Source organism: Erinaceus europaeus, chromosome X (assembly GCF_950295315.1).
Source record: "Erinaceus europaeus chromosome X, mEriEur2.1, whole genome shotgun sequence".
NCBI lineage: Eukaryota > Metazoa > Chordata > Mammalia > Eulipotyphla > Erinaceidae > Erinaceus > Erinaceus europaeus.
Window position 1 is genome coordinate 88,385,797 of NC_080185.1, and position 72,089 is coordinate 88,457,885.

Sequence of the window (72,089 nt, forward strand, 5' to 3'; positions counted from 1 at the left end):
GCACCACCATAAGCCAGAGCTGAGCAGTGCTCTGGTAAATAAATAAATAAATAAAAATTAATTAATTAATTAAGAATAAAACAGTAGAGCATGCCTTACCTGCCTAATAAAGTATCTCTAAAAGAAACACAAAACTTTCCAAAGGGTTCACTTTAGCAGCTGTCCTCTGAGACTTAAAAATTAGAACATGGGAGTGGGGGGGGTGTACCGCAGCAGGTTAAGCGCACATGGTGCAAAGTGCAAGGACCAGGGTAAGGATCCCAGTTCAGGCCCCCGGCTCCCCAACTGCAGGGGAGTTGCTTCACAGTCGGTGAGGCAGATCTGCAAGTGTCTCTCTCTCCCCCTTTCTGTCTTCCCCTCCTTTCTCCATTTCTCTAACAATGATGACATCAGTGACAACAATAACTAAAGCAACAATAAACAAACAAGGGCAGCAAAAGGGAAAATAAATATTTTTTTAAATTAGAACATTATATATATATATTTATTTATTTAAATTTTTGTGTTATTTCCCTCTGCTGCTTAGTTTACTCATCTTTTGAACAAGAACGTACCATATAGACATGATGTTAGCACTTAATACACATTGATATGCAACACCATTATAGAGATTATTTGGAATAGCTACTTAACTTTTCATTGTCCTATGGTTGTATGAAGCTACTTTAAAAGACACTGTACATTCTCATGACTGGAAACAATTCAGGGGTAATGAAGTGGATATATTGGTCTGCATTAAATGATGTCTGACTGTCAATATCATCACACACTGTCATCACATAAACTTAATTAGGTAGGCTGAATCTGAAACTGAAAGATGCTTACTGGGGCTAGTAGATAGTAAATTCATGATACCTGATTGTTAAATTCATTTTTATTTCATTTTGCTGCTATCCATAATGACTACATTATAGTCAGGTCCCATTTTTTTATTATCTTTATAGCTCTTCAAAACCAAATATAAAGGGGGTAGGTAGGACAATGGTTATGCAAATAGACTCATGTGCCTGAGGCTCAGAAGGCCCAGGTTCAATCCCCTGCACCACCATAAAAAAAGTTGAGCAGTGCTCTAGTGCTCTGATATAAAATAAAATAAAATAAAATAAAATAAAATAAAATAAAGGCCCAGTCTATTAAAGCTCCAATTTGCATGCCAGAAACGCCAGAGGTCACAGGTTCAATCCTTAGTACTGCCTTATGCCTGAGCTCTAATCTCTCTTTTTCTTTCTCTTTCTCTTTTTATTTCTCTCTCTCTCTCTCTCCTCACCAACTGCAAGATGAAAGCATAAAATATTGATAAGTGCAATTATTTGTTGATTTCTGTGGGTAAGATATTTGAGTGGAATAAAGAAGGTTATCTAATGAATGATAATGTTTAGGGGGAAAAGATGACCAAACTGTGTCTAACACTTTTATGTTTGACTTCTGACATCTACACTAGATGGATACCACTGTAATATTACAAACTTGTCAAGTCACTAATCAAAAGATTTTTTTAAGTTAACTCAAGTGAATACTATTTGTTTCACACATGTGGAGAAGCTAATGTAGCACATGTGTTCTTTTGATTCTTTGAACGTCTCTCTCTCTGACCTTCAGTCCCTACCTCTGCTTAGTATCGATTAGTATAAGAACCTCAGCAGCTTAAGAGAAGGAAGATACTATAACATAGGCATCCTTACATTGTGTTTCTGGATTCCCCTCCAAATATTTCTCGTTTCCTCTGCTTAGCCTCCAAGATGACAGGATCAGGATGGCATGGGACAGGGATCTAATTATCTATAATAGTTCTTTCTTAGCCATTTAGGGGGGTTGGTAAAACATTTTCCAGGCCCAGATCAGGCTTGTTCCATTTTGAGCTGAGAGATGTAGAGGTTGTTTTTGTTTCTGGGTGATTTTTATTTCATCTTTGGTATATCTTTTCTTGTGCGTGGAAAATAAACGAACATTTGCTTTTTTTCTACTTTCCAGAGACAGAAACAAGCATAAGGGCACTAACTTTAATCATCTAGTGACTCCCTTTAAAATACATTGGTTTAGGAAAAACAGGTTCTATAATGGGAATTTTTGTTTATTAGCATTGACATCTACTCCCACTTGACCAAATGTATTTTTTTATATAAAATCTGTATATAGTTAAGGTACATAATGTGGTGATTTGCATTCAGAGACCTCACCAAACACTAGCGTTCTTTCTACCAGCTCCAGGTTGTGTCCACTGGATGCTGACTCCAGCCCCCTCTGAAATGTCTGACTGAGAAATTTCAACAGGGCCAAGAAAAGTTTACTGCCGCTTCTAGTCTAAAGCTGGGGGGTTAGGGCATATTTTCAGTGGTTAGAGCACAGGACTTGCAAGCCCGGGACACAAAGTTCTGACCCTAGGCACACAAAGTTCTGACTCTAGGCACCACACAGGCCAGATCTATATCTCCCTCTATTTCTCTCTCCTTCCCTCCTTCCTATAAAATAAATTAAAAATCTCTTTTTATGAGCCACATCTCTAAGTTTGATTTGTGTAGTATTCCCATTTTTTAAAGAACAAGAAGAAACAAAATCAATGTAATAGATTGCATTTAACACCATATAGTCCAATACTGTCATTTTAACATGTGATTGCTATAAAATATTGAGACATGTATATTATTCTCTAAATTATAATCTGATAATCTTATTTAGATTTCAAATTACATTAGCTACCTCCCATGTCCCTCACGCATGGGACATGAGACACAAATCTTTTTTTTAAAATGGCCCTGACTGCCCAGTTGGCGTGAAAGGGAGAGAGCTTGAGTAACTTTGATTAAGTCCCAGTTATCACAGATAACCTGACCACATCAGTGCATAGCCCTCACACTAACACTGACTTCCCTCGGTCCTTCCCCTTTAGCACAGTCTGTATTTACAAAGCCTTCTTCCTCTCGTTTCAGCAGTGCACATTTTACTGAATGAAATCTGTCTTTAAATACACATTTGAGGGACCAGGTGTTGGTGCACCTGGTTGAGCAAACATGTTACCGTGTTCAAGGACCCAGGTTCAAGCCCTTAGTCCTCACGTGCAGGCAGGATGTTTCACATGTGATGAAGCATTGCTGCAGGTGTCTATTGTATCTCTCTCTCTACCTCCCTCTCCCCTATCAATTTCTCTCTCTATCCAAAATAAACAAAATAAGATGCGTAAAAATAAACTGAAGAGAATACATTTTGACTGTTATCTTTAATGACTTGAACTAATGTTGTAAATAATATCCAATTAAAATTAATTGTCAAGGCAAAAGACAAGGAGTTGAAGCAAGGCAATTATTCTTTTGTAAAAGGGTGTGCAAGTACTAAAAGGCAGTCACTCAGAAGCACATCACACACACACACACACACACACACACACACACACACGCTCTCTCCTTTTTTTATGCTTGATATAGAACTGTCCCTTCCACCCATGGACTGGGCTTTGGGGCTCACAGTCTTGACATTGTCTAAATAAAGAAAAGGGAATCTATACATCCTCACTGGGGGACAAGCAAGCACTGCAAGTAATATCTAAGCCTAATAGAATGCAAAAGTATGGACACGGGAGGCTATAGAAGATAACGGTTTTTATGTTCAACAGTTGTTTCTAGGGCAGGGGTAGATAGCATAACGGTAATGCAAAAAGACTCATGCCTGAAGCTACAAGGTCCCAGGTTCAATCCCCAGGCCACCATAAGCCAGAGCTAAGCAGTGCTATGGTAAAAAAAAAAAAAAAATCTATGAATGCCCTTTTGAAGAACATAATTACCCGTTTCTTACAACTAATCAAGATGAAAATCATATAGCAAGGTTAGAGAATGCAATCAGGAATATTGCATGTAGTTGAAACAAGAATGCAATCAGGAAAATACATGTAGTTGAAACAAGAATATTAAACTCAGATCTTTAGGGGATCATTTTACCGATTTTTTTTTTTTACTTTTATTTCTGAATCACTTAGTCTAATGAATGCAGTTAAAGTGGAAACACGTGGAGAAAGGACGAGATGGGACTTGAGAATAGTGAGAATCATTTGATTGTGGGTTAATGTTTCTAAACTGAAGGCATCTCAAAGTGTAATGAATACATACTATGGCCCCAAATCAAGCATTTAACAGAATGAAAAAATAATAGACTGTAATCACTTCCATGGCTTGAAGGAAAAGGCTGAAGCTAACCCCAAATTTCCTTCAGGACTAATTATATGTCCATGTGAAGGCTAAAGCCTGTTAAACTACTTAGCTACCTAGCCTCCTTTGTGCTGTCACTATCCTGTATAGAAACAATGATGTCATCAAGTTCTGTTACCAACTGGTAGTCCAGGCTTTACAAGAGTATGGAGGGTTGAAAAGCCACATAACATCTTGTGTCACCTTGGAGGCAACATCTTGGAAGAGTCATCACAGCATCCAAATTGACAAGAAAAACATTCATCCCCAAATCCTAAGTAATAGCTACTCTAATATTACAAAGGTAAGGAGACCATTTCCTTTTTTCTTTCTTTTTTTTTATAAACTAAAATTGGTGGGGAGAGGGAGGAAAGGGAGAAGAAGGAGAAGGAGATGGAGAGGGAGGAGAGGGAGACAGAGAGGGGGGAGAGGGAATTGAGGGAGAGAGAATTGAGGGAGAGAGAATTGAGGGAGAGGGAGGACAGGGAGAGGGAGAGGGAGAGGGGAAGAGGAAGAGGGGGGAGAGAGGGAGATAGAGGAGAGGGAGAGGGGGAGAGGGAAGGGGAGAGGAGGGAGAGGGAGGAGAGGGAGAGGAAGAGGGGGAGAGAAGGAGATGGAGGAGAGGGAGAAGGGAAGAGGAAGGAGAGAGAAGGAGGAGAGGGAGAAGGAGGGGAGGGGAAGGGAGGAGAGGGAGAGGAGGAGAGGGAGAGAGGGGGAGAGGGAAGAGGGAGAGGAAAGAGAGGGAGAGGGAGGAGGGAGAGGGAAGAGGGAGAGGAAAGAGAGGGAGAGGGAGGAGGAAGAGGGAAGGGAGAGGGAGGAGAGGGAGAGGAAGGAAAGGGAGAGGGGGAAAAGGGAGAGGGAGAGGGAGGAGAGGGAGAGGAGGAGAGGGAGAGGGAGGAGAGGGAGAGGAGGAGAGGGAGGGGAGAGAGGGGGGAGAGGGAAGAGGGAGAGGAAAGAGAGGGAGAGGGAGGAGGGAGAGGGAAGAGAGGAAGAGGAAGGAAAGGGAGAGGTAGGAGAGGGGGAGGGGGAGAGGGACAAAATGGAAAGAGAGGAGAGGTAGGAGAAGGGGGAGGGAGAGACTTGAACTCAGAGATCCTTGCACATGGCATCCTGTATGCACAAACAGGTGCACCAGAGTTCTCTATTTCTACATAAATCTAAATATTCCTTGCCATGCTTCTCTAGCGGGAACTATGAAGAAAAATAAGCTAAAATGGGGGAAATATTAGATTTTCTTTTTAGCCAGAGCACTGCTTGTGATGGTGCCAAGGGTTGAACCTGGGATGACAGCCTGTAGTGCTCCTTTTGGTGTTATCTCCTCAGATAAAACCATTATTCTGTTCACTAAGGTTGGTAATGATTCTGTATGTAAAAAATAACATAAGCCAGAGCTGAGCAGTGTTCTGGAAAATATATATATTACATATATATATAATATATTGATATATATTACAAATATATATGGAAAATTTCATGCCTGAGGCTCAGAAATCCCAGGTTCAATCCCTAAAACTACCATTAGCCAATGCTGAGCAGTACTATGGTTAAAAATAATAATAAATAAAATAAAATGAAGTAAAATATGGATGGGTAGATAGCATAAAGTTTATACAAACAAGCATTAGTGCCTGAGGCACAGAGGTGCCAAATTTAATCCCCAACACCATCATAAGCCAGAGCTGAGCAGTGCTCTGGAAAAAAAAAGTATAGATACAGATATATAGATATAGTTATTTAAATCTGATATGTATATATATATATATATATATATATATATATATATATATATGTCATAATGCTTATGCAAGGACACCTTCATTTCTGAGACCCCAAATATATATCATGCATTGGGGAGATAGCCGAATGGTTGTACAAAGAGTTTCATGCCTGAGGCTCTGAGTTCCTAGCTTCAATACATAGTACTATCATTAACCAGAGCTAAGGAGAGAATTGGTAAAAAAACAAAATAAAGTAAAATAAAATAAAATAGTATATGGATCGACTTATCAACACCCATGTTCAACAGGGAAGCAGTTACAGAAGCCAGACCTTCCACCTTCTGCACCCCACAATGACCTTGGGTTCATACTCCCAGAGGGTTAAAGAATAGGAAAACTACCAGGGGAGGGGATGGGATACGGAGTTCTGGTGGTGGGAATTGTGTGGAGTTGTACCCCTCTTATACTATGGTTTTTGTCAGTGTTTTCTTTTAATAATATAAAATAAAATAAAATATAGCTGGGTAGATAGCATGAAGGTTATACAAAAAACAGTGCCTGAGGTTCAAAGGTGCCAGATTTAATCCCCAACACCATCATAAGCGAGAGCTGAACGGTGCTCTGGGGAATATATATATATATATATGTATTTGATATAGTACATCTATAATGTAGAGACACCTTCATGCCTGAGACTCCAAATTCAATTCTCAATACTAACATTAGCCAGAGCTGAGCAATGCTAAATAAAAATAAATAAATAAAATAAAATAATTCTGGGGAGATAACATAAAGGTAATGCAAACAAACTTAATGCCTGAGGTTCAGAGGTGTCAAATTTAATCCTCTAAACTGAAATAGCCAGAGCTGAGAACAACTCTGGAAAAATACGCATATATATTTATATATAAATTATATATATATATATATATATATATATATATATATATATATGGATGGAGAGAGATAGTATAATGGTTACGCAAATAGATTTTCATTGCTGAGCAATGCTCAGATAAAAATAAAACAAAATAAAATATGGCTGGTGAGGTAGCATGATGGATATTCAAAGAAACATTAGTGCCTCGGTTTCTGAGGTGCCAGGTTTAATCCCCAGCACAACCATAAGCCAGAGGTCAGCAGTTCTCTGGAAAAAAAATCACATATATCCATATATGACATGTATTGGGGAGATAGCCGAATGGTTGTACAGAGTTTCATGCCTGAGGCTCTGAGTTCCTAGCTTCAATACACAGTACTGTCATTAACCAGAGCTAAGCAGAGAGTTGGTAAAAAAATAAAATATAAAAATAAAATAAAATAAAAAAGTAACACATGGATCGACCTATCAATGCCCATGTTCATCAGGGAAGCGATTACAGAAGCCAGACCTTCCACCTTCTGCACCTCATAATGACCCTGGGTCCATGCTCCCAGAGGGATAAAGAATAGCAAAGCTAACAGGGGAGGGGATGGGATACGGAATTCTTGTGGTGGGAATTGTGTGGAGTTGTACCCCTCTTATCCTATGGTTTTTGTCAGTGTTTCCTTTTTATAAATATAAATATAAATAAAAAATAAAATAAAATAAAATATGACTGGGTGGATAGCATGAAGGTTATACCAAAAAAATTAGTGTCTGAGGTTCAGAAGTGCCAGATTTCCCCAACACCATCATAAGCCAGAGCTGAACAGTGCCCTGGGGCAAGGCAAAAAAAAAAATATATATATATATATATATATAGAGAGAGAGATAGCATAATGCTTATGCAGAGACACCTTCATGCCTGAGACCCCAGATTCAATTCCCAGTACTAACATTAGCCAGAGCTGAGCAGTGCTAAATAAAATAAAAATTCTGGAGAGATAACATAAAGTCAGTGCAAACAAACTTAATGCCTGAGGCTCCGAGGTGATAAATTTAATCCCCAAAACTGTAATAGCCAGGAGTTGAGAAGAAATCTGGAAAATATGCATATATATGTATATATAAATTATATATATGATTGAATATAATATATATGGATGGAGATAGATAGTATAATGGTTATGCAAATAGACTTTCATAGCTGAGCAGTGCTCAGATAAACATAAACTAAATTAAATTAAAATAATATATTTCTTGGGTGATACCCTTATGGTTATGAAAAGAAACATTACTGTTTGAAGCGCTGAGGTTCACAGGTTTAATGCTCAGCACCACCATAAGCCAGAGCTGAGCAGAGTTCTGGAAAAAAATAAAATAATAAAATAAAATAAAATAAAATATGGCTGGTGAGGTAGCATGATGGATAAGCAAAGAAACAATGCTTCAGTTTCTGAGGTGCCAGGTTTAATCCCCAGCACAACCAAAAGCCAGAGGTCAGCTGTTCTCTGGAAATAAAATCACACACACACACACACACACACACACACACACACACACACACACACACACACACGACATGTATTGGGGAGATAGCAGAATGGTTGTACAAAGAGTTTCATGACTGAGGCTCTTGAGTTCCTAGCTTCAATACACAGTACTAATATTAGCCAAAGCTAAGTAGTGAGTTGGTAAAAAAAAAAAATAAATAAATAAAATATGGATCGACCTATCAACGCCCATATTCAGCAGGGAAGCTATTACAGAAACCAGACTATCCACCACCTGCACCCCATAATGACCTTGGGTCCATACTCCCAGAAGGATAAAGAATAAGAAAGCTATTAGGGGAGGGATGGGTTACGGAGTTCTGGTGGTGGGAATTGTGTGGAGTTATACCCTTCTTATCCTATGGTTTTTGTTAGTGTTTTCTTTTAATAAATAAAAATAAAAAATAAAATAAAATAAAGATCGACCTATCAACACCCATATTCAGCAGGGAAGCTATTACAGAAGCCAGACCTTCCACTATCTGCATCCCACAATGACCCTGGGCCCATACTCCCAGAGGGATAAAGATTAAGAAAACTATCAGGAGAGGGATGGGATACAGAGTTCTTGTGGTGTGGTGGGAATTGTGTGGAGTGGTACCCCTCTTATCCTATTTATTATAAAATAAAATAATATATGGCTGGATAGATAGCATGAAGGCTATACAAAAAAAATTAGTGCCTGAGGTTCAGAGGTACCAGATTTAATCCCCAACACCATCATAAGCCAGAGCTGAACAGTGCTCCTGGGGGCAATATATATACATCTGATATAGTTATATATCTGATATAGTTATATATATATATAGAGAGAGAGAGAGCATAATGCTTATGCAGAGACACCTTCATGCCTGAGACCCCAAATTCAATTCCCAGTACTAACATTAGTCAGAGCTGAGCAATAATAAATTAAATTAAATAAGTCTGAGGAGATAACATAAAGGTATTGCAAACAAACTTAATGCCTGAGGTTCAAAGGTGCTAAACTTAATCCCCAAAACTGTAATAGCCGGGAGGCGAGAAGAACTCTGGAAAATATGCATATATATATTTATATATAAATTTATATATAATTGTATATAATATATATAGAGAGATGGAGATAGATAGTATAATAGTTATGGAAACAGACTTTCATAGCTGAGTAATTCTCAGATAAACATAAATTAAAATAATATATGTCTTGGAAGATATCATGGTTATGCAAAGAAACATTAATTACTGTCTGAGGCTCTGAGGTTACAAGTTTAATGCCCAGCACCACCATAAGCCAGAGCTGAGCAGTGTTCTGGAAATATATATATGAAGGCTTTCATGCCTGAGGCTCAGAAATCCCAAGTTCAAACCCCAGAACTAATATTAGCCAGAGCTGAGCCCTGCAACGGTGAAATAATAATAATAATAATAATATAAAAATAAAATAAGCAGATTAAATAACATAATGTTTATGCAAAGAAACATTCATGTCTGAGGCTCTTTGGTTCCAAACTTAACCCCTAGCATCACCAAAATCAAATTTGAGCAGTGCACGAGAGAAAAAATTACACACACACATATCTTGGGATCATAATGATTATATAAAGAACTGAGTCTGAGATCCAAAATTCAGTCCCCAGTACCAACATTAGCCAGAGCTAAGCAGTGTAAAATAAAATAAAATAAAATAAAATAAAATAAAATAAAATAAAATAAAATAAAATAAAATAAAATAAAATAAAACAAAATAAAGTAAAATGAAATATGACTGATGAGGTAGCATAACAGATATACAAAGAAACATTAGTGCCTGAAGTTCTGAGGTGCTAGGTTTAATCCCCAGCAACACCATAACCCAGAGCTGAGGATTATTCTGGAAATATAATATATTACATACTTAAATACATACACACACACACACACACACATATATGGAGAGAGAGAGAAAGGGAGATAGCATTGTAGATATGCAAAGAGACTTTCATACCTGAGGGTCTGAGATCCCAGGTTCAATTCCTTGTTCTGCCATTAGCCACAGCTGATCAGTGCTCTGGTAATAAATAAATAAATAAATAAATAAATAAATAAAGTAAAATAAAATATTCTGGGGAGATAACATAATAGGTATGCAAAGAAACATTAGTGTCCACGAATTTGTTGTGCCAGGTTTAATCCTAATCAACGCCATCCAGAAAGAATTATATTTTACTTATACACACACACATACATGTAAAATATAACCCTTATATATTTCTAGTATATTACATATATATATTTGTATATGAAACATATATCAAGGAAATAGCATAGTTTTTATGCAGAGTCTTTCATGGCTGAGGATATGAGTTCCCAGGTTCAATCCACACTATCATTAGCCAGAGTTAAACAGTGCAATGATAAAATGTAAAATAAAAATAGAATAAAATAAAAATATTCCCACGGAGACAACATAAAGGTTATGCAAAGCAACATAGTGCCTGAAATTCAGAGGTGCCAAATTTAATCCCCAAAACCATAATAAGCCAGAGCTGAGGAGTACTCTGGAAAATATAGATATGTAAATTATATATAATATATAATTATATAATATATAATAAATATATATGGATGGAGAGAGTATAATGGTTATGCAAATAGACTTTCATAGCTGAGCAATGCTCAGGTAAACAAACTAAATTAAAATAAAATAAAATAATATATATCTTGGGAGATACCATATTGGTTATGCAAAGAAATATTAATTACTGTCTGAGGCTCTTCGGATCCATGTTTAATCCCTGGCACCACCAAAATAAAAGCTGAGCAGTCTACCAGAAAAAAAAAACATATATATATATATATATATATATATATATAGAGAGAGAGAGAGAGAGAGAGAGATAGCATAATGGTTATGCAAAGAGTTTCTCATACTTGAAATTCTGAGACACCAGGTTCAATTCCCAATGCTAATATTAGACAGAGCTAAGCAATGCTAAACATAAAATAACATAAACATAAATAAATAAATAAAAAATAAAATAAAATATGTCTTTGGAGATACCATAATGGTTATGTAAAGAAACGTTAAATACTGTCTGAGGTTCTGAGGTTACAAGTTTAATCCCCAATATCACATAAACCAGAGCTGAGCAGTGTTCTGGAAAAATTATGTATATTACATATATATGGAGATAGTATAATGGTTATGCAAAAAGACTTTCATACCTGAGGCTCTGAGATCCCAGGTTCAATCCTCAGTACTACCACTAACCATAGCTGAGCCTTGCAGTGGTAAAATGATAATAATATAAAATATGACAGGTGATATAAGAATGTTTATGCAAAGAAACATTAGTGCCTGGGGCTCTGTGGTTCCAGGTTTAACCCCTGGCACCACCAAAAATCAAAGCTGATATATATATATACTGTTGACTGTAAAACATTAATCCCCCAATAAAGAAATAAAAAATCTCAAAAATAAAATTGACATATAAATAAATAATACATATATATATATATCACATACTCAGGCTGAGCTTATAATAGTTATGCAAAGAACTTTTATTCCTGAGTCTCTTGAGAGCAAATTCTCAATCCCCAGAGCTAAGCAGTGTAACATAATAAAATAAAATAAAGACTAAAACAAAATAAAATAAGTCTCAAAAGATAAATTAAATGATATGCAAACAAACATTAGTGCCTAAATCTCAGAGATGCCAAATTTAATCCCCAAACCATCATAAACCAGAGCTGAGCAGTACTCTGAAAAAAAAAATATATATATATATAAATGGTTATGCAAAGAGCCTTTCATGCCTGAGGCTCTGAGATCCCAGGTTCAATCCCCAGAACTACCATTAGCCAGAGCTGAGTCTTGATATGATAAAATAAATAAATAAAATAAAATATGGCAGGTGAGATAAAGTTTATGAAAAGAAACATTAGTGCCTTAGGCTCTGCAGTGTCAGGTTTAATCCCAAACACCACCAAATAAATGTCAGAGCTGAACAGGAAAAAAGAGAATATATATATTCTTTTTATATATATATAGAGAGAGACTCTGAGATCCAAGGTTCAGTCCTCAGTACAACCATTAGCCAGAGCTAAATAAAATAAAATAAAATAAAATAAAATAAAATATAGCTGAGAATATAACATACTGGTTATACAAAGAAACAGTACTTGAGGCTATGAGTTCCAGGTTTACCTCCAGCACCACCATAAACTAGAGCTCTGCAATGTTCTCAAGAAATGTAATATTACATATTATTTTATAAATATAAAATATACACAACACATATATGGAGATAGCATAATGGTTATGCAATGAGACTTTCATTCTTGAGTTTCAAACACCTGAGTTTCAATTTCCAGTACTACTATTAACCAGAGTTGAACAGTGATAAATTAAAATAAAATAAAATAAAATAAGATAAAATAATATAAAATATGGCTGGTGAGGTAGCATGATGGTTATTGGTTATTCAAAGAAACATTAATGCCTATGGTACTCAGGTGCCAGGTTTAATCCCCTGCACCACCATAAGCCAGACATGAGCAGTGCTCTGGAAAAAAAATCATATATATATGTATATGCATATGTATATATATATATAACATATACTTGAGAGAGAGCATAATGGTTATGCAAAGAAACTTTCATGCCTGAAGCTCTGAGTTTCCACATATAATCAGAAGTGTTATAATTAGCCAGAGCTGAGCAGTGGTCTGGTAAAAAATAAAATAAAATAAAATTAAGTTAAATTAAATTAAAATACCTTCTACCTTCTGCAACCCACAATGACCCTGGGCCCATGCTCCCAGAGGGATAGAGAATGGGAAAGCTATCAGGAGGGGGTGGGATATGGAGATTGGGTGGTGGGAACTGTGTGGAGTTGTACCCCTCCTACCCTATGGTTTTGTTAATTAATCCTTTCTTAAATAAAAAAGAAAAAATAAATTAAATAAAATATGGTAGTGGGCATAACAATGTTTATGCAAAGAATCATTAGTTCCTGTGGCTCTGAGGTGCCAGGTTTTATCCTAGCACCACCATAAGCCAGAGCTCAGCAGTGCTCTGGGAAAAAAGTTATATATTTATATATAAATATACAATTATAAAATTAAATTTGTGTATATATAAACAATATATAAAATTATATATATACACACACACATATATGGTTGGGAAGAAAGTATTATGCAAAAAGACTTTCATACCTGATGTCCTGAGATCCCAGGTTCAATTCTCAGTACTACCATTAGCCAGAGCTGGGCAGTGTTGTGGCAAAAAATAATAAATAAATAAATAAATAAATTTCTTCCAGCCTCCACTACAATGGGAGTAATTTTGGTGCCATTGTTCCCTCTGTTTCTCTCAATTTTTCTTCTAAAATAAATAAAACTATATAAGCCCCCACCAAACTGATAACTAGTAGTAAGATTTTAGCGAATGTCTAGCACAAGGAGGAAAGAAATGAAATTTCACAAGGTTGTGAAAGAAAGAGGGTTGTGAAAAATGGGTACAAGACCTCAGTTTGATAGTGGTTCATGGTATAAGAACTTTGATGAATATGTTGTGGGATATACATTTATTGACACCATTTTGTAAGCCAGTGACCAATTAAATTTTCCTACAGTAGTCTGATGTGCTTTTGAGTAAAGAGCTGCTGAGTCTTCAAGGCTGCCACGCCTTGACCCAGGTTGCTAAGTTTTTGCCATTATGACCTAACAAACATACCCAAGGGTCAGAGGCTGTGGGGGAAAGCCTGGCCCTCAGTCTCGTCCAACAGCTGACGGGGGTAGCAGCCAGCTTCAGGTGCCCAAGAACTTGGCACTGCCCGGTTCCATCTAAAGGGCCACATCTTTCTTCTGGGTGGCACAGTTGAACCGAAAGTCTAAAATTAACTCCATTATCAAGGTATTGGATTTATACATTTTGTTTAATAATTCTTTAGGATTTGTACTGGGACTGTACCCAAACCAGATGAAGGATGTCTAATCATCCTCCTGTTTTTCTAAGTTACTAATACCTAGATCTTAAAAAAAAAAAAAAAAAGAAGAAAAGAAAATTTATTCTAAGATTATAAGGTGCTTTTTCCTCAAAAACTTTTCTGTGAATTTGTTGAAGTTCTTGAAGGGAAAAATCTATATCTATCTGTCTGTCTATCTATCTATCTATCTATCTATCTATATATATATATTGGGGTAGTAAAGGGTAAGAATGTGAAAGTTATCAAAACGTGAGAGGGGATAGGGAAGAAGGAAAGTGGGAAGGAGGGAGAGGAGGGAATAAAGGAGAAGAGGGGAAAGGATAATAAGGAAAAGAGAAGGAAAGATAAAAAGGGAAGGAAGGAGGGAGGGAGGATAGGGGAAAGGAGGGAAGATTGATTTAGAAGTTAACTTTGAAAAATAAATTCAAGCCTTGGTTAAACAAGTTACTGAACTTTGAACTGTCTTTCTGAATTTAGATGAGTGGTTTCTGCTACTTATTTTTTATTTTTAGTTCTAGGCTGGGGTGGGAGGTGGGGGGAGAGTGTGTGGTTCAGAGGATGTTAACAAAGACAATTTCTTCTTAAAAGACAAAATTAATCCTGAGTTTATGAGATCGGGATTATTAGACTGAGCTTTTCTTAACATTCAGATACTTCTAATTGGGATCATACATGTTTAAAGCACAGGCTTATTGGTACTTATCTTATTCTATTCCAGTGATCCTGTGTGATAAGTGTTAACAACTATTTACTTTTTTAATGTACTGAGAGACTCCTTGAACTGGCATTCTCTAAAAGTTAGTTAAGGGAGAGTAATGGCTCTTTGAAGGTGCACCAAAGTGGAGTAAGAAAACAGAAGACAAATAAGATTGTTATCAGAGTTGGGTAGAATTGTTAAATTGAATCTCTACAGTTTCTAGATCTCCTTTTAAATTCGTTTCCCAGCCTGTCATTTTCCTTGGCTGGTATTTTCCCATCAATAAGATACCATGGGTCCAAACATTAAACAATTAAAGAAGACTGTGGATTGTACTAAAAGATTGGTTGGTGGCCTTGATATGAAGTTATATCCCTGTCATCTTATAATCTTGTGAACCATTAAATCATTGATAATTTTTTAAATTAAAAACAATAGGGAGCCTGATCCTCAAGTTCAAAGGTTTCAGAGTGCCTCCAACAGTTCTTAGCCTAAACCTAAATGAAACATAGAAATGGGATATATGGAAACCCTTCGGAGAGTCTTATCCAAACTAAGCCTGTTTTTTTTAAATAAAAGATATTAGCCTTTCATATTTCTTTTTCCAGATGTCTGACGATATTGACTGGTTACACAGCCGCAGAGGCGTGTGCAAGGTAGATCTCTACAGTCCAACAGGGCAGCAAGATCAGGACCGGAAAGTGGTAAGATTCTAAACAGCTCATTTCTAGAAGTTGAAAGGATTGAGGGATAGTTGTAGATAATTCGGATCCCAAGATAAATTAATGGAGACTGAGAACGTGATATCTCTAGGCAACCAAGCTCAGTAAATTCGGGGCGGTGTGTGTGTGTGGGGGGGGGGGGGCTGGGATGAATATACGTCACAAAGAAACCAAGGGAGAAGCTGGATGAGGAATGAGGTCACTTGCTGAGGCACTGGGGGAGGGAGGGGCAGAGGGAGGGAGGGGCTGGGGGAGGGAGGAGAAGCAAGGGGAGGGTGGGGCTGGAATCCGCGGGAAAGGAGGGATGGTGGTTGCCTAGTTACCAGCCTCTACTACCTCACACCTCTTAAGTCATAATGTCACCTAGTTACTAGTAAGTTACACTCAAGTGGGACTCCCTTTAGGAGGACAAAATACTCACTGTTGTTTCCCAGACTTAAAGTGGTATCTTCACAGTTTTAGACCATTTGCAAGCACCAGTCACACTCTTAACTACTTAATGTGTATTTCACACTGATTTTTAAATATTATATTAGTGATTTAATAATGATTAACAAGGTTGTAAGGTAACAGGGGTACAATTCCATACAGTTCAACCACCAGAGTTCTGTACCCCATCCCCTCCATTGGAAGCTTTCCTATTTATCCCTTTTTGGAAGTATGGGTTAAAATTCTTTTTGTCTTTTTTCTTTTTATCAACACTCTTTATGAGGTGAAGAAGGTGGAGGATCTGGCTTCTAGTTTTTTCTCCTTACATTGATTTTTAAATTTACTTACATTTAAAAAAAAAATTACCCTCACTAAGCAATACCACAGGTGTGATTAAAAAAAAATTACCCTCACACTAAGCAATACCACAGTTGTGATATTCTAATAAACTTTAAAAAAAAAATTTTTATTTATAAAATGGAAATATTGACAAGACTATAGGATAGGAGGGATATAATTCCACACACAATTCCCACCACCAGAACTCTGTATCCCATCTCCTCCCTTGAAAGCTTTCCTATTCTTTTTTTTTAAGTGTCCCATCTAAATAGTTTTTCCATGTGCTCCCTACAATCTTCTGTGTCACCAATAATAAAAATATACTAAATAAAAATAATAATAAATACCACACAAAGTGTAGCAGAAAGTGCTCTATACTGGGAGCCAGTGAAATCCAAATTCTGATATATGTTCCACCTTTTGAGTTTCTGCCAGTTAGATAAGTCACCTCTCTTCTTAGTATCCACGACAAATGTGAATATTGTGTTGGGGGCGTATTTGACTGGTATTTCATTAAAGAAATTTAATAATGCTTAGATTCTGTCCAGCTAATAAGAAGCTTTATAACATTTCTTGAACACTTACTATGTGCAGACATTCTGCTGAAAGTTTTATACACACTAAAATTGATCCTCGAGAGAACCTATAAGGTAAGTTCTATTGCCATTCCTCAGAAAGAGAAATTATTTCTCTACAGCTTTTTAAAAATTCATTCTTCTAATTTGATGCAGATATGTTTTGTTGATGTGTCAACCCTGAATGTGGAAGAAAGTGACTCCAAGGTGGGTATTCTCCCCTCAGGGTTGGAATGGGTGGGCAACTGCTAAGGTTTTTCAGTGCCTCCGGGAGGAAGGGAAATTGGTGAGAGGAGGTGGAAAGGTGGGGGGGGGGGGAGTGGCAGCAACTCAAGGTGAAAAACCATCATTTTCATGAGTCCAGGATTCCTGGTTCAGCTTTGATTCTTGTTCTTGACACCAAATCTTATTTCAGAAGGCTTTGAAGCCACTAGTAAGTAGGACTGAATAACTTAAAGAACAGGAAAACAACATGTTAAAAAAATTGGTTACAAATAAAACCCTGTCTAAACAATTAATGATGGAATATGATTCCTGAGACTGATGGCTTTGTAAACACCTTTGAAACATTCCCTTTGTAGAGGGAAATGAACTCATTCTTTAAAGACTAGCTGGCATCACAAGTCTACTTCTAGCTTAAAAGGAAAAAAGTAATAGCAGATATCACATGAATACTTTGAAGTGGTAGCCCTTTGGGCAGCTTAGAGAAGTCTCAAAAAAAAAAAAAACTTTTCCTAAGACTTACACCTTTCAATCTATAGGATGCTACTTGCTCCAGTCCAGGTGACTTAAGCCTGGGGAATCTGGAAGAGAAAGAGATTATTGTGATCAAGGATACTGAGAAGCAAGACCAGTCTAAGGTATAGTTAGCTTCTGAATTAACCCTTTTGAAATTTTCAGCATCCAGATCTGAGTCTTAGAAGTCTTGAGTCCAGTGATATTAACATAATGCCCATCAGACAGGTCCAAAACTTTGAGTACTATGACATGTTAGAGTACATAAACCAAAATTCAGAGTCACGGTAAGTAAGCCCAGGTATCTCACAATGTCACTAACCACACATGCTCAGAATGCCCTTGTTTGCTTTTAGGGACCTACTTCAAACGTGATCTCACTAATTTTTAGTCTACTATCTTAGCAACTTTCAAATATGCAATCATATATTCTAAACTGTAACCACCATGGTATACATTACAGAATCTTGCTGTTCTTATCCTAATAATACTCATCAAAGTTTATGAGCAAGATCTTTTGTAATGTTTGTTAATGGCTCATGGACTTTTGTGGCCCACATTGGCCAATTGTTACAAAAAGGGAGAACAAAAGACATGGAGCAGAAAGAACCCAAAACAATCCCAAATTGTAGTTGCCTGGCCACCTTGTTTTCTAAAAGATGGCTGAAATTTTGGGGTAACTTAAAGTGAGAAGCACTTTTAAGTGTGGCATACACAATCACTTTAAGTGTGTAAATACAAGTCTCTCCCACCATCATAAAGTAGATCATTCCTATTTGGTATGAACTGGTAGGTTGTTTTTTGAGTCTGGGAATGCCCCAAAACATCTATGTAAATTAATAAGAATAATATAGATTAATTATAAAATTCCCAGATTCAAGGATAATAAGATGATCTATGAAATCATACAAGATAGGAAAATTCTACTTTCAAATAGTAGGGGAAACCTCTATCCTAATTTCTGTAAGGCTTCTAGTTTGGGGGAGGAATTAAAACACATGGCAAACCACCCCCAAAGTCCACCAACTCTGAAGTTACTGGTATGGGAACAGCATATTTGGCATTAGTAAAAAATAAAATCAAATATTTTTCATTCAGACACAGATATTTATTGTTATATCAGACATATCTCTGACCCTAGACACCTTCATAGTGATTAGTGTGGCCCCCAAGGAAGGAAAAACCAGTCACAAAATGACCTCTAGAGTCTTGGGTTCAGTTGGGGGTAGGAAACTATTCTGGAGTCTTAAGAGTATTGAGTCGAAAATGTGGACATAGTGCATAGAAACATATCCTGACAGACAAACACACTATCACAATCAAATCCCCATATAAATTTACAGAGATTGACAAACATACACACATGTTGGTATACATTTAAAATACACTCATGTTGATAATCACATGTACAAAGTGTAGCATCACCTGTTGACTTATGCAGTAAACAGTCACAATATATATTGTGACATCACATAATTATACCTGCTTACACGTAGCCAGTTACATGTACTGCATACAAATATGCACATACACATACATGCTGGCCCACTTCACACACTGATAACACAGTGATGACACATATCTATAGAGATGATCACCCTCACAGTTGCTATTGTGCACACAATAGACACTTTGAGATAAGGGCACATACTCAGAAAAATCAAGAATTATACTTGTATATAATTAAGTTGACAAGTGCATCAATGTACTCTGAGCTTTTGTTCCTGTCCCTATGCACACACACACATACACACACACACACACACACACACATAATCAATAGGTACAATGTGTGTTTCCTGCATATTCTAAAGGTGAACTTCTTAATCTGTTCACTTTAAAATATATTTTTAAATAAAATAAGGGAAAGAAGTAACCTACCCAAACTCTTATGGATAGGTTTTCTTTTATTTTTTTAGACAGAGGGATCTGTGTGTCTTTTCAAACAAGCTCCCTCCGACCCCATAAGTGTCCTTAACTGGCTTCTCAATGACCTCCAGAAGTATGCGTTGGGTTTCCAACATGCACTGAGCCCCTCAGCCTCTAGTTGTAAACACAAAGTAGGAGATATGGAAGACGACTATCACAAATTAGCATCTGGGAACTGCTTCAGCGTCTATGCTGACCAATTGAACATGGACTATTTGGCCAACGGACCTCACAACCTACGTCTAGAAATGACAGCCGCCAAAAATACCAATAATAATCAGAGCCCTTCCAGTCCTCCAGCTAAGTCTCCCAGTAGCCAGAGGGCAGTCATCTCGCCTGATGGTGAATGTTCTATGGATGACCTGTCCTTTTATGTCAACCGGTTATCTTCTTTGGTCATCCAGATGGCCCGCAAAGAAATCAAGGACAAGCTGGAAGGTGGAAGCAAATGTCTTCATCACTCAATATACCCCACCTGTGGGGAAAAAGGCAAAAACAGCCCCCGCAGTGCTGTGAGCAAGATTGCTTCTGAAATGGCCCACGATGCTGTGGAAGTGACCTCTGCAGAAATGCGGGGCAATGGGGAAGAGTGTAGAGAGGGTGGCCGGAAAGCTTTTCTGTACAGTGAACTGTGCAACAAAAACAAGGGTACAGAGAAACAGATGTGCCAGAAAGATAGCAAGGAATTTGCAGATTCTATCAGCAAAGGGCTCATGGTCTACGCCAATCAGGTGGCATCTGATATGATGGTGTCAGTGATGAAGACCTTGAAAGTGCATAGTTGTGGGAAGCCGATTCCAGCCTGCGTAGTGCTGAAGAGAGTGTTGTTGAAACATACCAAGGATATTGTATCTGATCTGATTGACTCCTGCATGAAGAATTTACATAACATCACAGGGGTTCTGATGACTGACTCCGACTTTGTCTCGGCTGTCAAGAGGAATTTGTTCAATCATGGAAAACAAAATGCGGCTGACATCATGGAAGCCATGCTGAAGCGCCTTGTCAGTGCTCTGCTCGGTGAGAAGAAAGAGACTAAATCTCAGAGTCTGGCATATGCGTCTTTGAAAGCTGGGTCCCATGATCCCAAATGCAAAAACCAAAGTCTGGAATTCTCAGCCATGAAAGCCGAGATGAAGGGGAAAGACAAATGCAAGGCCAAACCAGATCCATGCAAGTCATTGACCAGTGCCGAGAAAGTCAGTGAACACATTCTCAAGGAAAGCCTCACCATGTGGAATCAAAAGCAAGGAAACCAAGGCAAGGCAGTTGGTAAAGCATGCACCAGCAGAGAAGAAAGGAAAGAAAAGATCAGTCCTTCCACTGATTCATTGGCAAAGGACTTAATTGTCTCTGCCCTTATGCTGATCCAGTATCACCTGACCCAGCAGGCCAAGGGCAAAGATACACTTGAAGATGACTGTCCTGGTTCTTCCATGGGCTACATGAGCCACAGTACTCAATATGAAAAGTGTGGGAGTGGCCAAAGTGCCAAGACTATCTCCATGAAACATCAAGAAACCCATGGAGCTTCTGGATCATCTACCTGTACCAAGGAAAGTCAATTGGACTCCCAAAAACTGGATATGTCAAACATGGTTCTGTCCCTGATTCAGAAACTGCTCAGTGAGAGCCCCTTTAGCTGTGATGATTCCTCTGAAGGTGAGAGCAAGCGCTCTGATGGCAAGGTGAGCAGAGGAACTACCATGCCCAGAAGACCTGAGCGAATCGAAGAACCATGCCCGGACAGTCAAGATCTTGATTTTATCAGTGGGATGAAGCAAATGAACCGCCAATTCATAGATCAGTTGGTCGAATCTGTGATGAAGTTGTGTCTGATCATGGCTAAGTATAGCAACAATGGGGCTGCCCTCGCTGAGTTAGAAGAACAGGCAGCCATGGCAAATAATGCCAATTACTATCCTGGCAGTTCCAGATGTCATGGTGGCATGATGTCACAGGGCTATCAAGACTCTCCTGGACCTGAAGTCATTGTCAATAATCAGTGCTCAACGAGTAGCTTGCAGAAGCAGCTCCAGGCTGTCCTCCAGTGGATTGCAGCATCCCAGTTTAACGTTCCCATGCTGTACTTCATGGGCGATGATGATGGACAACTGGAGAAGGTAAGTAATACAACAAGACACAAGAAATAGAGGGTTGAAAAGGACATAGCATGCTGTTTAGTGCCCAAGACCAGTTCAGCTTTGTTGAGTATAGTCTTCATCCTGTACTTCATGATTGACTTTATGACATCATATGAACACACCTCAAGAGGAGGAGGATGAGAGTTAAGTCCACAGTGGTACTGGTAACAATTTGGTAAAACATACAGTATTTTTTAAAGTTTTCTGCTTGGAGTTTGAAGGCCTTTAGGGGACTAAAAAGAAAGAGAGAAAAAAAAACTCCTTTCCAGACTCAGGGGTCTTGCAAGTTCCCTATGAGTATTTCTTTCTCTCTTTTTCTCCTCTAGGGGATTATCTTGCCTCCTCCACCTGGCACTGGCCTACACACCACCCCCAAAGCACCTGCCCACACACAGCTGTGTTGTTTCTTACACTGGATGGAGTCCAGATAACTAAAATACTGCATCAAATTATTTTCAGTTATCTAGGTTATCTTCCCCACTAATAATCTCATGCAGTTTTAGGGAGGTGGGGGAATGGCAACTCTTAATCTTGATGTAGTAATCAGATTATCTGAAGACTCCAGCAGCTGGTGAAGAAGTTAGTGAGCATAATTGATTCCAGAGGTTTTTGTTTTGTTTTGTTTTTAAAGATCAAAAAGAAAATGCTTTTGGCATTAGGGTTCCTTGTTACTAGAGGAGGGTCAAGGAAAGAGAAAAAGCAATAAAAAAGAGAAAGCATGTCAGCAGCCTCTAGTCTTAATTGTAATTCTAGATACATGGGCTGGGAAGGAGAGAGAGCTTATTTCACTTTATCTTGTTCTGTCTCCAAACACTGATAGGCCTCAAGGTAACTAACTTCTCTTCCCTTCACAGCTTCCAGAAGTGTCAGCTAAGGCAGCCGAGAAGGGTTATAGCGTAGGAGACCTGCTTCAAGAGGTCATGAAGTTTGCCAAAGAACGGCAACTTGATGAGGCTGTTGGAAACATGGCCAGAAAACAACTTCTGGACTGGCTGCTTGCTAACCTGTGAGCCTGTAAAACCGTCAACTCCTCTCCATCATATTCCCCACCCCCATTCCCCCACAGCATCGTCCAACCCCAGCCCAAACACCCCCACCATCAGGCTAGTGAACTACATACATGTTACACAGTTGTTTCCCAATACATCTTCATAGTTTGATTGTGTAGATAACACGGTATCCAACAAGCTGGGCAAAAGCATGAATAAAAAATAATAAAAAATGTGTGTTTCCTTAATCAGATAAATCTTGAGGGAGAAAAATGAATCCAATTCCCTAGATTAGGAACGGTGTTAGATTTGTATCTGGACCTTATTGTGGGGTTCTTTGGCACTCTGAAAATACCCCAGATACAGGGATATAGCCCAAAGTGCTCAGATTAGTCTAAAGCTGTAATAAAGATTTGTTCTGTGGTCTCTCTTTTTCTCCCAAAGGTAAACACTTAACTCAATACATCTCCCTTCTAATCCCAAGGATGCAGTTTTCTTGGCCTTTGTTAAGAGTTTGAAGATATGCTAGCTTAAACATAATCAGAAGAAACTATTTTACCCCTGAACATTGGCCCACCACCAATACCAAACACACATACCCCCAGTGTTCACAGAGGCTAAGCATTATCTAGAACCAGGATGGCATCTGCTTCCTCCACGTGTGATGACTTATGAGTCATTTTATTTAGATTTCCTTGTTCCAGCTTGAGAGAATTTTATGAGAACAAAACCACAAAATGGTAAATTCTGGGGCCAGCAGTGATATACCCAATAGTGTATACAATTATTAATATGCAAAAGGGCCCCGGTTCAGCACCTTAGTCTCTACAACTTCACAAACACTGGAACAGTGGTGCCAAGGGTCTCTCCCTCTAGCTTCTCTCCCTCTCTTTTTGACTCTGACAAATAACGTGCATGATAGAGGGACACGTGGTGCAGACTGAGCCCCAGCAATAATATCAGTTGCAGAAAAAAGCTGGTCAATTCTTAGCCACTTTATGTGAATTCCAATGTCCCTTTTATGACACAGTAAGTCTCTGGGAGACATGGTCAAATAGCTCACTTGGATAGTGCACTGCTTTGCTATGTGTGTGAGCCAGGTTCAAGTCTATCACCCACCACACAGAAGCTGTGGTCTCAACCTAAAAAAAAAGTGAAGGGAAATTATCTCTCAGAGCCCATTCCAACACAGTTTCATGTGCTCTTGTTATATAGTTCAAAACTGGTACCTTATTCCTGAATAAAGGAACCAGAAGTACAGGTATTTAATTTTTTTGTTTATTTTGGATAAAGACAGATAAATTGAAAGGGAGCAGGGTAGTGGGCATCATAATGGTTATGCAAAGAGACTCTCATGCCTGAGGCTCCAAAGTCCCAGGTTTAAACCCAAAACCATCATAAACCAGAGTTGAGCAGTGCCCTGGTAAAAAAAAAAAAAAAAACGTTGCCAACTTCACAACACCTTCGCCAATCAGAAATAAAAGCAGTTCCTTTCAAAGCAGTGCCCTTAATACCCCTGGCCTAGAGAAAAGCTAAACTGCTTCCAGTCAACACCCCACCTCAGGAAAAGGCCTTGGAGATAAGCCACAGGACATTCTTCTCTTTGACCTTGAAGAAAATCTTTAATAACCCATCCAGAGTCAAGGGTTGCATTTCTGATGACTGAACGCTCCCCGAGCACAGCTGGGTCCCATCGTAGTTTGCTGCTTTGATTAGCTTGGCTCTTATTCCTGATTTTTGTTAAAGGTGGCCTTGGGGATTACTTGGAATGTGGAGATATAGCAAAGGAAGTATGTTCTGTTAATGGAGTTAGAGTAAAACAAGTCTTTCATTCTGACATGTGAGGAGTCTAAGGAAGTTTCTTTTCCTAATATCTCAATTAAGTTTGGGTGGGGGAGGTAAGAACAGGGTAAAGAAGCTTGGTTATTTTTTTCCAGAGCTAATTGACAGGCTCCTGCAGAGAAAGGAAGGCTTGGGGAACACAAAGGGTTCTGAAAAGTCTGGAGGAACTCAACAGTCCTTGGAGTTTATTGCTGGAGGGTGAGAACCTGGCCTTTCAACTCTCTACATGGAGAAGTGACCCTTGGCATCCCACCAGCAATGTGGTATACCAGAAGTCAGCAGGTAAGAATGAACAAAGACCTCTTTCTGTTGAACCCAGATCCCTGTATGTAGCAGGAAAGAGAAGATGGAGGGAGAAAAAAAAAATCTCCCAGCCAAAAGTTTAAGAGGCTTTATTATGATCTCCATAATTTTCTCCTGGTAATTCTCCCATTCACCTTTGCAACTTAGGCTAATATCCCTACTTTTTAATCTAGACCCTAAGATCCAGACCCCACCATTTTAATTCTTTCAAATGTTTTGTGATAGATACAGCATATATATATATATATATATATATATATATACATACATATATATATATATATATATATAGAGAGAGAGAGAGAGAGAGAGAGGGAGAGAGAGAGATATTAATGGTTTATAATCAACAGTAAAATACAGTAGTTTGTACATTTGTAACATTTCCCAGTTTTCCACATAACAATTCAACCCCCCTCTGCCAGGTAGCTAAGATAGGAAGGGGAGATAGATAGAGGAGAGGAAGGGGAGATAGATAGAGGAGAAGGAGGAGGAGGAGGAGAAGGAGGAGGAGGAATGAGGAGGAGAGGGGAGGGGAAAGGAGGAAACATTCTCTCACACCATAAACCATAGCTAAGCACTGCTCTGGTAGAGAGCAGTGAAATAAAAATAAAAATAAAGAGAAGAGGAGAACTATAGCACTGCTTCACTGCTTGTGAGGCTTTCCTCCTGCAGTTGGGGACTGGAGGCTTGAACCCTGTCCTTGCACATGGTAGTGTGTGTACTCAACCAGGTGTGTCTAATTCAAGCTGGTATCTTGCCAAACACTACACTCTTTTCATTTAATCACGCTGTGTCTTCCTTTAGCTCAGAATGCACTGTTATTACACACACACGAACATACACACAAACACACACACACACACACACTATACAATAAGACATGAATAAGGCAGCAGGGAGACAAACATAATGCTTATACAGAAGACTTTCATGCCTGAGGTGCTCTGTGGTCCCAAGTTTAATTCCCCGCATCATCATAAGCCAGAGCTAAGCAATGGTCAGGGAAAAATAAATAATAATAAAGGCATCAATGAGAAAAATAAAGAGAAAAAAAAGTTAAATAGAAAAAAAAGCCAAACTCCCACCAATTAAAACCAAATAAAGAAAGTGTTCTCTAATCTAATGGCTAGTCCTTATACAATGACAATTTCCATCTTTATGTGAAGGCTGGGGAAGGGTTTCATCAAATACAGTGCATATGCCTTGGTTCAACACTGGCATCATGTATGACTGAACAGTGCCCAGGTCACTCATAAAATAAACCATGTGATAACATTGGAGGCAAAAATGCATAATATTGATAAATATTTATCTAATCATCTCACTGAAGTGGGGGGAGGGCATAGGTAGCTAAGCACACCTGGTTAAGCACACCTAGTGCTATGTGCATGGACCCAAGTTTGAATCCCCACTCGTCACCTGTAGCAGTGAATACTTCACAAGTAGTGAAGCAGGTCTGCAAGTGTCTATTTTCTCTCTTTGTCTCTGTCTCCCCTTTCTCAATTTGTCTCTATCCTAATGAATAAATTGGGAAAGAAAAAAAAGAGGAAAAAATGGCCACTAGGTGTTGTTAAAATTTCAGAAGGCTCTTGCCGGGCTGGCTTGCTTCACGGGCAGGTAACAGAGACGCGGAGACAACGGCTGGGCAGGGAAGCTGTATTTCTTTATTCAGGAACAACGATTCATAAACTAAGACAAACTAATCACCAAACAGAACTCTGCTGTCTCTTTGCGGCGGCGCAAGCACTCTCTCTTACTCTTGAACTCTGGAACTCTCCAACTCTGGAACTCTGGAACTCTCGTACTGGGGAACCCTCTGAAAACTCTAGCACTCTCAAACTCAGGAACCCTCGAACTCTCTCACTCTAGAACTCTGGAACTCTCTTACTCAGGAACCCTCTCCCGGGGTCCCTTGGGGCGGGGCCAAGCGGGCCCGCGAAATTAACTGGACTTATCCAATTCTCTTGGTGGGGGAGGGCTAGAACAAACCAATGTAAAGCATACGACAACTAGGAGCAGGCACCAAGCCCCAGTGATAACCCTTGAAGCAAAACAAAAACAAACAAACAGACTGCATTGGACTGGGGAGAATATAATAGTTCTACAAATAACTTTCATGCCTGAAGGTCTATGCTCCGAGGTTCAACCTCCAGCATCACCATAAGCCAGAACTGAGCAGTGCTTTGGTAAAATAAATAAATAACATCATCAGTACAGACAGCATTTACCTTCCAGTGTGATACCAAAAACTAGTAGTCACCTCAATCATAAGATTAAGAATAGAGTTATTGAGCTGGCAAGACAGCTCATTTGCAATGTGTTGCTTTGTCTTGGACATGACCCAGGTTCGAGCCTAGCCTCTACTGCACTAAAAGCATTCCTCCTCAGATCAGTGACTAGACAGGGATGTCCATTATCACCATTACTCTTCAATATAGTTTAGTAGGTTCTCACCATAGCAATCAGGCAAGAGAAAGGAATCAAAGGAATACAGATTGGAAGGGAAGAAGTCAAGCTCTCACTCTTTGCAGATGATATGATAGATTATATAGAAAAACCTAAAGAATCCAGCAGAAAGATACTGGATGTTATTAGGCAATATAGCAAGGTGTCACAGGGCTGTGATATCCTTCACTCTGTCTTTCTATCTGAAAATGTCAGCCTGGAGTAGTGAACCACCCATAATGACAAAAAAATTATTAAAAACACACAAACAACAACAACAAAAAAAAGCATAGGGCTGAATGGTAGTACACCTTGTTGAGCACACATGTTGTCATGCACAAGGACCCTGGTTCAAGCCCCTGATCCCCACCTGCAAGGGGGAAGCTTCCCAATTGATGAAGCAGGTCTACACTAGTCTCTCTGTCCCCATCATTTATTTATTTATTTATTTTGCCACCAGGGTTATATCGCTGAAGCTCAGTGCCAGGACTATGAATCCACAACTCATGGTGGCCATTTTTTTCCTATTTTTTAAATTGGATAGGACAGAGAGAAATCAAGAGAGGAGGGTGAGATTGGGAGAGAGAAAGATCGACAACTGCAGACCTGCTTCAGTGCTTGTGGAACGGCCCCCCTGCAGGTGAGGACGAGGGGTTTGAACCAGGATCCTTGTATGGGTCCTTATGTTTAGTACTATGTGTGCTTTACTGGGTGTGCCACGGCCCAGCCCCCAGCACCCCCATCTTCCCATCCCCTCTCAATTTCTCTCTGTCTATTCAAAAATAAAGAACAATATTTTTTAAAAAAGATTTTAAAATAAAAATATATTAGTTATAAGTTTAATCACGAAAAAACTATCAATTTAATCAAGATATTAAACTTAAATTCAGGGTATTCTACATAATGCTTAGTCATAATTCACTGCGAAAGAGTGTGAAGAAACATTTGGAAGCCATGAAAAAATAAGGACAGAACTAGTATAACCGTTTACGTGGCTAGTGCCCTGTTTGCAATTCCTGTGACCTAAGTTACAGTTGGGCCCCCACTGCATTAAACTAAGCTTTGGTACTGTGGTGTTTCTCTCTCTCTCTCTCCCTCTCCCCCTCCCCTCTCTCTCCCTTCTCTCTGCAGAGAGAGAGAAGAGAGAAAGAAAGAAAGAAAGAAAGAAAGAAAGAAAGAAAGAAGAAAAGAAAGAGAGAGAGAGGGGGGAAGGAAGGAAGGGAGGAATGGAGGAAGGGAAGAAGGAAGGGAGGGAGGAATGAAGGTAGAAATAGAAAATGTTATCTATATACCTTGATAAGAGAGGCATGGGAATCTGGGGAATGTTATGCATGTAAAAAAAAAAAAAGAAGTAGAAACGCAAAGCAGAAATTAAAAAAAATAAAAAATAAAATAAAAAAGAGGCATTTAACACAAGTTCATACTTTTTTTTCCAAGCCTTCTGAAACTGTACACTGATAATCCCTAAGGTTTTTTTTTTTTTTTTTTTTTTTTTGCCTCCAGAGTTATTGTCAGGGCTCAGTGCCTACACGGCCAAGCCTTTCCCGCTACGAGACAAGTTCTCAAGATCTTCCCGCACAGTCATCACCGCCCAGCTATCATCCACGTTGGTCTCCAGCTCCCACTGATTTTGTGCTCGGAGAAACTAAGATAGAACTTTCAGAAAGCAAACTGGCGTCTGTTCAGTGATCTTACCAACAAATCTATTCCTGCAATTCCAATTAACTCTATCCCCTCTGAAGATTCCTACAGGCGCTTCCACCAAGCCATCTTCAAAGCAGCTTCCCAAGCCATTCCTCGTGGGAGACGTGCTAACTATACGCCTTGTCTTGCTGCTGAATGCGAGCAACTACTAAAGCAGTATGATGAGTCGGGCGACCCAGATGTGGCTGACCATCTCATTGCCTCCCTGGATGCAGCACACCAAGCCCGCTGGCAACAACTCACGGAAAGTCTGAACTTTACCCACTCAAGTAGGAAGGCCTGGAAGCTTCTTCACAGACTGGGTGCCGGTAGCCAACCCTCTCCCGTCTCCCATCCTCCCGTATCTCCAAACTCAGTGGCCAGTCACCTAACTCAAGTTGGACGTGCTAAGATCAACCCAGTCTGGAAAAGAGAAATTTCCCATGAGTGGTCATCCCACTTCCGGTTATCTTGTCCATCTCCAAAACTCTCTCCCTTTACACTGTCTGAACTGGAAGACGCTTTGAAGAGGGTTAAACCAGGAACAGCTGCTGGCTATGATAACATCACCCCAGAACTCATTCTTAACCTGGGTCCCGCGGCAAAGAAGTGGCTCGCTTCATTCCTGTCCCACATCTTGGAATCTGAGTCTATGCCCAAAGTTTGGCATCATGCGAAGATTATAGCGGTTTTGAAACCAAAGAAAGACCCAACACTGGCCGCCAGCTATAGACCAATTTCTCTCCTCTCCGTGTGTTACAAACTCCTTGAGTGGCTGCTTCTGTCACGTATTTGTCATCTTACAGAGAAATTCCTATCACCCGCCCAAGCTGGTTTCCGCCCAGGAAAATCTACCTGCGAACAAGCCCTGGCCCTCTCAACTTACATTGAAAATGGATTCCAGAAGAATTTAAAGACGGGTGCTGTCTTTGTTGATCTCACAGCAGCCTATGACACGGTTTGGCACCGTGGTCTCCTAGTCAAGATCTCAAGATGCCTGCCTCCATGGGTGGCCAACACTATATTGTTTCTTCTCCAAAACAGAAGATTCCGGGTGCATCTGGGTGACAAGTCTAGCAGATGGAGACTTGTCTCAAGTGGCCTCCCCCAGGGCTCTGTTCTGGCTCCTACGCTATTTAATATTTACATCAATGACCTCCCAGAAACTTCTTCAAAGAAGTTCACCTACGCCGATGACATCTGCTGTGCAACTCAGGCATCCAAGTTCGACATCCTCGAGGAAACACTCACGAAAGACATGTCTCTGATATCTGATTACTGTAAAAAATGGCGACTAATCCCTAGCACTGCAAAAACGGTATCATCTGTTTTCCATCTACACCATGTCTCGGCCTCGCGAGAGCTTAATGTGCAGCTTGGCGATACGAGAATCCGGCATGAAGCCCAGCCAGTCTATCTTGGCGTTACTCTCAATCGCACTCTGTCATTTCATGAACATCTCATAAAAAATGCAGCAAAGGTGGGCGCGAGGAATCACATCATTGCAAGACTGGCCAGCTCCTCATGGGGCGCGAGCGCTTCCACACTACGATCATCCTCTCTGGCATTATGCTATTCCACTGCAGAATCCTGTGCCCCAGTATGGTTCCGTAGCCCCCATGTCCACTTCGTCGATTCCAAATTATATTCCTCCATGAGGATAATTTCTGGAACCCTCCGTTCCACCCCGGTTCCATGGCTGCCAGTTCTTAGCAACATGGCCCCGCCAGATATTCGTTGGGATGCGGCATCATCTAAGTTCATTTCCCACGTCTACGCTCGACCGGACCTGCCAATATACACGGATATCTTCGCCCACCCTGTCCAACGCTTGACGTCTCGTCACCCAATCTGGTCCCCTACGCCTACACTGAACTTCTCTGTTCCAGTCTCTTGGAAACAGAGTTAGCAGTCAGCTGAGGTAAAGAACAAACACCTCATCACAGACCCCTGTAAGCGTCAACCCGGCTTTGACCTAGCACGTTATGATTGGGCCCTCCTCAATCGCTATCAAACAGGCCATGGCCGGTGCGGTGCTATGTTCCATCGCTGGGGAGCCAGAGACGACCCGAACTGCCCCTGTGGCTACAGACAGACTATGACCCACATAGTCAACGACTGCCACCTCTCCAGATTCAAAGGAGGTCTCAAAACTTTACATCAGGCTCAACCTGATGCTGTTGACTGGCTATGGAAGAAGGGCAAACGCTAGAAGAAGTGCCTCCACCACAAATTCACTGCTCTTGGAGACCATTTTTTCCCCTTTTTGTTGCCGTTGTTGTTTTTATCATTGTGGTTATGATTATTATTATTGTTGTTGTTGTTGTTGGATAGGACACAGCGAAATCGAGAGAGGAGGGGAGACAGAGAGGGGGAGAGAAAGATAGACACCTGCAGACCTGCTTCACCGCTTGTGAAGCGACTCCCCTGCAGGTGGGGAGCCGGGGGCTTGAACCAGGATCCTTACACAGGTCCTTGTGCTTCGTGTGCTTAACCCACTGCACTACCACCCAACTCCCAATCCCTAAATTTTATTCTAAATTTTATCAATATAGTTCATTTTAGAGGCTGGATGATAGCACATCTAGTTGAGCACACACATTACAGCAGGCAAGGACCCAGGTTTAAGTCTCCAGGTTCCACTTATAGGGGGGATGCTTCCCAAGCAGTAAAACAGTGCTGTGGGTCTCTCTCTTCTCTCTCTATTTCCTCTCTCTCTCTCCCTATCTCCCCCTTCCCTCTCAACTTCTCTGTCTCTATCCAAACTAAATAAATAAAAGTAATTTTAAAATAAATTGATTTTAAAATATGCATAAACTTAATAAATGAGAGGAAAAAACCCTCCTTCTATTGCTCATAAGTTTCATTGCTCTTCTTGGGATGCATTGGATCGACCTTCTTGTGGTGCATCCCGTGAGTACCCATTCATTGGGGAAACTGACGATCCTTCCTAGCCGACTGAATCCACATGGATCCCAGTCACTTTCAAAGCCAGCAACAAGCAGCTCCTGACAGCTTTCAACCTGACGCTGTGGACTGGCTATGGAAGAAGGGCAAACGCTAGAAGAAGAAGAATTGCTCTTCCGCCTGTTTCCAATAAGTCTAACTGAGCAATTCTTTCTGATTTCAAGCTTTGAACCATCCTTCACTTGAAACCCTCCTTTCCTGCTCCTTTTGGTTGTCTGTGGTGGTCCTTACAGAAGACCGTTAGATACTCTATGAAAGTTTCCTTCCCAGATGCCAGTTATGGATCCAAGGTAAGAAGATTACCATTTTAAATTCTTCTCATTACAGAAGTCTCTTCAGATGAGCCTTCCTACATTAGCTCACCTGGATAGTGTGCCTGTTTTATCACATGTACAGCCAAAGTTGGATCCTGGCCCCCACCACACTGGAGAAAGAAAGACATACCTTTGAAAAATTATTAACTGACCTTATTTATTTATAAAGAGGCAGAAAGAAAGAGAGAGGGAGAGACCTTGGCCACAACGCCAAAGCTCCCTTCAATGCAGTGGGGGCCAGGCTCAAACCTGGTTCATATACTTGACAAAGCAATGCACTATCAAAGTGAGCTATTTCACCAGCCCAAGAACTATGGTCTCTCTCTCTCTCTCTCTCTCTCTCTCTCTCTCTCTCTCTCTCCCTCTCTCTTTGTCTCTGTCTCTCTGCTTCTATCTGAAAATGTTGACCTGGAACAGTGAAACCCTATAGACAACAACAACAACCAAAGTCCTCCTTTGCCATCCTATCTCCTATGCTTACATTTTTTTCCCTCCAAGGTTATTGCTGGGGCTTGTTGCATGTACTATGAATCTGTTGCTCCTGGAAGCTTTTTTTCATTTTTTAAAGATTTTTAAAAATATTTATTTATTCCTTTTTTTTTTTGCTCCTGTTGCCTCCATTGTTGTAGTTACTATTGCTGTTTTTATTGCTGTTGTTTGTTTGTTTGTTTTTTGCATAGGACTGAGAGAAATGGAGAGAGGAGGGGAAGAAAGGGAGAGGGAGAGAAAGATAGACACCTGCAGACGTGCTTCACTGCCTGTGAAGTGACTCCCCTGCAGGTGGGGAGCCAGGGACTCAAACCAAGAACCTTATGCCAGTCCTTGCACTCTGCGCCACATGCACTTAACCCGCTGTGCTACTGCCTGACTCCCCCTTATTTTTTCATTTTTAATAGGGCTGAGCCAGGGACTCAAACCAAGAACCTTATGCCAGTCCTTGCACTCTGCGCCACATGCACTTAACCCGCTGTGCTACTGCCTGACTCCCCCTTATTTTTTCATTTTTAATAGGGCTGAGAGAAATTGAGAGAGGAGGGAATGATACGGAGAGAGAAAGAGACACCTGCAGACCTGCTTCACTGCTTGTGAAGCAACCCCCACCCCAACTGCACTGGGGGCCTGAACCAGGATCCTTGTGCTTTTTACTATCTGAGCTTGACCCAGTGAACCACCCCTTATGGTTACTCTTTATTGCATCCCCCTATTGCTCCTTTTCCTCACACTAACTGGTAAGTTCTTTGTCTTCTTATTTCCTTGCCTATTGATGCCCTCCTTCTGCCAGAATGGTAATTTCAGGAGCACATGTAGTCATCAGCCTTGCTCACTGCTATATCTTATGTGTCCAGCAGAGTTCTTGCTACATCTGAGTCAATCAATATGTGTCTGTTGATTGACTAATGGTCCACCTATTTCAGTGTCCCCTAGTGGGGAAAAATAGCATTTAACCACTTAACATAGTCAGGTATCACCTTCTTTACCTCATCTTGGGTGAAGCCTGAAGGAAGTATGGTAAGTGAGATCAACCAGAAAGAGAAGGCTGTGTCTATGAGTGTGATTCCACACATAGACAGAATTTGAGAAATAAGAACAGAAAGGAGAAAACATAAAGCAGAACTTGGACTGGATTTTGTGTGTTGCACCAAAGTTAAAGGACTCGGGGGGGGGGGGCTCTGAGAGGGAGGCTTTCAGGTCCTGGTATATGATGGTGGAGGAAGACGTAGGCTGGGGGCGAGAATTTTTTGCAGAAAACTGAGAAATTTTACGCATGTACCAACAGCTGTAGTCACTGTAAATCATTAATTCTCTCCAACTAAAAAATGAAGATACTAAGCTGAGGAAATCTAGCTAAGTGGTAAAGGATAGTACATGCATGTTCAGAGCCACAGATTTCATTCCTACCACTCCATATGCCATAGTAATACAGTGCTTCAATATCTCACCCACCTCAGAAATATAGAAAATTTTAGAAAGAAAGAAAGAAAGAAAGAAAGAAAGAAAGAAAGAAAGAAAGAAAGAAAAAGAGGGAGGACTGAGTGGTGGTATACCCAGTAGAGCACACATGTTAACATGCTTGAAGACTGAGGTTCAAGTGGGGGCAGGCGGTGGCACACCAGGTTAAGCACACATAATAAGAAGCAAGGACCAGCACAAGGATCCCGGTTAGAGCCCCCTTGCTTCCCACCTATAGGGGGTCATTTCACAAGCAGTGAAGCAGGTCTGCAGGTGTCTTCCTATCTCCCTCTCTATCTCCCCCGTACCCCTCTCATATTCTTTCTGTCCTATCTAATAGAAATCGAAAAAATGGCCACCAGAAGCAGTGGGTTCGTAATGCAGGCACCCAGCCCCAGCGATAATCCCGGAGGCAAAACAAAAAATGACTCAAGTTCAAGCTCCTGGTCCTCATCAAGAGGGGGAAGGCTTCATGAGAAGTGAAGCAGTGCTGCAGGAGTCTTTCCCTTTCTCCATTACTTTCCCCTCCTGTCTATTTCTCTCTAAGAAAAACAAAATGAAAAAGCAAAAAGTTGCTGCAGGAAGCAGTAGAATCATCATATAGGCACCAAGCCCTAGTGATAACATTGGTCATGGTGGTGGTGGAGAAGTCTGCCAGGAACGGTGGGATCAAGGAGGTACAACATCCCAGAAAGACCCTGGAGGCCAAAGGGGGAAAAAAAGGTGTGTGTGGGGGGAAGAAATGGATATGCTAGTAAATAGCTTTCGTATCTACCTGGAAGTGTTTCTGAAGGTGTTAGTAGACCAGAGGCAAGTTGACCACATACCCAAATATATCAATTAGTAATGCCTGGCATTTATTGAGCTTTCACTATGCACGTGCATTCTTCTAAGTGTTTTCTTATGTCTTTTATTCCCCGAATGTCCTTATGGGATAGGTACCATTATTATCCCATTTTTCAGATGGGGCAACTGAGCTCCAAAGAGACTGAGTAATTTGTGCAAGTTTACATCACTGGGAAGAGATTCCTGGCTTCAAAACCCTCCACTCTACATTGCTTTATAGACTACCAGGACCTTGTTCATACTGCCGTCTAACAAGAGTTAACTTCTCACATAGTACAGGGAATGCTGACAGACTAGAGTAGGTATCACTTGGAGGTGAGAGGAACCTTAGCAGTGGGGTGGATGTTGGCTGAAAGTAATTCTAGTGGAAGGAGAAGAGTTTCCAAAAGTATTACCAGCACGGTACAAGGCTGAAAGACACCTCAGGGCAGTAGCCATTTCAACCAGGATGCAGACACAGCTTTTAGGACTCTGGAAGCAGGCTGTCTCCCCAAAAGTAGCGTTCAAGATATACCCTGAATAGACCAGTGAAATACTGAGTGTTCAGTTAGAGAGTGCACTACATTGCCATGTGTGTGACCCAGATTTGAGCCAGGCTTCCACCACACTGAAAGAAGCTATGGTTCTGTGGTCTCTTTCACACTCTCTGCTTTTCTATAAAAATTTTAAAAAGCTCAAGGAAAAATATTTGTGGCCTGGGAGCTGGTGCAGTGGATGAAGCATTGGACTCTTAAGCATGAGGTCTTGAATTCAATCCCCAGCTTTGCATGTGATAGAGTGATGCTCTGATTCCCTCTCTCTCTCTCCTTCTTTCCTCTTTCTCATTGATAAATATATATTTTTTAATTTTTATTTATAAAATGGAAACACTGACAAGACCATAGGATAAGAGGGTTACAATGCCACACAGTTTCCACCACCAGAACTCTGTATCCCCTCCCCTCCGCTGACAGCTTTCCTATTCCTTAACCCTCTGGGAGTATGGACCCAGGGTCATCATGGGGTGTAGAAGCTGGGAGATCTAGATTCTGTAATTGTTTCCTCGCTGAACATGGGCATTGACAGGTCGATACATACTCCCAGCCTGTCTCTCTTTTTCCCTAGTGAGGCAGAATTCTGGGGAAGCAGGACTCCAGGACACATTGGTGGGGACGTTTGCTGAGGGTAGTCTGGTTGGCATCATGTTTTGAGGCTTGTTTACACTGAAATATGGTTAGTTGGTTTGCTGTAGGAAGCATGGGAGATTGGAGACAGTGATAAACTGCCAGTTTGTTGTTTTGAGGCTTGTTTACACTGAAATATGGTTAGTTGGTTTGCTGTAGGAAGCATGGGAGATTGGAGACAGTGATAAACTGCCAGTTTGTTCTTCATTGTCTTCCTTTTTGTTTGTCCCCTTCATCCTATTTTTCATTTTTGAAGCGCCAGATTCACTGGATTTAATGAAGGTTAAAATGATTTACTCACATCTTAGCCAACACATCTCTTGGCATCACTTCCAGGAGGTAAAGGTCCCTTAAGAATAACTGGAAAACCCTATTTGTGATAGATTCAGTTGGTTGATTGAAGACTAGTAAGTTTTCAAGGCCCATCCCTAAGACTGCACATCCTATGCTCAATTATTCCAGGAACTGAGCACAGAACTCTTGCCCCTTTAGTGACATATGGGTGTATTTTCTCGCACACTTTAAGTATTTTCTTTCTTTTTTTTATAAATATTTTTTAATGTTTATTTTATTTATTCCCTTTTTGTTGCCCTTGTTGTTTTATTGTTGTAGTTATTATTGTTGTTGTCGTTGTTGGATAGGACAGAGAGAAATGGAGAGAGGAGGGGAAGACAGAGAGGAGGAGAGAAAGACACCTGCAGAACTGCTTCACCGCTTGTGAAGCGACTCCCCTGCAGGTGGGGAGCCGGGGTTTGAACCGGGATCCTTATGCCGGTCCTTGTGCTTTGCGCCACCTGCGCTTAACCCGCTGCGCTACAGCCCAACTCCCCACTTTAAGTATTTTCACACAGCACCTCCCCAAAGCTTATAAATCCAGTGCAAGAAGTTGTCAGGAAGCAGAAGCCAAGGCAAACAACTGACCTGCTAACTTGACCCCCACCCAAAAAAAAAAGTCTTGCTCTTGGAAATGAAATTTCTCCTCTTGGTTTTATCTTAGTGGCTGTCTGTTTTTTTTTTAATCCTGGATGTATAGACTGCACATAAGAAGGATAAAATGACCTCTGGAGTAAAGGGATACATCTTTTGATAAAATTTAGTCTGATCTTCTGTATATGCATATCCTTGCTTCTGTTCTTTATTCTATTTTTTAAAATATTTATTTATTTCCTTTTGTTGCCCTTGTTGTTTTATTATTGTAGTTATTATTGATGTAATTGTTGTTGGATAAGACAGAGAGATATGGAGAGAGTAGGGGAAGACAGAGAGGGGGAGAGAAAGATAGACACCTGCAGACCTGCTTCATCGCTTGTGAAGTGACTCCCCTGCGGGGAGCTCGAACCAGGATCCTTACTCAGGTCCTTGTGCTTTGTATTCTTTTTTTTAATTGTTATTTATGAAATATAAATATTGACAAGACCATAGGATAAGAGGGGTACATTTCTACACAATGCCCATATCCAGTCCCCTCCCTTGATAGCTTCCCTATTCTTTATCCCTTTGCGAATATGGACCCAGGATCATTATGGGGTGCAGAAGGTAGTAGGTAGACTATGGTGTCCACCCTCCTTTGGAGAATGGAACATTCCCTACCACATTGAGAGAAAGGTCCTATAGGGGTCCACAAAAGGGTCCATTATGTTGTTCCTAATGGAGATGACCAGTGAGAGTGGCAAGAGGGATATGTTAGAGGTCTAGGCCCATCATGTCTGTGTAGGAATCGCAGGATTCCCTGACTAGGGCCCCAGGTGATGGGGTGGCCTGGTAGTAACTAAAGAGTAACTAAAGAGTCATCATTAATGTATGCCTGTCTCTTGCCCTTATTCAGCTTTTGTAGTCCTTACTTTGTCTGACAAGGTTAGCTTTAGAGTGATTGAGGGACGTGTGAGGGAGGTGGGTGAAGATGGTATCTAGGTTTATGTAGAAAGTGTTTCATTAGGTACTTTAAGGTTTCTTTTTTTTAGGTCTTTCTACTTGCTTGCTTCATTTTTTGGCTCACTGCAAACTGTTGTGCACTTTTGCTTTAAGGTACATATTTCCTCCTAACTTACATGTACATATGCCCTATCTCATGGGACCTGGTCTATATCTAGCTTTTGAGGTTTTGTTAAGAAGCACTCCAATTGAAATGGAATTAAGGAGTCCTATGAGCTAGGAAGGGTCTCACCAGAGTAATGAAGCTGAAGGGTGACATTCCATGCCTGACATCTCTGGACACAGTCGAAGTGAAACATGCTGAGTTGGTACTGGTTGCATTGCTTAGATTGGGGTCAGCAGATGCAGTATCAATTGGTATGAATTGAGAGAAGCATGCAGGAAAGTGAGCCCCACCCTACAGGTTCCAGGGCTGGGAGAAGTGTGGGTTTATAGAGAAAAAGGAAAGTTCCTGCTGTCTTACGGTTTAAGAGGGCAATAGATAGTTATTGCTATAACCCAATCATTTGGCAATTAGGTTAACTTTGAAAATCTCTTTTTAGCATTTGCTGTATCATACAAGACCTTATCATAATTTATGTCCTTTTATGCTATTTACATATAGCTGTATTTTATAAAGTAATGCCACCAGTTGCTTCTATTCTCCCTGGTCTAATTTTTAGGAGATTTAACATTTCAAAGAACATGTCATTATTAGAAATGTATTAACAGTTTGAGCCCACTATGAATACTCAATCTGATTACCAATTGAAAGTTTTAAGTGCTTAGATAGAAGGAACATATACTCAGAGATATGGTCTATGTATCAAAAAGTTTGAAACATTTGATTCATTTTCCCCTCTCATATTAATTAAATAGTGATTTGTGAGACTATAAGTTAATAGAAGTGTGTATCAATATCATTCCCACCACCAAAGGTCTGTGTCCCTTCCCCCTGCCCCAGTGAAGCTGAATATCAACCCTCACCCTGACCCACCAAAATTTTTACTTTGGTACCATACTCCAAACTCAGTCAGACTCTGCTTTGAGTTTCCCTTTCTTCTGTTCTTATCTCAGTTTTGCATGGTCCACTTCTGTTTATCTCTATTTACTTTACAGATTTTTTTCTCATAAAGGTGACACAACACAGACTAAAAATAGGACTTCAATCTTAGAGAAAGATTTGAGAATAGTTGGGCTTTATATTCACTGTGTAGTTTGGGAGAAGATAAAATAAATCTTCACCCTAGGTATAGTTATTAATAAAAGATGGTATACTTAGAATATTTAGTAAGAAATTAAGGGCTTTTATTACTGCTTTTCTAATTCTGTTTCTTACACACACATGTACAAACACATCTCTTAGTTGGTCTGTTTCTTTTTAAAATATTTTTTAAATATTTATTTATTTATTTCCCATTGTTGCCCTTGTTGTTTTATTGTTGTAGCTTTTATTGTTATTGTTATTGATGTCATTGTTACATAGGACAGAGAGAAATGGAAAGAGGAGGGGAAGACAAAGAGGGAGAGAGAAAGATAGACAACTGCAGACCTGCTTCACTGCTTGTGAAGCCACTCATCTGCAGGTGGGGAGCAGGGGGCTTGAACTGGGATTCTTTCTTGCGTTTCACTCCACGTGTGCTTAACCCTACCACCGGACTCCCAGTTGGTCTGTTTCTAATCCCTTATTGTCTGTTCTCTAACCGTGGTAGCACCCGTCTTGGGGATCTCCAGCATAATGATACACATTACTTTAAGTACAGAGGCAATGATAGCATTTACTTATTTCTCTCTGTGTTCTAGATTTTTTTTTACTTTTTAAATATTTATTTTATTTATTCCCTTTTTGTTGCCGTTGTAGTTATTATTGTTGTTGTCGTTGTTGGATAGGACAGAGAGAAATGGAGAGAGGAGGGGAAGACAGAGAGGAGGAGAGAAAGATAGACACCTGCAGACCTGCTTCACCACCTGTGAAGCGACTCCCCTGCAGGTGGGGAGCCGGGGTTCAAACCGGGATCCTTATGCCGGTCCTTGTGCTTTGCGCCACCTGCGCTTAACCCGCTGCGCTACAGCCCGACTCCCCGTGTTCTAGATTTTAAGTTTAATGATTTACATGATTGTATGCTTTTATCCCTTTACTTTATCACAGTACAGGTAACTCAAAAGATTTTATTTATTTATTTATTTATTTATTTATTTATTTATTTATTTATTTAAGAAAGGAGACATTAACAAAACCGTAGGATAGGAGGGGTACAACTCCACACAATTCCTACCATCCGGTCTCCATATCCCATCCCCTCCCCTGATAGCTTTCCCATTCTCTATCCCTCTGGGAGTATGGACCCAGGGTCGTTGTGGGTTGCAGAAGGTGGAAGGTCTGGCTTCTGTAATTGCTTCTCCGCAGAACATGGGCATTGACTGGTCAATCCATACTCCCAGAGTGCCTCTCTCTTTCCCTAGTAGGGTGGGTCTCTGGACAAGCAGAGCTCCAGGATACATTGGTGGGGTCGTCAGTCAAGGGAAGTCTAGTCGGCATCATGCTGGCATCTGGAACCTGGTGGTTGAAAAGAGAATTAATATACAAAGCCAAACAAATTGTTGAACAATCATGGACCTAAAGGCTGGAATAGTGCAGATGAACAGTTTTTTCCCACCATCTGAGCACTTTATTTCACAGAGGCGTAGATATGAAGTGACAGCTAACATAACAGTGAAGCAAGCAATTTGATCTAGGACCCATATTTGTTGCAGTAGCCTATGTAATCTCTGTATCACTGTAAGTCTGGGCTCTCATTCTGTGGTCACAACTAGGAACATTTTAGGCTGCACTAATGTCAGGACCCATCTTCCTTGAGTGGTAGAGTATGTTGCCTAATTTCCCTTCGGAGAATGGGGTTGTCCCTACCATTGTTGATCCACCCCCCTACAGTTTTTTGTTTGTTTGTTTGTTTTTCTTCTGACAGTCTTTTTTAAAATTATTTTTATTTAAGAAAGGATTAATTAACAAAACCATAGGGTAGGAGGGGAACAATTCCACAGAATTCCCACCACCCAATCTCCATATCCCACCCCCTCCCCTGATAGCTTTCCCATTCTCTATCCCTTTGAGAGCATGGACCCAGGGTCATTGTGGGTTGCAGAAGGTAGAAGGTCTGGCTTCTGTAATTGCTTCCCCGCTGAACATGGGCGTTGACTGGTCGGTCCATACTCCCAGTCTGCCTCTCTCTTTCCCTAGTAGGATGGGTCTCTGGGGAAGCTGAGCTCCAGGACACATTGGTGGTGTCTTCAATCCAGGGAAGCCTGGCCGGCATCCTGATGACACCTGGAACCTGGTGACTGAAAAAGAGTTAACATACAAAGCCAAACAAATTGTTGAGCAATGATGGACCCAAAGCTTGGAATAGTGGAGAGGAAGTGTTAGTGAGGTACTCACTGCAAACTCTAGTGTACTTCTGCTTTCAGGTATATACCTTGCAGTAGTTTATAGATACGTGTGAACTTATGCTCTCTCTCACAGAAACTGGTGTATATCTAGGTTATGGGACTTTGTTAGAAAGTGAACCACCTGAGATAAAATTAGAGTATACTATGAAAGGAAAGGTTTCACCCGAGTAATGAAGCTGAAGGGTTGTCATTCCACATGTGAAGTCTCTGGACACAGTCTGAAGTGAAGCATGTTGAGGTGGCAATTGTTGCGTTGGTTAGGTTGTGATCGGCGGATGCAATATTATTTGATATGGATTGGGAGACGCATACGGGAAAGTGGGCCCTATCCAAGAGTTCCAGGACTGGGGGAAGTAGGGCCTCTATAGTGGAGATGTGAGGTTCCTGCTGTCTTAGTGTTCAAAAAGACAATCGATAGTTAATGTTATCATCACATTATTTGGTAATTGGGTTAACTTTGAAAAGTCCTTTTGTTATGGTTTGCTGTACAGTACCCAGTATCTTGTATATAGCTGTGCTATTGGATGCTTCTGATCTACTTGGTCTAGGCTTTTAAGAGAGTCCACATATCAAATACACAGCATATATATTAAAAAAGATTCAGTTTGTGTTTTGAAAAACTTTGAGACATACAATTGATTTTCCCCTCTCATATTAATTAACTAGTGATTTATATGTCTACATTTTGCTAGGAGTGTACATAAACACCATTCCCACCACCAAAAGACTGTGACCCATCCCTCCCACCCACTCCCACCCCCCACTGGCCCAGGAAGCTGCATATCTACCCCTCACCACAGGGTTTTTACTTTGGTGCCCTACTTACAGTTTGATCAGGTCCTGCTTTTAGTTTCCCTTTCAGATCTTCTTAGTCAACTTCTGTTGATGAGTGGGATCATCCCATACTCATCTTTATCTTTCTGACTTAGCTCACTTAACATAATTCCTTCTAGCTCTGTCCAAGATGGGTCAGAGAAGGTGGGTTCATTGTTCTTGATAGCTGCATAGTATTCCATTGTGTATATATACCACAGCTTGCTCAGCCACTCATCTGTTGTTGGGCACCTGGGTTGTTTCCAGGTTTTAGCTATTATGAATTGTGCTGCTATGAACATAGGAGTACACACCTCTTTTTTCTTGGGTGTTATGGAGTCCTTGGGGTATAACCCCAGGAGAGGAATTACTGGATCATATGGAAGGTCCATGTCTAGCCTTCTGAGAGTTTTTCAGACTGCTCTCCACAGAGGCTGTACCAATTTACATTCCCACCAGCAATGTAAAAGGGTTCCTCTGTCCCCACAACCTCTCCAGCATTTGTTGCTGCTGTCCTTTTTGATGTATGCCATTCTTACAGGAATGAGGTGGTATCTTAGTGTTGTCTTAATTTGCATTTCTCTGACAATCAGTGACCTAGAGCAGTTTTTCATATGTTTGTTAGCCTTTTGGATCTCCTCTGTAGTGAATGTTTTGTTCATATCCTCTGCCCATTTTTGGATGGGGTCATTTGCTTTTTTGGTGCTAAGTTTGCTGAGCTCTTTATATATTTTGGTGATTAGTTTCTTGTCTGATGTATGGCATGTGAAGATCTTCTCCCATTCTGTGAGGGGTCTCTCTGTTTGTTTAATAGTTTCTTTGGATGTGCAGAAGCTTTTCAATTTGATGTAGTCCCATTGGTTTGTTTCTGCTTTAGTCTTCCTTGCAATTGGGTTTGATTCATCAAAGATGTCCTTGAGGTGTAGGTGGGAAAGTGTTTTACCAATGTTTTCCTCTAAGTATTTGATTGTTTCTGGCCTGACATCTAGGTCTTTGATCCATTTGGAGTTGATTTTTGTTTCTGGTGAGATAAAGTGGTTCAATTTCATTCTTCTGCATGTTACAACCCAGTTTTCCCAGCACTATTTATTGAAGAGAGCCTCCTTTTTCCATTTAATCCTTTGAGCCCCCTTATCAAAGATTAGATGTCCATAAGTGTGGGGACTTATTTATGGGTTTTCAATTCTGTTCCACTGGTCTGTGTGCCTATTTTTTGTTCCAGTACCATGCTGTTTTGATGATGATGGCTTTATAATATAGTTTAAGGTCTGGGAGTGTGATGCCTCCATTGCTGTTTCTTTTCCTCAAGATGGTTTTGGCAATTCTAGGTGTTTTCAGGTTCCAGATAAATGATTGTAGTGTTTGTTCTATTCTCTTAAAGAAGCTTGGTGGAACTTTGATGGGTATTGCATTAAATTTGTATATGGCTCTGGGGAGAATATTCATTTTGTTGATATTTATTCTTCCAATCCGTGAGCATGGGATAGCTTTCCATTTCTTGGTATCAGTTTCTATTTCCTTGAGTAGTGACTCATAGTTTTCAGCATACAAGTCTTTCACTTCTTTGGTCAACTTTATTCCTAGGTATTTGATTGATGTTGCTGAAACAGTAAATGGGAGTGATTTCTGGATGTCTTCTTCTTCAGATTTAGTGTTTGCATAAAGAAATGCCACTGATTTTTGTACATTGATTTTGTAGCCTGATACCTTGCTATATTGCCTAATAACTTCCAGTAATTTTCTGCTGGATTCTTTAGGTTTTTCTATGTATACTATCATATCATCTGCAAATAGTGAGAGCTTGACTTCTTCCCTTCCAATCTGTATTCCTTTGATTTCTTTCTCTTGCCTGATTGCTATGGCAAGAACTTCCAATACTATGTTGAAGAGTAACTGTGACAGTGGACAGCCCTGTCTAGTCCCCGATCTGAGGGGGGAATGCTTTCAGCTTCTGTCCATTGAGTATGATGTTGGCTGTAGGTTTGCTATATATAGACCCCACTATCTTGAGGAATTTCCCATCTATTCCCATTTTTTGTAGAGTTTTGAGCATGAATGGGTGTTGGATTTTGTCAAAGGCTTTCTCTGCATCTATTGAGATAATCATGTGATTTTTGGCTTTGCTTTTATTGATGTGGTGAATGACATTGATTGACTTACAGATGTTGAACCAGCCTTGCATTCCTGGGATGAATCCCACTTGGTTGTGATGAACAATCTTTTTGATATGTTGCTGTATCCGGTTGGCCAAGATCTTGTTTAATATTTTGGCATCTATGTTCATCAGAGATATTGGTCTGTAGTTTTCCTTTTTTGTTCTGTCCCTATCAGCTTTTGGTATCAGGGTGATGTTGGCTTCATAGAAGGTGGAAGGGAGTATTCCTGTTTCTTCAATCTTATGGAAAAGCTTAAGAAGTATGGGTACTAACTGTTTCCTGAAAGTTTTGTAGAATTCATTTGTGAAGCCATCTGGTCCAGGACTCTTGTTGTTGGGGAGGTTCTTAATAACGGTTTCAATTTCTTTGTCTGTGATTGGTGCATTTGTTTGTTTTTTTTAAATCAGAGTACTGGTAAGCTCAAGCTTATGGTGGTGCCAGCCTCAGACATGGACATCTTTTGTATAATCACTATGCTTTCTTCTTCACCCCTCTGTGTATTTGAAATGTGACTAATTTGATGCACTGAAAACATAAAATACATGCAGGATCTCAATGATTTAATATTTAAAAACCAAATGTTAAATACGCCATTACTAATTGTTTATATTGTTAGCCTATTAGATGAAAACATTTTTATGTGTTGGGTCAAACAGAACATAATGCTAAGGCACATTTGATCAATTTTACTCTTAATTTGTTTGACTACTAAGCAATTTAAAATTGCACATGTGACACATACACACACACACGCGCGCGCGCGCGCACACACACACACATACACACATGTTTGCCACTAGAGTTATTGCTGGGGTTTGGTGCCTGCACTATGAATCCACTGCTACTGGAGGCCATATTTTTTCCCCTTTGTTGTTGTTGCTATTATTGTTGTTGTTGAACAGAACAGAGGGTAACTGAGAAAGTAGGGGAAGATAGAGAGGGGAAGAAAAAAACACCTGCAGACCTTCTTCACCATTTCTGAAGCAACACCCTTGCAGGTGGGGAGCCGGGGCTCAAACAAGGATCCTTGAGCCAGTCTTTGTGCTTTGCATTATGTGCATTTAACCCGGTGCGCCACTGCTCAGCCCCTTCACAAATTTTTATTTATTTTTTTAATTATTTATTTATTTATTTGTTAATAAGAAAGATAGGAGAGAGACATAGAAAGAACCAGACATCACTCTGGTACATGTGCTGCTGGGGATTGAACTCAGGACCTCATGCTTGAGAGTCCAATGCTTTATCATACACTGCACCACCTCCTGGACCACTGCTTATTTTTATTTTACTTTTTTTGTTCACATTGGGGGTGGGCAGTAGCACAGCAGGTATCACGCATGAGGATCCAGGTTTAAGCCCCAAGTTCCCACCTGCATGGGAACTTGCTTCACAAGTGGTGAAGCAGTATTGCATGTGTCTGTCTCTCTTTCCCTCTATCTCCCCTTCATCTTTCAATTTCTCTCAATCTCTATTTAAAAATAAATAAGTAAATATTTTTGAATTATATTTTTAGTCAACAATGCAGGTCTACTGACTTTCACACAGAAGCACAGTATTTCCATATCTTTGCTCTGTCTATACCTTTACTTGCCCTCTGGTCTTTTCTTTTCCCCTCCTTCTCCAACACCCGCATATACACACATTCATCTGTCATTGAAGCCACTCCAAGTCCCTTATTCCTTTTCTCTGTCTTTTTATACAAGCTGTTTTTCCCTTTTCCTCACTTACACTTTTGTCTCTCCAGTCTTGGGTTCCCCATGTGTCAAATTAAGAAAGAACAATAGCTAATCACTGACATTACTTCCAAGTCAGTCATTCTGTTGATATAATTTGGCCTCAAAGAAGAATCCAGCAGCATGGGTCGTTCAGCAGTTATTTTCATTTGTATTCAGTATGAGAAATGACAATATATACTGTGCACTGGTGGCCTAATGCGTGCCAGGCTCTATTCCAATTGCTTTCTAAGCCCACAAGATAAATGCTATTATCATCCTTTTTTTTTTTCTTTTTTTTTACAGATGGGAAAAAACTGAAGTATGGAGAGGTTAACTGGTTTGCTTAGGTTATTAGAGATTTCAGAGTGCATGCTCTTTAACATCTGTTCTGTGTATGAGAAGCTGGGAATTAATCGCATTTCCAGTTGAAAGACTGACTTGGAAATCGCATTTCGCACAGTGAAAGAATGACTTGGAAAAAGTGGCAAACTGCCCAGATTCCTTAGTCTCTCTGTGTGCTTTTTAAAATATTTCGTTTATTTAGTATTGGGTAGAGATGGAGAGAAATTGAGAGGGGAGTGGAGATAAAGAGGGAAAGAAACGCCTGCAGCCCTACTTGACCACTCATGAAATTTCCCCCCTGCAGGTGGGAACCAGGGACTTGAACCTGTGTGCTTGTGCCCTTAACCAGGTGTGCCACTGCCTGGCCCCTCTGTGTACTTATTTAAACACTCAAGTTACCTTTTCTCTGTCTGACACTGGGATACGGGTGCCTCTCCTTTTACCACTATTTGACCTCCTTTTCAGATTTACATTTCCAAATAAATAAATAAATAAATAATGGGGGCTCCAACTACAACTCAGGATGGCCGGAGGTGGGCACCACTGAATGCTTCCTCTCTATCCTCATGATGCTAAGTAAAGAGTTTAAAGGATCTGGCCAGAAGAGGGTCCTCAGTATTCCTCAGACCCCACTCTTTAGAACGTCCCTGACTTTTCTATAATTAGGTTGTTCTGTTGGAAGGAAATATTTATCTAATAATCCCACCAAGCCATAGGCAAACATGGAGGTAGGATGCAAATAGAAGCACAGAAGCATCGGGTATTGGTCTTTCTCTTTCTGGCTTGCCTCAGTCAACATGATGCCTTTAAGGAGCTTGCCTCATCATTTAAAAATTGTTAAAAATATCTATTTATTCCCTTTTTGTTGCCCTTGTTGTTTTTTATTGTTGTAGTTATTATTTTTAAATATTTATTTAATCTATTTATTCCCTTTTTTGCCCTTGTTGTTTTATTGTTGTAGTTATTATTGTCATTGTTATTGACGTCGTTGTTGTTGGATATGACAGAGAGAAATGGAGAGAGGAGGGGAAGACAGAGGGGGAGAGAGAGAAAGACAGACACCTGCAGACCTGCTTCACCACTTGTGAAGCGACTGCCCTGCAGGTGGAGAGCCGGGTCCTTGAACAGGGATCCTTACACCTGTCCTTGGCGCTTTGCGCCACCTGTGCTTCACCCACTTCGCTACTGCCCAACTCCCTTACCTCACCATTTTTAACAGTTGCATAGTACTTCACTGTGTATATGAACTACAACTTCCTTAGATATTCATCTGTCTTATGGGCATCTGGATTGCTTCCAAGTTTGGGCTCTTATAAACTGTGATGTGCACATTGTGATGAACATTGGTGTGCACAGGTCTTTTGGATAGGTGCTTTGGTTTTTCCCTGCGTCAATCTGTAGGGGAGGATTGCTGGGTCACAAAGTGGGTTCATTTCTAAAATTCTGATGAATCTCCAGACTGTTTTCTATAGGTGGAATTTAAGAACAAACAACAGTAGGGAGAAACTTAAGATGAAGCCTGATATGTGCAAGGCAGTGGCTTGCCTGGTTAACCGTACACATTACAGTACACAAGGACTCAAGTTCAAACCCCTGGTCCCCACCTCGGGGTGAAGGGAGCTTCACAAGCAGTGAAGTAGTGCTATGAGTGTATCTTTCTTCTCTATCTCCTCCTTCCATCTCAATTTCTGTCTCTATCCAGTAAAAAATAGGTCAGAGAAATGCAAATAAAGACAATAATGAGATACCACTTCACTTCTGTGAGAATGCCATACATCAGAAAAGGTAGCAGCATCAAATGCTGGAGAAGTTTTGGGCACAAAGGAACCCTCCTGCACTGCTGGTGAGAATATAAATTGGTCCAACCTCTGTGGAGAGCAGTCTGGACAACTCTTGGAAGGCTACAAGTGGACCCACTATTTGACCCTGCAATTCCTCTCCTGGAGATATATCCTAAGGAACCAAACATACCCATTTAAAAAGATTTGTGTATAACTGTGTTCATAGCAACACAATTTGTAATTGCCAGAATATGGAAGCAACCCAGGTGTCCAATAACAGATGAGTGACTGCATAAGTTGTGGTATATATACACACAATGAAATACTGCTCAGCTATTAAAAATGATGATTTCACCTTCTTCACCCCATCTTGGATGGAGCTTGAAGGAATAATGTTAATTAAGATAAGTTAGAAATAGACGAACGAATGTGGGATCATCTCACTCATAGACAGAAGTTGAAAAACAAGATCAGAAGGGAAAATACTAAGCAAAACTTGGACTGGAGTTGGTGCACTGCACCAAAGTAAAAGACTCTGGAGTGGGGGGTGGGTTCAGGTTCTAGAACATGATGGCAGAGGATGACCTAGTGGGGGTTGTAATGTTATGTGGAAAAACTGGGAAATGGTATACATGTACAAACTATTGGATTTTCCTGTCCACTGTAAACCATTAATCTCCCAATAAAGAAATGTTTGTAAATGGGTAATAGATAAATAGATGAACAAAGTCATTTTTGTGTTACCTTTCTATCTTTCCATCTGCCTCTCTATTTCACAATGTCTGTTTTTCCAGGTCAGAGGAGGCAGGAGGTAAGAACCCAGAAGGATGAACCACCAACATCCCTGAAGGCAGTCTGGTACCAGCAGAGATTCACTTCATTCTGGGGGATTAATTAGCCCCATCCATAGCCTCACTCCATCCACAACTTACTCCCGAACTAACAGGATTTCTAAGTTATCCTCCAAAGTAAAGCTTCTGGAACATAAAGACTTGAAGTTTGTTCTTTTTTTTTTTTTTTTTTTCTATTTGCCAACCAGTCTCCCTTTTTTAATTTGAAGATAAAACTACTTTTATTAATGTCAAGGTAATAGTTTTCTAATTTATCAGCTTTCACAGGTATATCCCCCCCTCCGTCTCTTCTCTCTCTAGGACTGTCTGGTCATCTTCCCCTAACATTTACCCCTCTGGGAGTATGAACCAAAATTCTTTATGGGGTGCAGAAGGTGGCAGATCTGGCTTCTATAACTGCTGTTCCACTGGTCGTGGGTGTTGGCAGGTCAGTCCATACCCCCAGCCTATTTCTATCTTATCCTAGTGGGATATAGCTCCGGAGAGGTGAGGTTCCAGGATGCATTAGTGTGTCAATCAGTCTTTTGCATACTTGAATTCATCAGACAGATTCTCCTTATCTTAACATGCCTATCTTTACTTATTTTTGAACAAATCATATGTTCAACCTTTCTCAGGAAACAGTGGTTCTAGAACAGGAAGTAATTTGAACTTTTGAAAGGGGAGTGGAATTCCAACTAAATTTCAGTTTTGTTAAAGAAATATAAATAGTTCTATTTTATATGGTTGACTTTTCTACGTAACTTTCTTTTAAAGTTTGAAAGTAGTGTTATTCACTGTTTTGCCATGTGCGTGGCCTGGGTTTGAGTGTAGTCCCCAAAGAATTGAAGGAAGTTTCAATGTTGTGATATCTCCCTCTCAAAAAAAAAATAACAATAATAAGTATAGTGCTGTTTCAAAAAGATAAACTTTCTTTTGCCACAACCTACATAGAATATTGAAAAGCTCATGTGGGGTCAAGTCCTCATCCCATAAATCTTACATATTAAACATTTTTTAAACAACAGATGAAATTTCCTGTTACTTCCATCTTTTTTATAAATATAATTTTTATTTATAAAGAGGAAACACAGACAAATACAATATAAAAGGGGTACAACTCCACACAGTTCCCACCACCAGAAGTCACTGTCACATTCTGTCCCCTGATAGATTTCCTATTCTTTATCCCTCTGGGAGTATGGACCCAGGGACATTATGAAGATGGAAGGTCTGGCTTCTGTAATTGCTTCCTTGCAGAGCATGGGCGTTGATAAGTAGATCCATACTCCCAGCCTGTCTCTCCCTTTCTCTGGTGGAGAAGAGCTCTGGGGAAACAGGGCTACAGGACACATTGGTGGGGTCATCTGCCCAGGGAAGTCTGTTTGACATCCCGGTAGCATCTGGAACCCGGTGGCTAAAAGAAGAGTTAACATATAAAGCCAAACAAAATGTGGACTAATCAGGAACCTAAAGGCTGGAATAGTGTAGATGAAAATTTGGAGGTCTCCATTTTTTTTTAGATAGATAGTAGGCCTATTTTAGTTATATAATGAGGCTGAATGGTTGACATTCCATGCCTGTTGTCTCTGGACACAGTCTGAAATGAAGCATACTGAGGTGGTTGATAAGGTTGGGATCAGCAGATGCAATATCATTTGGTATGAATTGAGAGAAGCATGCAGGAAAGTGAGCCCCACCCTATAGGTTCCAGGACTGTGGGAAATATAGCCTCTATATAAAGGATGTGGGAGGTTCCTTCTATCTTATGGTTTAATAAGGCAATAGATAGTTACTGCTGTAATCAAATTACTTGGCAATTGGGTTAACTTTGAAAATCCCTTTGTTAGTATTTACTGTATCATACACAACATCACCATAATTCATGTCCTTTGACAACAATATAGCAGTGTCTTATAGAGTAATGCCACTGGTTGCTTCTGCTCTCTCTGGTCTAAGCTTTAAAGAGAGTCAACTTCAAAGACTCAGCCTATAGTTTGCGCATTAAAACTTTGAGACATTCAATCAATTTCCCCCTCTCATATCAATTAAATAGTAACTTATATTACTACAAGTTAATAGGAGTGTACATAAACACCATTCCCACCACCAAAAGACTGCGTCCCATCCCATCCTTCCCCTCCAATGTTTTCCTCCAATGTTCCAATGTTTTCCTCTAAGTTCCCTCCTCCCCCTCAGTGAAGCTGAACATCCACCCTCACCCTCAACCCAGAGATTTTTACTTTGATGCCCTACTCCAAACTCAGTCAAATCCTACTTTGAGTTTCCCTTTCTGTTCTTATTTCTCAAATTCTGTTTATGAGTGGGATCATCCCATACACATCGTTGTCTTTCTGACTTAGCTCACATAACATAATTCCTTCTAGCTCCACCCATGATGGGTCAGAGAAAGTGGGTTCATTGTTCTTTATAGCTGCGTAGTATTCCATTGTGTATATATACCACAGATTTCTCAGGCACTCATCTGTTGTGGGGCATCTCAGTTGCTTCCAGGTTTTCGCTATTATAATTGTGCTGCTATGAATATAGGTGTACACATATCTTTTTGGTTGGATGTTATGGAGTGCCTTGGGTATATCCCCAAGAAAGGTATTACTGGGTCATATGGAAGGTTCATGTCTAGCCTTGTGAGAGTTCTCCAGACTGCTCTCCACAGAGGTTGGAACAATTTACATTCCCACCAGCAGTGCAAAAGGGTTCCTTTGTTCTCACAGCCTCTCCAGCATTTGTTGCTGCTGTCCTTTTTGATGTATGCCATTCTCACAGGGGTGAGGTACTATTATCTCAATGTTGTCCTTATTTGCTTTCCTCTAACAATCAGTGACCTGGAGCAATTTTTCATGTGTTTAATAGCCTTTTGAATCTCTTCCTTAGTGAATGTTCTGTTCATGTCCTCTGCCCATTTTTGGATGGGGTCATTTGCTTTTTTGTTGCTAAGTTTGGTGAGCTCTTTTTATATTTTCGTGATTAGTCTCTTATCTGATGTATGGCATGTGGATATCTCCCATTCTGCGATGGGTCTCTTTGTTTGAGTAGTGGTTTCTTTGGCTGTGCAGAAGCTCTTCAATTTGATATAGTCCCATTGATTTGTTTCTGTATTAGTCTCCCTTGCAATTGGGTTTGTATAATCAAAGGTGTCCTTGAGGTTTAGGTGGGAAAGTGTTCCACCCATGTTTTCCTCTACATATTTGAACATTTCTGGTCTAACATCCAGGTCCTTGATCCATTTGGAGTTGACTTTTGTTTCTGGTGAGATACATTGGTTCAGTTTCATTCTTCTGCATGTTTCAACCCAGTTTTCCCAGCACCATATACTTATAGGTGTGGGGGGGTTTATTTCTGGGCTTTCAATTCTCTTTACTGGTCTGTGTTCCAGTACCAGGCTGTTTTGATTATGATGGCCTTATAATATAGTTTGAGATCTGGGAGTGTGATGCCTCCATTTCTGTTTCTTTTTTTCAAGATTGTTTTGGCGATTCATTTTTCTGGTTCCAGATAAATGATTGTAATTTTTGTTCTATTCTCATAAAGAAACTTGGTGGAACTTTTATGGGTATTACATTAAATTTGTATATGGCTCTGGGGAGTATATTCATTTTGATGATATTAATTCTTCCAATCCGTGAGCATGGGATGTCTTTCCATTTCTTGGTATCATTTTATATATCTTTGAATAGTTGTCAGTGTACAAGTCTTTCACTTCTTTGGTCAGCTTTATTCTTAGGTATTTTATTGATTTTGCTGCAACAGTGAATGGGAGTGATTTCTGAATATCCTCTTCTTCGGACTTAGTGTTTGCATGAAGAAATGCTACTGATTTTTGTACATTGATTTTGTAGCCTGACACCTTGTTATATTGCCTAACAGCTTCCAGTAGATATCTGCTAGATTCTTTAGGTTTTTCTATGTATACTATCATATCATCTGCAAAGAGTGAGAGCTTTACTTCATCCTTTGATTTCTTTCTCTTGTCTGATTGCTATGGCGAGAACTTGTAATACTATGTTGAAGAGTAATGGTGATAATGGACAGCCCTGTCTAGTCCCAGAACTTAAGGGGAATGCTTTCAGCTTCTTTCCATTGAGTATGATGTTGGCTGTAGATTTGCTATATATGGACTCTACTATCTTGAGGAGTCTATTCCCATCTCTTCCCATTTTTTGTAGTGTTTTGAGCATGAATGGGTGTTGGATTTTGTCAAAGGCTTTCTCTGCATCTATTGAGATCATTATGTAGTTTTGGTTTTGCTTTTATTGATATGGTGAATGACATTGATTGACTTACATATATTGAACCAGCCTCACATTCCTGGGATAAATCCCACATGGTCACAATAAACAATCTTTTTGTTTTGTTTTGTGAGTCTGGCTAAAGGTTTGTTGATTTTGTTCACTCTTTTGAAGAACCAACATTTACTTTCGTTGATCTTTTGTATGGTTGTCTTATTCTCAGTGTTATTTATTTCTGCCCTAACTTCAGTGATTTTTGTCCTTCTGGTTGCTTTAGGGTTCCTTTGTTCTTCTTCTTCTAGGTCTTTAAGATGTGCTGTTTATTTGTGCTTTTTCTTGTTTCCTACTGTGTGCTTGTATAGCTATGAACTTCCCTCTCAGTACTGCCTTAGCTGTGTCCCAAATATTTTGATAGCTTATGTCTTCATTTCCATTGAAGTCTCGAAACATTTTGATTTCTTCCTTGATTTTCTCTTTGACCCAGAGGTTGTTAAGAAGTGTACTGTTGAGCTTCCACATTTTGGGACTGTTACTAATCTTTTGTTGATTGTTAAGTGTTAGTTTAATTCCACTGTGGTCTGAGAAGATGCTTGGGATGATTTCAATGCTCTTGAATTTGCTGATGCTGTCTTTGTGGCCTAACATATGGTCTATCCTTGAGAATGACCCATGTGGATTTGAGTAAAATGTGTATTCCAGTTTCTTGGGATGAATCACTGTGAAAATGTCCAATAGTTTTAGTTTATCTATCTCTTCATTTAGCTCCCTTATGTCTTTATTGATTTTCTGCCTGGATGATCTGTCAAGTTGAGAGAGTGGGGTGTTGAAATCCCCTACTATGACTGTGATGCTCTTAATATATTGCTTTAGCTCTTTCAGTAGACGTTTGATGTATTTAGATGGCTTCTCATTAGGTGCATAGATATTAATAATTGTTAAGTCCTCTTGATTGATTGATCCTCTGAGCATTAAGTAGTGTCCATTCCTATCTTTTTAAATATTATCTATTTTAAAGTCTATCGTGTCAGATATGAGAATAGTTGTCCCCACCCTTTTTTGTGGGCCATTGGCTTGTATGATAGTTTTCCATCCTTTCACTTTAAGTCTGTGTTTGCCTTGTTGAGTTAGGTGGGTTTCCTGTAGACAGCATATTGTTGGGTTGTATTTTCTGATCCATCTTCCTACTCTGTGTCTTTTAATAGATGAATTCAGGCCTTTGACATTTATTGATATCAAAGACTGAAGATATTTCAACGCCATTCTTGTAGAGTTTTAGAGTGTTCTGATATATGTCCTATTTATGATGGTCTGACTATTTATAGAAGACCTTTCAGAACTTCTTTCAGGGCAGGCTTGGTGATAGTTGATTCCTTCAACTGTTGCTTGTCTGAGAAGATGCCTTCATCTAGTCTGAATGACAGTCTAGCAGGATATAGTATTCTTGGCTGAAAGCCTTTCTCATTGAGCACTCAATAGATATCTTGCCATTCTCTTCTGGCCTGTAGTGTTTGTATGGAGAAGTCTGCTGCTAATATTATGGGTTTTCCTCTGTAGGTGACTCTTTGTTTTTCTCTTGCAGCCTTGAGGATCCTTTCTTTATCCTTATTCCTTTCCATTCTAAAAATAATGTGTCTTGGTATCTTTAAGTCTGGGTTAATTCTGTTTGGGACCCTCTGGGCTTCTTGAACCTTTATGTCTTTGATGTTGTCTAGACTAGAGAAGTTTTCAGCTATTATGGCCTGACAAATGCTTTCTTCCTCTCCCTCTCTTTCTTCCTATGGTAAGCCAATAATGTGTTTATTGTTTCTTTTGAAGTCATCCCATAGGTCTCTGTTGTTGTTTTCAGCATCTCTTAATCTCGTTTTGATATCTCTTACTTCTTTTTGAGTTCTCTCTAATTCGTCCTTGATCTTGCTAATTCTGTCTTCAGCCTCATTGATTCTATTCTCTCTGCCCTCTACTGTTTTCTGGAGTTCATCTATTTTGTTACCCTGTTCTGATACTGTTTTATCTTGTTCATCTAGATGTGTTCTTAGCTCAGCTATTTCAGCTTTCAGCTCTCTAATAACCTTGAGATAGTGTTTTCTTCCAGAGTCTCATTTGTTGTTCCTGTATTTCTGATTACAATTCTTTCAAACTCTTTACTCACTCCTGTGATTATTTCCTTAGCTGATGTTTGGATGTTGAACTCGTTGTTTTGTGCATCACCTTTTGGGGGGGGCTTTTAGCTGGACTGTTGTCCTGGTTCATTTCTCCAATATTTCTTCTTGTTGGTTTACCCATTTTATATATTATGTTATGAGTTCCCTCTCTTAGTACTTTTCAAATTACTGTTCACGATTTTCTGGATTGACTTGTGTCTAAGTAAGGTAATTAAAAGGTTCACAGTGGTGGAGGTTAACAGTTGTTTCAATAGTATTTTAATCCCTGAGTTGGGGCTCAGTGATTTAAAAGCCTCTTTTTTTTTTTTCTTCTCTGTAGGCTATGGGAGCCTGAGGGCTTCTAAACTATAAGTAGGCTTCTTAGCTTAATCACTGACTCCTGACCAAGAGATAAGGCAGGGTGTGGCAGAGATAGTCCCGTGGTTATGCAAAGAGACTTTCACAGCCCCACAGCTATGCCACCAATGTATAGGTCTTCTCCTGAGTTTCCTGGTTAGATCTCTGTCCCCCGGTGTCCCTCCCTGCTGCTGCTCCAGATTCTGAGGGCAGTAGCAATGGAGACTCCGAGTTGCACTTGGTGAGTCTCCAGGGAGTCCTCTCCTCCCTTCAGCTGTCCCCTTGTTGGTGGAACAGACTGGAGGTGTTGTCTCAACTGATAAACCCTCAGACTGTTACCAGCCACTTAGTCTATCCCTAGGCTCCTCTCTGTCACCAGCCACACGTGTTTGCACTCACCAGTGATTTGGTGGGTTCCTGTAGTTGTTCTAGTCCTGTTTTGTTTCAGTCCCAGGTGGTCTCCTTTGGTATTCTTAGTTGATCTGGGAGAGGAGAGGAGACTGAGCTCACATTCTGTGTTCATGAGTAGGAACATTCCATGCTGCCCCAGTACTGACCCATCTTCCTCAAGTGTAGCATAGAGTATGTTGTCCATCCTCCCTTCAGAGGATGGAACATTCTCTACCATTGTTGACCCAAGTTAAGGGCAAGGTCCTATGGGGGTCCACAAAGGGGTCTATTGTGTTGTTCCTGATAGAAATTACTGGTAACAATGGAGAGAGGGATTTATTTGAGTTCTAGGCCCATCAAGTCTGTTTGGGAATCACAGGATTCCCAGATTAGAGCCCCAGCTTGTGGAATGGCCTGATAGTGACTAAAGAGTCATCATTAAAGTATGCCAGTCTCTTGCCCTTAATAGAATATTTTTTTAAAAGAGAGAGGAACAGAGAAGGAAAGAATCCCCAGAACTGAAATCTCCTCCAACGCAATGGTCTTAGGACTTGAATTTGGATGACACACATGTGAAAGCAGGACCACTATACAGGCAAGCTATTTCCTGACCCTGGAACATACCCCTTTAAAACCGTGTTGAGTACAGGTAGGCAGAGCATTTTAAATGAATTAAATTTTTATTTAAATTATTTTATTTTTTATTTTTTCTTAATGATTCAACAGCATGTTGTAAAATAATAATATTTCAAAGGTGTAACCCCACACACACACATGCACACACATGGTGTACACATTTTTTTTTACCAGAGCACTTGCCCAGCTCTGGCTTATGGTGGTGCAGATGATTGAACCGGGGACTATGCCTCAGGTATGAGAGTCTCTTTACATAACCATTATGCTATTTACCCCCACCCACACATTTTTTTTAAAATACAAAGATGTATTTAGGGTTCAGGCAGTACTGTACCAGGAAAAGTACACACATTACAGTGTGCAGGGACCCACATTCAAACCCTCAGTCCCCATCTGTTGAAGGAAATTTTATGAGCAGTGAAACAATGCTGTAGGTGTGTGTGTGTGTGTGTGTCTCTCTCTCTCTCTCTTTCCTTCTCAATTTATTTCTGCCTCTATACAAAATAAATAGATAAAAATTTAGAAGTATTTATTTATTTATTGGTGTCAGGTGGTGATACATTTGGTAAGTCACACACATTTCCATGAGCAAGGGCATAGGTTCAAGTGCCTGTTCCCCACTGCAGGAAGTAAGGTTCACAAACACTGAAGAAGTTCTGAAAGAGTTTCTCTCTATCTCCCCCTTTCTATTCCCCATCCCCCTATCAATTTCTTTCTGTCCTATCAAATAAAAAAGAAAGGAGGTGGAGGAAAAATGGCTGTGAGATTTAGTGATAACCCTGGTGGCAATAAAGTATCTAAAAAAATAAATAAATGGGTTTTGTTTGCAAGTATGTGTGCTTTAATGTTTTTTTTTCCACCAGAACACTGGTCAGTTCTGGCTTATGATGGTGCAAGAAACTAAACCTGGAACTTCAGAGCCTTAGGCATGAAAGTCTTTTTGCATAATCATTATGCTGTATACCCCTGCCCAGGAATAAATCTTTATATTAAAAATGGTGTTGTTTACCCTTTATTTGAGGATCTATCCTATGGAACCCCCCTTACCAATCTCTTTCCCCCATCACTAAAAACTGAGAGTTTTTTGTTTGCTTTGTTTTGTTTTTATCATAGGGAAAGATTTCCTAGGACTCAAGACTTCCATTGGTAAAACGGGACTGATCCAAGGAAAACCAAGAGAGTTGGTAACCCTAGGTGGTACCCTAGAATGTTTCTGGTAATATGAAATTTCTTGCCTCATAAGTGATCTTTACAGTATAAGGATTTCTAACTGTACATGTATGTATTATGTGTCTTTGTGTTAGTGTGGTAATATCAAAAATGTACACAGTTTAGAAAAACCCATGCCCCTTGATTCCCACTCCACATTTAATTGCAATTAAAATTATTCTTAACTTTAAAATAAAAGGAGTAAAATCCAACCAATATTTTATCCTATGCTTTCTGTATAATGAGAGAGAAAGAGAGAGAGATGGAAAGAGAGAGATAGAGAGAGAGAGGGAGAGAGATAGAGAGAGGGGGAGAGAGAGATAGAGAGAGGGGGAGAAAGAGAGGGAGAGAGAGAGAGGTTCTTTCAATGTAGTAGGAATCTGGCTCAAGTTGGGTGGTGGCACACGTGGTTAAGTGCATGTTACAATGTGCAAGGACCTGGGTTCGAGCCCCCATCCCCACCTGCAGGGGCGAAAGCTTTGCCAAGTGGTGAAGCAGTGTTCCAGGTGCCACTCTGTCTCTCTCCTTTTCTATCTCCCCCTTCCCTTTCGACTTCTGGTTATCTCGACCCAATAAATAAATGGAGATATTTTTTTAAGCAGCAGACTATCCAAGTGAGCTATTTCACTGGCCCTGATGTTAATTCTTGTGATGCCTCTACTTTGCTTGTGCCCTAGGCACCTGCTTATTTAAAAAACACAAACAAATAAACAAAAAACCAGTATTGCCCTGGTGAATGAAGTCACATTATCAAACACAACACTGGCAGGCCTACTGATCCCAGTATGTCCTCTTGCCCTTTAGCACTCTTTCAGCTACAGGTTATGATTCCTTTCTGGAACTAACTAATACTTTGAATCCCAGTGCTCATGGCAATCAATTGGAATTGGGTTTTTCCTGAGTGTCTTCCAAAGTTAACACTGAACTATTTATGAGGAAAAAAAAATGGAGGAGCTGAGTGCTGGTGCACCTGGTTGAGCCGCACATGTTACACTGCGCAAGGACCTAGGTTCAAGCACCTGCTGGGGGGAATGCTTTGCGAGTGTTGAAGCAGGGATGCAGGTGTCTCTCTGTCTCTCTCCTTCTCTATCTTCCCCTCTCAGTTTCTGGCTGTCTCTATCCAGTAAATAAATAAGGATAATTCAAAAAATAAATAAAAGAAAATAAAAATTGCTAGAAGAAAGAAAGAGAGAGAGAAAGAAAGAAGGAAAGAAAAGGAAAATTGGTACTATGCTCAGTTCTGTAGCAGAAGTATTTTGTAACAGAAACTCAGTTAACACTGGTTGAATGAATGATGGACTTTTATTGAGGTCAGTTATCCAAATCATCTTATCATACCCTTTCTTGTAAATGCTTTATAAGCCTACTTATGTCAGCAAAATCCCAGGGACGGTTCTGTCTCTGACCAACACCATCTGTGCTCTGAGCAATTCAATCAGTCTGTCAATAGAATGTATAAAATTCGTTGATTTAGAATAAATGCAGTGATGTCTGCTCTGTGTGCTCATCTATGTCTGCTGTACAAAGAAGAAATATCCAAATTGAAAGCATAATCAAATGCTGGGCTTCTGGCAGGGAAGATTTGTCTATGTGACTCATTCACTAAACCTTCTACATTAATGGTTCCTGGAAGGAACTGCTTGAGATACATATATATATTCCAAGCAGAATTGACATTTGTGAGTCTAATTTTTTTTATTGATTTAATAATGATCGGCAGGACTGCAGGATAAGAGGAGTACAATTCCACGCAATTCCCACCACCAGAGTTCCATATCTCATCCCACTGTAAGCTTCCCTAGTCTTTACTCTTCTGGGACCATGGACCCAGAATCATTATGGGGTGCAGAAGGTGGAAGGTCTGGCTTCTATAATTGCTTCTCCACTGGACATGGGCGCTGGCAGGTCAATCCGTACCTCCAGCCTGTTTCTGTCTTTCCCTAGTTGGTTAGGGATCTGGAGAGGTGGGGTTCCAGGGTACATTGGTGAGGTAATAGATCCAGGGAAGTCAGGTTGGCATCATGGTAGCATCTGCAACGTGATGGCAGAGTACTGGAGCTGAAGAGTTGATATTGATATTCCACACTTGGTGTGCCTGGTAAAAGTAAAAAGAGAGGAACCCTTCAGCTCCTCAAAGATTATTCCAAACTAGCTTAGACTTCATTAGACAGGATTTTTAAATTATCTTTATTTTTTTATTGGAAAGAGACTGTCAGAAATCAAGAGGGGAAGGGGAGATAGAGAGGAAAAGATACAAAGAGACACATACAGCCCTGCTTCACCACTCACAAAGTTTTCTTCTTAAAGGCAAGGGCTGGAGGCTCGAACCCAAGTCCTTGCATATTATAACATGTGCAATCAACCCGTTGCACCACCACCCGCCCCCTTTTTTATTTTTTTAGACAGGATATTAACTAATCTAGTTTTAGGAGGTGGCTGTAGAGAGAACTGAAAATATCTAAAATCAGGCAAGCTCAGGGTGAGGCAGTGGCACACCTGGTTAAGTACACACGTTATAGTGTGCAAGGACCTGAGTTCAAGCCCCTGGTCCACACCTGGGAGCAGGGGGAAAGCTTCACAACTGGTGAAGCAGGGCTGCAGGTATCTCTCTGTATCTTTCCCTCTCTATCTTCCTCTCCTCTCAATTTCTTTCTGTTTCTATCCAATGATGAATAAATTTAAAAGATTCAAAAATATTAATAAAAATAATCTACAAAATAATATGAAATCAGGCAAGCTTTTTAATTTTTATTGTGATCAATGATTGTAGTGTATTGGGGCTGGGTGGTGTCACACTTGGCTGAGTGTACACATTACAACGCACAAGGACCTGGGTTCAAGTCCCTAATCCCTACCTGCAAGGGAGTGGGGAAAGCTTTATGAGTGGTGAAGCAGTGTGGCAATTATCTGTCTCCCTCCCTCTCTGTAACTCTCATCCTTCTCAAATTCTGGCTGTCTCTAGTCAATAAATAAATATAATAAATTTGATTAAAAGGTTACTGTGTATAGTTCCACAGCACAAGTACCACCAAAATTCTATATCCTTATCCTCCCACATTGTTCTCACAAAGTCTTACAAACTGTTTGCTTTTTACAAGCTCATATGTATCAGTTCTCTAGATTCATATGAGTTTAACCACCCAATAATTGTCTTGAGTTCCTTCACTTATTACACTAAGCTTAACCACCTCCAATTCCATCCATTTTGTCACAAAGGATGCAGTGTTATCTTTTTTGATTGCAGAGTAGTATTCCATGGAATATATATATACATATATATATATATATATATTCCATAACTTCTGTAGCTATTTATTTGCTGATAGAGCTTTAGGCTGATCCCAAACTTTAGCCATTGTAAATAATGCAACTATGAACATAGGGGTGCATATGTCCCTTCAAATTAGTGTTGTGTGTCCTTTGGATAAAATCTTGAGAGTGATGTTGCTGGATCCATTTTTATTTGTTTAAGGACTCTTCATACAGTCTTCCAAAGGGGCTGCACCAGTTCGCATTCCTACTGGCAGTGTAGCAGAGTTCCCTTTTCTCCACAACCTCACCAATACCTGCCAGTCACTGTTTTGTTGATGGAGGCCATCCTTACAGGTGGGAGATGGAATCTTAGTGCAGTTTTAATTTGTATTTGTCTCCTGACAGGTGAAGTAGAGCATTTCTTCCTATGTCTGTTTGTCATGTATATCTCTTCTTTAGAAAACTGCTGATTTAGTCATTTTATTTATTTATTTTTGCCTGGCTCTTTATAACTCTGAGAGTAATATCAAAGATGTGTAAGATCCTGTGTGATCAGAGTTTATTTCAAAGAATAGGATCTTTGAAATTAACAGTCTCAGTAGGAAGCAATTTGTTGCAGGGAACTGAAATCATTTACAGAAGCATTGATGGGGGTGAAGGAAAAGGTTGTAGGTAGAGCTTTCAGGAATGTGCTCAAATTCACACCACAGAACTAGGCCACATAAGTAACTGCTGCTACTCCTGCTGTGATCAGGAATTTGTCTATCTAACTGAGGGCCACCATGAACATAGCTCATTCTCAGATCCTCTAATCTATTAGATTACTGCTATAAGCTGCACCAGTACATATTTGACTCTGGGTTATCCTCTGTCCCACTTAACTCAGGTCAAAGTTCAAGTTTTGATTTACTTATATTTTTTCATATTTGTATTTATTTATTTATTATGGAATAGAGACAGAGAGAAATTGAGAGGGGAGGGGGAGATACAGAGGGAGAGGGACACCTGCAGCTCTGCTTCACCACTCATGAAGCTTTCCCCCTGCCGGTGAGGACCAGGGGCTTGAACCTGCATCCTTGTGCACTGTAATATAAGTGCTTAATCAGGTGTGCCACCACCTGGCCCCTTTATTTCCTTCTACTTAGGAGATTGTAAGCTCTATCTAGAAGCTCAGCTGAAAGGAAGTATGGGTAATAGACTCTTGCGTTTTCCAGTCTTTGAAATGCTGGCAAAAACACAGTGAAGCAATTGGAATTAACACTGGGTGAGTCACTCCACAGGATCTGTCACAGGCCCTGATAACTGAAACTGGCCAAGAAATTTCAAGATGACAGTCAAGATATTTCCAGTTGTAAGTAACAGCAGTCATCAAACTGATGTAAACAAATCAGAAATTAAGTGACTCATGTGACTAACAGGATCAGAAGTAGGATTAACATTAAAAAAAGTTTTCTAAGTCAGTGCTTCCATAGAGTTGGTTCCATTCCAAGACATGGTGTCATATGCTGGTCCTAAAATAAAGTAAAAGACTCTCGGATGGGTGGGTGGGGGAGAATACAGGTCCAAAAACAATGACAGAAGACCTAGTGGGGGTTGTATTGTTATATGGAAAACTGGGAAATGTTATGCATATACAAACTATTGTATTTACTGTCGAATGTAAAACATTAATTCCCCAATAAAAATTAAAAAAAAAGATTTACAAAGAAGAAATAACACATACTCTCCTCAAACTAATCCAGAAAATTCTAGAAGGGCAATCACTACCAAACACATTCTAGGAGGTGAACATCACTTTGATCCCCAAAGTAGGAAAGGATTCTACCAGGAAAGCAAACTATAGACCTATATTCCTGATGAGCATTAATACAAGGATCCTCAACATGGGCCTGGGCAGTGGCACACCTGGTTAAGGGCACATATTACAATGTGCAAAAACCAGGGTTTGAGCCTCCAATCCCCACCTGCAGGGGGGACAGCTTTACAAGTGGTGAAGCAGTGCAACGAGTGCCTCTTTGTCTCTCTCACTCTCTAACTCCCCTACTTTCTCAATTTCTGGCTGTCTCTATTCAGTAAATAAAGGTGATAAAAAATCTTAATTACCAAGAAAAATCTGAAAGTGAGTATTGTTTCTCTAAACATCAAGTCTTTCCTTACTCACAATAGCCAAAATATGGATGCAGCCTAAATGTCAACAAAAAGAAAGATAAAAATCACAAGGTAATATCAATTAATGCCCAAAAGGCACTTGACAAGATCCAACACTCATTTATGATAAAGACCCTCCAGAAACTGGAAATAAAAGGACCATCCCTCACCATAATAAAGACTTTTTTTTAAAGATTTTATTTATTCATTCATGAGAAAGGTAGGAGGAGAGAGAGAAAGAACCAAGCATCACTCTGGCACATGTACTGCCAGGGATTGAACTCAGGACCTCATGCTTGAGAGTCCAGTGCTTTACCCACTGTGCCACCTTCCAGACCACAATAAAGATCTTTATTATGTTCCTCTTAAATCAGGAACCAGACAAGGATATCCACTATCTCCACTATCTCCACTGTTACTTAACATACTTCTTGAGGTCCTCACCAATGCAATCAGACAAGAATGAGATATGAAAGGAATACAAATTGGAAAAGAGATAAAATTATCACTCTTTGCTACTGACATGATATTATACCTGGAGAATTCAAAAGACACCACAAAAAAAAAAAACCACTGGAAATAATTAATAAAAAAATGATGAATTCACCTTCACCTTATTTTGGATGGAGCTTAAAAGAATCTTTTTAAGTGATATGCCAGAAAGAGACAGATGGATATGGGATAATCCCACTCATGGGCAGAACTTCAGAAACAAGAATAGAAATGAGAAACACAAAGTAAAACTTGGATTGGTTGGTTATATTGTACCAAAGCAAAGGACTCTGGGGAAAGAGGACAGGGAGAGGGGTGGGGGGCAGGGAGCTTTCAGGTCCTGGTACTTGATGATGGAAAAGGACCTAAGCTGAGGATGAGAGTATTTTGCGGACACCTATCATGGTGAGATGAGAAATTAGACCCATGTGCCAACAACTGTACTGTAAATCATTAACCATCCAATAAAAAAAAGAAAAGAAAAAAGAAATATATAATTTAAAAAAACGTTGCAGCCATTCGTCCTTTGTACAGCTCTATCCAGTAGAAATACTGGCCCTCAACATTCTATTATTTTGCCTCATTCCCTTAATAGAAAACAAACAAACAAACAAACATACTACTGAGGGGTCAAGTGGTGGCTCACCTGGTAGAGTGCATACATTATTATCATGTGTGAGGACTCGAGTTCAAGCCAGCTGTCCCCACCTGCAAAGGAAGAACACTGAGGCAATGCTGCAGGTGCCTCTGCTTTTCTCTCACTCCCTCTTTTTCTATTTATTTCTAGCCCTTTGTCAAGAGAGAGGAAGAAAGAAAGAGAAAGGAAGGAAGGGAGGGAGGGAGGAAGTAAGGAAGGAAGAGGGAGGAAAGAAAGGAAGGAAGGAAAGAAGGAAGGGAGGAAGGAGAGAGATAAAGGAGAGGAGAGGAAAGGAAGAACAAAACAAAACAAAAAAGACTCACCCAGAATGTTCTGTTATTCTTTTTTTTTTTTTTTGTACATGTGTAACATTTTTCGGTTTTCCACATAACAATTCAACCCCCTCCTCTGCTATCACATTCCAGGGAGAAGCTTTATTAGAGGTGAATCAGGGTGGCAGTTTTTTCTCTGTTTCTTTGTCTCTTTATCTTCCCCTCCCCCTCAGATTCTCTCTGTCTCTAGCTAACAAAAAATAAATAAATAGTGGTCCAGAGGTGGCTCAGTGGATAAAGCATCAAACTCTCAAGCATGAGAACCTGAGTTCAATCCCTGGCAGCACATGTACCAGAGTGATGTTTGGTTTTTTTTTTCTCTCTCTCCTTCTATTTTTCTCATTAATAAATAAATAAAATTGTGATCCGGGAGGTGGTGCAGTGGCTAAGGCACTAGACTCTCAAGCATGAGGTCCGGAGTTCAGTCCCCGGCAGCACATGTACCGGAGTGATATCTGGTTCTTTCTCTCTCTCTCCTATCTTTCTCATTAAAAAATAAATAAAATCTTTTTAAAAAATAAAAGTGAATAATAAATAAAAGATTGAAAGAAAAGAAAAAAATATATATGGGTTGTAGCCCACCTGGTTAAGCACACATAATGTAAAGCACAAGGACCACTCAAGGATCCTACTTCCAACCCCCAGCTCCCCACCTGCAGGAGGGTTGCTTCACCAGCAGTGAAGCAGGTCTGCAGATGTATATCTTTCTCTCCCCATCTCTGTCTGCCCATGCTCTCTCAAATTCTGTCCTACCCAACAAACAATAACAACAGCAAAAACAATGGCCATGCCGAGTCACAGAAATAACTCTTGAGAAAAAAAAGAAAAAAAGAAAAGAAAGGGGCCAAATGTTGGCGTGTTATTTTCCTCAGGCTGGCTTCGCAGGCGGGAGACAGAGACGACCAGAGACTCATGGCTGAGCTGAGAACGCTGATCAGTCTTTATTCACGGGCGGGGAAGCGGTTCAACAAACTAATCTAATCTAATCACAACCCCATTCTGTCCTGCATCCTCCTCTGCTGGCAGCTTCAGGTACCATGGAAGTACACTTATGTTAGGGGGCAGGGAAAAGGAAGAAGCACGGACTAGCAAGGACTAAACCAAAATCTCCCGGAGGCAGGGGGAGCAAGACCAAACCAATGTAACAGAATGACCATGTAAATAGACCACAACATCAAGCAGTGTAACAGAAGGAGTCCCAGAAGCAGCACTAGAAGCATACCAACAGTGGTGCACCTGGTTGAGCGTACATGTTACAATGCACAAGGACCTGGGTTCAAACCCCCAGTCCCCAAATGCAGGGGGAAAGCTTCACAAGTGGTGAAGCAATGATGAAGTTGTCTCTCTGTCTCTCACCCTCTCTATCCCTCCCTTCCTTCTTAATTTCTGACTGTCTCTATCCAATCAATAAATAAAGATAATAAAAAAATTTAAATAAATTTTAAAAAAAGAAAAGAAAAGAAAGAAACCTCTCATAGAGTCATTTTCAGTCTTTTTTTTCTTCAAATATTTACTTAGTGAGAGGGAGAAAGAGAGAGATCAGAGAATCACTGCAGTATTTGATGCCAGGGATTGAACCCTGCTTAGTAAGCTATAGTAGGTCCAGCAAAAGTTTTGAAAGGCTATAAGGTGAGTTAGACTGTGAGATAGCATAATGGTTATGAAAAAGACTTTCATGCCTGAGACTCTGAGATCCCAGGTTCAATCCCCAGCACCACCAAAAGCCAGAGTATGTGTCTTTCTCTCTCTATCTCTCTCATTAAACCATAAATAAATAGTCCAGGGAGTGGCATACCCAGTTAAGGACACAATTTACAGTGTGAAAGGACCTGGGTTTGAGCTTCTATTCCCCATAGGTAGGGGGTAGGCTTTATGAGCAGTGAAGCAGGTCTCTCTTTCTCTCTTCCTAGCTCCCTCTCTTTACTCAATTTCTTTTTTTTTTCTTTTTCTTGGGTGACTCACTTTTATTTATTTTATTTTTATTTATTTTCTTTTTTTAATAATTTATTTCTTTATTGGGGAATTAATGCTTTACATTCAACAGTAAATACAATAGTTTGTATATGCATAACATTCCCCAGATTCCCATTTAACAATACAACCCCCACTATGTCATTCATCATCTTTCATGGACATGTATTCTCCCCACCCACCCACCCACCCCAGAGTCTTTTACTTTGGTGTAATACTCCAATTCCATTTCAGGTTCGACTTGTGTTTTCTTTTCTGATCTTGTTTTTCAACTTCGGCCTGAGAGTGAGATCATCCCATATTCATCCTTCTGTTTCTGACTTATTTTATTCAACATGATTTTTTCAAGGTCCATCCAAGATCGGCTGAAAACTGTGAAGTCACCATTTTTTACAGCTGAGTAGTATTCCATTGTGTATATAGACCACACCTTGCTCAGCCACTCATCTGTTGTTGGACACCAGGGTTGCTTCCAGGTTTTGGCTATTACAAATTGTGCTGCCAAGAACGTATGTGTACACAGATCTTTTTGGATGGATGTGTTGGGTTCCTTAGGATATATCCCCAGGAGGGGAATTGCAGGGTCATATGGTAGGTCCATTTCTAGCCTTCTGAGAGTTCTCCAGACTGTTCTACACAGAGGTTGGACCAACTGACATTCCCACCAGCAGTGCAGGAGGGTTCCTTTGACCCCACACCCTCTCCAGCATTTGCTGCTATTACCTTTTCTGATGTATGACATTCTCACAGGAGTGAAGTGATATCTCATTGTTGTCTTGATTTGCATTTCTCTGACCATCAGAGACTTGGAGCATTTTTTCATGTGTTTCTCGGCCTTTTGGATCTCTTCTGTGGTGAATATTCTGTCCAAGTCCTCCCCCCATTTTTGGATGGGGTTATTTGTTGTCTTGTTGTTGAGTCTGGCAAGCTCTTTATATATGTTGGTTATTAAACTCTTATCTGATGTATGGCATGTAAAGATCTTCTCCCATTCTGTGAGGGGGTCTCTTGGTTTGGGTAGTGGTTTCTTTTGCTGTGAAGAAGCTTTTTAATTTGATGTAGTCCCATAGGTTTATACTTGCCTTAGTCTTCCTTGTAATTGGATTCGTTTCATTGAAAATGTCTTTAAAATTTATGCGGAAAAATGTTCTGCCAATATTTTCCTCTAAGTATCTGATAGTTTCTGGTCTAACATCCAAGTCCTTGATCCACTTGGAATTTACTTTTGTATTTGGTGAAATACAGTGATTCAGTTTCATTCTTCTGCATGTTTCAACCCATTGTTTCCAACACCATTTTTTGAAGAGACTCTGCTTTCCCCATGTAATAGTCTGGACCCCTTTGTCAAAGATTAGATGTCCATACGTGTGGGGCCTCATTTCTGGGCTCTCAATTCTATTCCACTGGTCAGTGTGTCTGTTCATGTTCCAGTACCAAGCAGTTTTGATGACAATGGCCCTATAATACAGTTTGAGATCTGGGAGTGTGATGCCTCCAGTTCTGTTCTTTTTTCTCAAGATTGTTTTGGCAATTCTAGGTCTTTTCTGGTTCCAGATAAACATTTGTAGCATTTTTTCTATTCTCCTAAAAAATGTGCTTGGGATCTTGATGGGGATAGCATTAAATTTGTAGATGGCTCTGGGTAATATATTCATTTTGATGATGTTAATTCTTCCAACCCATGAACATGGAATATCTTTCCACTTCTTTGTGTCTTTTTCAATTTCTTTGAGTAGTGACTCATAATTTTCAGTATACAAGTCTTTCACTTCTTTGGTTAGGTTAACTACTAGATATTTTATTATTTTTGTTGCTATAGAAAAAGGAACTGATTTCTGGATTTCAATTTCTTCTAACTTAGCGTTTGCATAGAGGAATGCCACTGACTTTTGAATGTTAATTTTATAGCCTGACACATTACTGTATTGCCTGATGATTTCCAAAAGCTTCTTGCTGGATTCCTTAGGTTTTTCCATGTATACTATCATGTCATCTGCAAATAAGGACAGTTTGACTTCTTCTCTTCCAATCTGTATGCCTTTAATTCCTTGCTCCTGCCTGATTGCTATGGCAAGAACTTCCAACACTATGTTGAATAGTAATGGTGATAGTGGGCAGCCCTGTCTAGTACCTGATCTGAGGGGAAATGCTTCCAGTTTTTCACCATTGAGTATGATGTTGGCTGTAGGTTTGCTATATATAGACTCCACTATCTTCAGGAATTTTCCATCTATTCCCGTTTTTTGTAGTGTTTTGATCATAAAGGGATGTTGTATTTTGTCAAAGGCTTTCTCTGCATCTATTGATATGACCATGTGGTTTTTGGTCTTGCTTTTGTTGATGTGGTGGATCACATTGATTGATTTACGTATATTAAACCAACCTTGCATGTCTGGGATAAACCCCACTTGGTCATGATGAACAATCTTTTTGATATACTGCTGTATCCAGTTGGCTAGAATTTTGTTCAATATTTTCGCATCTATGTTCATCAGAGATATTGGTCTTAGTTTTCTTTTTTGGTTGTGTCCCTGTCTGCTTTTGGTATCAGGGTGATGTTGGCTTCATAGAAGCTGGCAGGGAGTATTCCAGTGTCTTCAATCTTCTGCAAGATTTTTAAAAGTAGAGGTATTAGTTCTTCTTTGAAAGTTTTGTAGAATTCATTTGTAAAACCATCTGGTCCAGAACTTTTATTTTGGGGAAGATTTTTGATAACTATTTCAATTTCATTAGCTGTGATGGGCCTGTTCATGTTATCCACTTCCTCTTTACTTAGTTTTGGAAGTTGGTAGGTATCTAGGAAATCGTCCATTTCTTCCAGGTTCTCTAGCTTGGTGGCATATAGTTGTTCATAGAAGCCTCTCATGATATGTTGAATTTCTGCAGTGTCTGTTGTGATATCTCCTCTTTCATTTACTATCCAATTTATTTGGGTCTTCTCACTTTTTTGTTTTGTGAGTCTGGCTAAAGGTTTGTCGATTTTGTTTACTCTTTCGAAGAACCAACATTTACTTTCATTGATCTTTTGTATGGTTTTCCTATTCTCAATGTTATTTATTTCTGCCCTAACTTTAGTGATTTCTGTCCTTCTGGTTGCTTTAGGATTCCTTTGTTGTTCTTCTTCTAGGTCTTTAAGATGTGCAATCAGGCTGTTTATTTGTGCCTTTTCTTGTTTCCTAATGTGTGCTTGTATAGCTATGAACTTCCCTCTTAGGACTTCTTTAGCTGTGTCCCAAATATTTTCATAGCATGTGTCTTCATTTTCATCGAACTCTCGAAACATTTTGATTTCATCCTTGATTTCCTCTTTGACCCAGAAGTTGTTAAGAAGTGTACTGTTGAGCTTCCACATTTTGGGACGGTTACTAATCTTTTGTTGATTGTTAAGTGTTAGTTTAATTCCACTGTGGTCTGAGAAAATGCTTGGGATGATTTCAGTGCTCTTGAATTGGCTGATGCTGTCTTTGTGGCCTAACATATGGTCTATCCTTGAGAATGATCCATGTGGATTTGAGTAAAATGTGTATTCCAGTTTCTTGGGATGAATGACTCTGAAAATGTCCAATAGTTCTAGTTTATCTATCTCTTCATTTAGCTCCCTTATGTCTTTACTGATTTTCTTACTGGATGATCTGTCAAGTTGAGATAGTGGGGTGTTGAAGTCCCCTACTATGATTGTGTTACTATTAATATATTGCTGTAGCTCTTTCAGTAGAAGTTTGATGTATTTAGATGGTTTCTCATTGGGTGCATAGATATTAATAATTGTTAAGTCCTCTTGATTGACTGATCCTCTGAGCATTAAGTAGTGTCCATTCCTATCTTTTTAAATCTTATCTATTTTCAAGTCTATCATGTCAGATATGAGAATAGCTGTTCCTGCCCTTTTTTGTGGGCCATTGGCTTGTATGATAGTTTTCCATCCTTTCACTTTAAGTCTGTGTTTGTCTTGTTGAGTTAGGTGAGTTTCCTGTAGACAACATATTGTTGGGTTGTGTTTTCTGATCCATCTTCCTACTCTGTGTCTTTTAATAGGTGAATTCAGGCCACTGACATTTATTGATATCAAAGATTGAAGATATTTTAACGCCATTCTTGTAGAGTTTTAGAGTGTTTTGACATATGTCCTATTTGTGGTGGTCTGGTTGTTTATAGGAGACCTTTCAGAACTTCTTTCAGGGCAGGCTTGGTGATGGTTGCTTCCTTCAACTGTTGCTTGTCTGAGAAGGTTTTGATGCTTCCATCTAGTCTGAATGACAGTCTAGCAGGATATAGTATTCTTGGCTGAAAGCCTTTCTCATTGAGCACTCGATAGATATCTTGCCATTCTCTTCTGGCCTGTAGTGCTTGTATGGAGAAGTTTGCTGCTAATCTTATGGGTTTTCCTTTGTAGGTGACTCTTTGTTTTTCTCTTGCAGCCTTGAGGATCCTTTATTTATCCAATCTAAGTATGACATGTCTTGGTGTCTTTAGGTCTGGGTTAATTCTGTTTGGGACCCTCTGGGCTTCTTGAATCTTTATGTCTTTGGTGTTGTCTAGACTAGAGAAATTTTCAGCTATTATGGCCTGGAGAATGCTTTCTTCCTCTCCTTCTCTTTCTTCCTCTGGTAAGCCAATAATGCGTATATTGTTTCTTTTGAAGTCATCCCATAGGACTCTGTTGTTGTTTTCAGCATCTCTTACTCTCTTTTTGAGATCTCTTACTTCTTTTTTAGTTGTCTCTAATTCATCCTCAATCTTGCTAATTCTGTTTTCAGCCTCATAGATTCTATTCTCTCTGCCCTCTACTGCTTTCTGGAGTTCATCTATTTTGTTGCCCTGCTCTGATACTGTTTTAGCTTGTTCAGCTAGTTGCCTTCTTAGCTCAGCGATTTCAGCTTTCAGCTCTCTAATAACCATGAGATAATTAGAATTTTCTTCCATATTCTCATTTGTTGTTCCTGCATTT

The 72,089-nt window shown here is 40.0% G+C and overlaps 1 protein-coding gene across 1 annotated transcript; it reads left to right on the top strand.

The window, feature by feature from the left end:
- The first annotated feature begins 14,064 nt into the window (after window positions 1-14,064).
- Window positions 14,065-22,930, top strand: AKAP4 (A-kinase anchoring protein 4). The gene is made up of 6 exons (XM_007533914.2): window positions 14,065-14,186; window positions 15,565-15,660; window positions 17,178-17,228; window positions 17,783-17,881; window positions 19,676-21,808; window positions 22,684-22,930. The coding sequence occupies exons 2-6, from the start codon at window positions 15,565-15,567 to the stop codon at window positions 22,837-22,839; spliced, it is 2,535 nt and encodes an 844-aa protein (XP_007533976.1). The 5' UTR covers window positions 14,065-14,186; the 3' UTR covers window positions 22,840-22,930.
- Window positions 22,931-72,089: the final 49,159 nt, after the last annotated feature.

What these genes read in the sequence shown, in the direction of transcription:
- AKAP4 (XM_007533914.2), top strand. Translation starts at nt 15,565, where the DNA reads ATGTCTGACGATATTGACTGGTTACACAGCCGCAGAGGCGTGTGCAAG. An exon ending in TGGAAGAAAGTGACTCCAAG is followed by an intron (nt 17,229 to 17,782) that starts GTGGGTATTCTC and finishes TTCAATCTATAG; the next exon opens with GATGCTACTTGCTCCAGTCC. An exon ending in ATGATGGACAACTGGAGAAG is followed by an intron (nt 21,809 to 22,683) that starts GTAAGTAATACA and finishes TTCCCTTCACAG; the next exon opens with CTTCCAGAAGTGTCAGCTAA.